This window comes from Pristis pectinata, chromosome 20, assembly GCF_009764475.1.
Source record: "Pristis pectinata isolate sPriPec2 chromosome 20, sPriPec2.1.pri, whole genome shotgun sequence".
NCBI lineage: Eukaryota > Metazoa > Chordata > Chondrichthyes > Rhinopristiformes > Pristidae > Pristis > Pristis pectinata.
The window spans coordinates 4,005,181-4,077,269 of NC_067424.1; the positions used below are offsets into that span (position 1 = coordinate 4,005,181).

At 46.2% G+C, this 72,089-nt stretch overlaps 1 protein-coding gene across 3 annotated transcripts; it reads left to right on the top strand.

The window, feature by feature from the left end:
• The first annotated feature begins 12,858 nt into the window (after positions 1-12,858).
• prelp (proline/arginine-rich end leucine-rich repeat protein) lies at positions 12,859-43,222 on the top strand. Of its 3 annotated transcripts, XM_052034980.1 has the most exons (4): positions 12,859-13,000; positions 32,999-34,011; positions 36,995-37,210; positions 43,133-43,201. In XM_052034980.1, exons 2-3 carry the CDS (start codon positions 33,018-33,020, stop codon positions 37,168-37,170), a joined length of 1,170 nt encoding a protein of 389 aa, XP_051890940.1. In that variant the 5' UTR covers positions 12,859-13,000; positions 32,999-33,017; the 3' UTR covers positions 37,171-37,210; positions 43,133-43,201. The 3 variants fall into 3 exon arrangements, with proteins under 3 accessions (XP_051890940.1, XP_051890938.1, XP_051890939.1); XM_052034978.1 differs by having other exon boundaries at positions 36,995-43,222; XM_052034979.1 differs by lacking the exon at positions 12,859-13,000 and adding an exon at positions 13,097-13,178 and having other exon boundaries at positions 36,995-43,222.
• The last annotated feature ends 28,867 nt before the right edge of the window (positions 43,223-72,089 follow it).

Sequence of the window (72,089 nt, forward strand, 5' to 3'; positions counted from 1 at the left end):
TGGGAAGTGCTGCCTAAAATGGGAACCCATTTTCCATCCACTTACACTGATTAACTGAGTGACTCTTTACTCTACAAAGCTGGTGTAAAATGAAAGGAGAAATCTCCTTGGTGTTCGTCCAATCCACTAACACTCATTGGACTCATTTTTTTGGGACCCACACAAGTTAAATAACCGGAGAGACATTCAGGAAAGGCTTTACATTCTGCACATGTTGCTGTTTCGAGCCCATGTTTAGCGATTTGTTGTCGTTGGATCTGTGCCCTCCTGATGGAGAGGATACACCCTGTAGCTGGCTCACCATGAGTCCCAATTGTGTGATGCAGGGTATCTGATGGAAGCGTGAGGAAGAGCGGCATCAGATGGTGAAGGGACTGGAAGGCTCCCAAGACAAGATGAGTTTTCTGCCTCTACAACTCATACACAGCGCAGGTCAGGCCTTAGTACCGACTGTGGGACTTGTTTTAAACTCAGTGGTACTGCAGTATTGAGGTATTAACTCCTGTAATGTGCCCACTACTATATTAATGCACACCTCATGTCTCAGTTTCTGAACTTGCCCCATTTGTCATGGGGGCAGTGATGGAGTGGGCAGTGCTGTGGTTAGCGCTGCTACCTCACAGTTCCAGCGACCCTGGTTTGATCCTGACCCCGGGTGCTGTCTGTATGGAGTGTGCACATTCTCCCTGTGACTCTGTAGGTTTTCACCGGGTGCTCCGGTTCCCTCCCACATCCCAAATACATGCTGGTAGGTTAATGAATTGCTGGAGAAACAAAGGACTGCAGATGCTGAAATCTAGATGAAAAACACGACGATGCTGGAGGAACTCAGCAGGCCAGGCAGCATCCGTGGAGAAAAGCAGGCAGTCAACGTTTCGGGTCAGGCTCCTTCATCAGGACTGAAGATAGGAAAAAGGGAAGCCCAATATATAGGAGGGAAAAGCAGAGCAGTGATAGGTGGACAAAAGAGGGGAGGTGGGGTGGGCACAGGGTGGTGATAGGTAGATGCAGGTAAGAGATAGTGATGGGCAGGTGTGGGGGAGGAGGGGAGAGCAGATCCCCCGGGGAAAGGGTCAAAGGTGAGGAGAGAAATAAAGCGAGTGGTGACAAAAAGAGAGACAGGCTAGGAGAGGGAAGAAAAGAAGAGGCATGGTTGGGGGGGCGTTGATGGGGGGGGGGTGGTTTGTGGGGAAGTGGGGTGGGGATTACTTAAAGTGGGAGAATTCAATGTTCGTGCCGTTAGGCTGCAAGGTTCCAAGACGGAAAATGAGGTGCTGTTCCTCCAGCTTGCACTTGGAATTCTCCTGTCAGTGGAGGAGGCCGAGGACTGACATATCAGTGCTGGAGTGGGAGGGGGAGTTGAAGTGATTTGCAATGGGGAGATACAGGTCGCGGTGACGGATGGAGCATGGGTTTTCTGCGAAACAGTCACCTAGTCTGCGTTAATATAGGTGGATGTCAAAAAGAAATAATTAAAGGGGAGTTGGCTGTTTAAAAGAATAAGTTCCAAGACTACAGTGAATGAGTCAGTGTTAAGGAAGGCGAGTGCAATGTTTGCATTCATTTCGAGAGGACTAGAATATAAAAGCAAGGGTGTACTGCTGAGCCTTTAGAAAGCATTGGTCAGACTGCAATTTTGGGCCCAGTATCTAAGGATGTGCTGGCCCTGGAGAGGGTCCAGAGGAGGTTCACAGAATGATCCCAGGAATGAAAGGGTTCACGTGTGATGTGCATTTGATGTCTCTGGGCCTGTACTCGATGGAGTTCGGAAGGATGGGGGGGAAATCTCATTGAAACCTACCGGATACCGAAAGGCCTGGATAGAGTGGACGTGGAGAGGATGTTTCCATCAGTGGGAGAGTCTAGGATCCGAGGGCACAGCCTCAGAATTAAGGGACGTCCCTTTAAAACTGAGTTGAGGAGGAATTTCTTCAGCCAGAGGGTGGTGAATCTGTGGAATTTGTTGGCCAAGTCATTGGGTGTACTTAAGGCAGAGATTGATAGGTTCTTGATTGGTAAGGGGTTTAAGGATTACGGGGTGAAGGCAGGAGAATGGCGTTAAAAAAATTGAATGGTGGAGCAGACTCAATGGGCCAAATGGCCTAATTCTGCTCCTATATCTTATAGTCTAGTCTAAGGAGGTTGGAAAGGATGGGGTTGACCTGCTGGGAGTTGGCATGGACCCAGTGGGCTGAACGACCTTCTCTGTTGTAGTAAGTGAGGATGATCACCGTATTTCTCCCAGTTCGGTATCAGGAATTAACACCTTCTGGCAGATGGACTGGTTTTAGTGAACCTCCCCTGCATCTGTTCCTCATTATAGCCTTCACTTTAAGAGTATCTGTTATTTTTCTTCACAACATTTTTTTCACCACCTCATTTGACCTGCTCAGCTATTGTCGAGTGACCTGACAGGACAAATGTACAAAGTGAGGAAAATATTAAAGTCTTGAAGAAAAATTTATGAGAATCTTTAGAATAAATTGTTAAATTGATAAGTACAAAATGCATAGAAACAGATTATTCAATTTTTATTAGAGTAGCCCGTCAAAATACAACTTACTTAAAAAAATTGTACAATTTGGCGAATTTCAGCCAACTCCTTTACGATGGAAGAGATTGCTGCGGAGAAGTGTTGGAGTCTAGAAGCAGCATGCAGAACAGTTGTCCATTGGTGATTTTAGAACATTAAACATAGAATGTTACAGCACAGTACAGGCCCTTCGGCCCACAATGTTGTGCTGACATCTTATCCTGCTCTAATACTGTATCTATCTAACCCTTCCCTCCCACATAGCCCTCCATTTCTCTATCATTCATGTGTCTATCTAAAAGTCTCTTAAATGTCCCTAATGTATCTGCCCCCACAACCCCTGCCAGCAGTGCGTTCCACGCACCCACCACTCTCTGTGTAAAAAAATTACCCCTGACATCCCCCTTATACCTTCCTCCAATCACCTTAAAATTATGTCCCCTCGTGTTAGCCATTGTCGCACTGGGAAAAAGTCTCTGAGTGTCCACTCGATCTATGCCTCTTATCAACTTGTACACCTCTATCAAGTCACCTCTCATCCTCCTTTTCTCCAAAGAGAAAAGCCCTAGCTCGCTCAACCCATCCTCATAAGCCATGCTCTCCAATCCAGGCAGCATCCTGGTAAATCTCTGCACCCTCTCTAAAGGTTCCACATCCTTCCTATAATGAGGCGACAAGAACTGAACACAATACTGCAAGTGTGGTCTAACCAGAGTTCTATAGAGCTGCAAAATTACCTGGCGACTCTTGAACTCAATACCCCAAGTAATGAAGACCAAGTAATGTGCTTTCTTAACAACTTTATCGACCTGCACGGCAACCTTGAGGGATCCATGGATATGGACCCCAAGATCCCTCTGTTCCTCCACACTGCTAAGAGTCCTGCCATTAACCTTGTATTCTGCCTTCAAATTCGATCTTCCAAAGTGTCTCACTTCACACTTTTCCGGGTTGAACTCCATCTGCCACTTCTCAGCCCAGGTCTGCATCCTATCAATATCCTGTTGTAACACAGCAACACAGATGGTCACATATGACACAGATGGTCTTTTCTTGGATTGCATTTGGAAGGTACAAACAAAAGTGAATATTTATTTTATGGCTCCCAAAGGTTTTTAATAAAGAAAGATATTTTAACCTTAGGGACTTCTGATGTTCGCACAACTTGGGTGACTATTTTGCACATCTGTCAAACAGCAGTAAGATTAAATGAAAATTGCAAATGCTGGAGATGTTCATCAGGCCAGGCAGCACCCAGCGAGAAAGTAGGGTTTGTGATTCAGGTCGATGACCTGACAGATGGTGAAGGGGCCTGACCAGCGTAGATGATGGGGAGGATGCTACATGAGACAATTCAGAATGAGAGGTCATGGTTTAAAAAGAGATCACTCATTTAAGGCAGAGATGAGGGGAATTTATTTTTGAGGGTCGTGAGTCATTGGAACTCCCTTCCTCAAAGAATCAGATGTATTATCACCGATTTATATGACGTGAAATTTGTTGTTTTGCGGCAGCAGTACAGTGCAAAGGCATAAAATTACTATACATTGCACAAATATTAGTCCAAAATAAAGGAATAACAAGGTAGTGTTCATGGGTTCATGGACCGTTCAGAAATCTGATGGCGGAGGGGAAGAAGCTGTTCCTGAATCATTGAGTGCGGGTCTTCAGGCTCCTGTACCTCCTCCCCGATGGCAGTAACGAGAAGAGGGCATGTCCTGGGTGGTGAGGGTCCTTGGTGATGGATGCCACCTTCTTGAGGCACTGCTTGATGGTGGGGAGGGTTGTGCCCATGATGGAGCTGGCTGAGTCTACAACCCCCTGCAGCCTCTTGCGATCCTGTGCATCGGAGCCTCAGTTAGTATTGCCGTGATTCACGGTCAATCTGTCTTGGCTACTTTTCTTTAAATGAAAGCATCAGTAAATTATAGTTTGAGCATAAGTTCTAATTCGTATAACTCTTGTGCCAATAATATGACACTGCACAATGACTGTGTTCTTGGAATAGATTATGGATTCCTATCCTAGATTATGGTTTAAATTAACAGGTCTCTGACTCAGGAACCACAGCCCCTTCTGTTAAAACAGGATGATCCTGATTTAACACGGCAACAATCCAATTTCCATTTTGCTGCTTGATTTGATGTTGCGTTTGGTTGCAGAGGTTTGCTTGACTTCATTGCTTGGCTCTTCGGAGTGCTGGAGACAAAAGTTCCCGATTAAGTCACTTTCACTGATAAACCAGGTCTGTGACCCCACGCGTACTCGAAGCTATACAACCGATCTGTTTTACACGCTAGGCTTAAGAGACTGCAGATGCTGAAATCTAGAGCAACAAATAAGATGCTGGAAGAACTCAGCAGGTCAGGCAGCACCTGTGGAGGGAAATGGACAGTCGATGTTTCAGGTTGAGACCCTTCATCTGGACTAGACTTCCAGTTAAAATGAAAGGTCTCGACCCGAAACGTCAATCGACTGTCCATTTCCCTTCACAGATGCTTCCTGACCCGCTGAATTTCTCCAGTAGTTTGTTTGTTGCTTCTGTTTTACATTGCGTCTCTGGTTGCCCTTGAGGTACATTTGCCAGAAATTGGATCTGACTGGATGATCCCCTGGAAACTGGTACCCTATTGTAACCAGCTGAGCCAGTAAGTCCAACCTTTCTTACATCCTTCAGTGACGTGGAAATCTGCTGGTCACTTGAGGAAGGGAAGGCAGATGAGGAGACTTGATTAGGATCATCACTTAGCATGCACAGGTAGGACCTTTGGCCCCTTGAGGCTATTCTGCCATTCAAAGAGATCACGACTGATCCAATCTTGGCCACTTTCCTTCCTGTTCCCCATAACCCTTGACCCCATAATCCAAAAATCTACCTCAGTGACTCCAACAGCTTTCCAAAGATTCATGACAGAAGAGCTTCCTCAGCATCTCCATGATAAATTGGTAATCCCTTATTCTAAAACTATCTCCTCTGGTCCAAGATTCACCCAAGGAGGGAAATGTCCTTTAATTCTCACCTGTCAAACCCTTTTCGTATCTTATGTTTCAATTAAACTGCTTGTTGTTCTTGAAAACCCCAGAAGAAGTTGTTTAATAATTCCTCATAGGATAACCCTTCACATCTGGAATTGAGCTGGTGAATCTCATCTGCACCACCTTTGTGACAAGTATATTCCTTCTTAAATAAGGAGGCCAAATTTGGCACGTCCTCCCTGACCCTCTTCATTTTTTATAGATGCACCATAGAAAGCATCCTATCTGGATGCATCACAACTTGGTACGGTAGCTGCTCTGCCCGAGACCACAAGAAACTGCAGAGGGTTGTGGACACAGCCCAGTGCATCACGGAAACCAGCCTCCCCTCCATGGACTCTGTCTACACTTCTCGCTGCCTCGGTGAAGCAGCCAACATAATCAAAGACCCCACCCACCCTGGACATTCTCTCTTCTCCCCCCTCCCATCGGGCAGAAGATACAAAAACCTGAAAGCACGTACCACCAGGCTCAAGCACAGCTTCTATCCCACTGTTATAAGACTATTGAACAGTCCCCTAGTATGATAAGGTGGACTCTTGACCCCACAATCTACCTTGTTATGGCCTTGCACCTTATTGTCTACCTGCACTGCACTTTCTCTGGAGCTGTGACACTTTATTCTGCATCCTGTTATTATTTTCCCTTGTACTACCTCAAAGCACTGTTGTAATGAAATGATCTGTATGGATGGCATGCAAAACAAAGTTTTTCACTGTACCTCGGTACATGTGACAATAATAAACCAATTTACTGTGTTAAATAACAAGCGCTCCAGGTGTGGTCTCACCAATGCCCTGTGCAGCTGTAGACAGATTTCCCAAACTTATGAGAAAGGTAAACATCCTATTTTCCTTCTTAATTTGTACTCTGTCTCTTACTATTCCTTGTAAGTGGCCACAATGTTGTGGTGTTACATTACTGGACCGCTGATCCTCAGACATGTTTGTATTCCACCATGGCAGCTGGGCAATTTAATTTAATTATTTGAGTTCAATTCCCTCTGCTGTCTGTAAGGAGTTTGTACGTTCTCCCTGTGTCGGCGTGGGTTTCCTCCGGGGGCTCCGGTTTCCTCCCACTTTCCAAAGACGTATGGGTTAGTAGGTTAACATGGGTGTAATTGGGCGGCGCGGGCTTGTTGGGCCAGACAGGCCTGTTGCTGTGCTGTATAAATAAAGTTTTTAAAAAAACTTGCAAAAGAGATAGATTCTGTAACCGTGGAACTGCTGGACTGTGTAAACACCCATCTGGTTCACTAATGTCCTCCAAGAAAGGACATCTGTCGCCTGTACCCATTCACTGTGTGTGAATCCAGGCCGAGCAATGTGTCGACTCTGAAGGAGCACAAATCAAGATGCTAGAGGAAATCAGCAGGTCAGGCAGCTTCTATGGAAGAAAATGGACAGTCGACGTTTCGGCTCAAAACCCTTCATCTGAAAGATAGTGGAGCAGTAGCCGGTATAAAGAGGTGAGGGGAAGGGGTGGAGAAAGAGCTGGCAGGTGATGGGTGGATCCAGGTGAGGAGGAGGGATGGGCAGATGGGGGGGGAGTGGGAATAGAGACAGGGGCTGGGAGGTGATGGGTGGAGGTGACAGAGGCTGCAGATGGTGGGATCCGATAGGAGAGGAAGGTGGAGCCTGGAACCAAATAAGGGAGGTGGGGAGGGGACCCAGTGGGAGGGGTGTGTGGGTGGTGGACAGATGGAGTAGGTGGAGGAAGGGAATGGGGGCTGGGGGTGGGTGTAGGAGGAACTGAGGAGATCAGGAGATCAGGGACAGAGGGGGAGCAGGTTACCTGAAGCTGGAGAATTCACCGTCCATGCCGTCGGGGTGTAGACGGCCCAGGGGGAATATGAGGGGCTGTTCCTCGAGTTTGTGTTTGGCCTCACCCCGGCAGTGGAGGAGGCCGAGGGCAGACAGGTCGTGGTGGGAATGGGGAGGGGAATTAAAGTGACTGGCCACGGTGAGCTCCAGATGGTCGCAGAGACACAGTGCAGGTGCTCGGCGAAGCGGTAGTTTAGGGACAATTAGGGATGGGGGGTAAATGCTGGCATTGTCAGTGGTATCCACATCGTGTGATTGGATAATTGGGATAACAAGAGACATTTTGATCCCCTGCTCATTAGCACCCACACAGTCCATCCTACTTCTTATATACACAGGGAATTTCAAATCACATCAGAGTTTTTAGTCAGTACATCCCCGTGAGCATCAGATACTGATTGTTTGAACATTAGACTGTGGCATCACAAACTCAAGAACTCTGTGTTCTGGTACGTGTCTTTGGGTGACGCAGTGGTTCGGTGAGTAGAGCTGCTGTCTCACAGCTCCAGGGATCTGGCTTCGATCCCGACCTCTAGTTCTGCCCGATGTAGAAGCTTGCACGTTCTCCCTGTGACTGAGCGCGCCTCCTCCAGATGCTCCTGTTTCCTCCCATGTCCCAAAGACGTGCGGGTTGGTGGGTTAATTGGCCACTGCTGGGGCCTTAGCAGAGATTTTTGTATCTCCATTAACCACAGGTAAGGTACCGGAAGACTCAGTGTGGCCAACATTGTGCCTTTATTTAAGGAAGGCATCAGGGTTAAGCCAGGGAAACAGGCCAATGATCCTTACATCAGTGGTGAGGAAGTTACTGGAGGGGATTCTGAGAGACAGGATTTATTTGCAGTTGGAAAGGCAAGGACTGATTAAGGATCGTCAGCATGGCTTTGTGCGTGGGAAATCATGTCTCACGAATTTGATTGAGTTTTTTTGAAGAGCTGACCAAGAGGACTGACAAGGGCAGGGCGGTTGATGTTATCTTCGTGGACTTTGGCAAGGCCTTTGACGAGGTCCCACATGGTAGGTTGGTCCATAAGATTAGAACACATAGCATCGAGGTGTAACAAAAATATTTTAAAATTCGTTCCTTGTTCTTTGCTGATTCAGCAGCAAGAGGTATTTGCAAACAAAGGAGACACTGTACACGTGTTAAAAGTTATAGAAACTACTTTATTGGAGTTATATAAAGAATAAAATACAGAAAAGAAGAAGAATATTTAAAATACAGAAGGAAGCAAAATAATACTTATCAACCAATCAATGAACAGATTTATATAATACCGGAGGGAGCCTCAGGTGTCCAACAGCCTTTCACGTAGCCTCTGTCTGTGTCTCAGCACCATTTGTGACCCAACCTAAGGGAAGGTCCCAATTTGCACAAAAGAGGTCCCCCTTTTTTATACCCTTCAAAAACCTAACTTTTACCCCAGTACTTTTCCATTCCTTAGTGGTACCAGCCTGTACCTTCTTATCAATGAATGCACGGTAACGTAGCGGTTAGCGTAACGCTATTACAGCACCAGCGACCTGGATTCAATTCCTGCCACTCCCTGTAAGGAGTTTGTACGTTCTCCCAATGTCTGCGTGGGTTTCCTCCAGGTGCTTCGGTTTCCTCCCACATTCCAAAGACGTATGGATTAGGAAGTTGTGGGCATGCTATGTTGGCGCCAGAAGCATGGCGACACTTGTGGGGCTGCCCCCAGAACACTCTACACAAAAGATGTATTTCACTGTGTGTTTAGATGTACATGTGACTAATAAAGAAATATTATCTTATCACTCACGACCTTTGGCCTAAACACCTAACTTAGAAACGGAGACAACAGGTCTGTAAAGAAGAAAACATTCTGCACCACTATCTAATCTCAAGGATGTGCATCTGTATTCCCGTAAGTTGTCAAAACATTCCCAGTGTCCAAGCTGACACCATTTTGTGTTACACACTACTGCACGTACTAAGGAGGAATCAGAAATGACCTTTGGCTCATTTAACTCTTTCCTTACGCTTGGGTGAATTAGCAAACTGGATACAAATAGAAGGATTCAGAGGTGGCAGTGGAGGGTTGATGTTCAGATTGGAGGCCTGTGACAAGTGGTGTGCCGCAGGGATCAGTGCTGGGTGCTCTGTTGTTTGTGATATATATTACTGATTTGGATGGGAATGTAGGTCGCATGGTTAGTAAGTTTGCAAATATCAGCAAAGTTAGTAGATAGGATAAGATTTCTTTATTAGCCACATGTACATTGAAACATGCAGTGAAATGCATCTTTTGCATAGAGTGTTCTGGGGGCAGCCCGCAAGTGTCGCCACGCTTCTGGCGCCAACATAGCACGCCCACAACTTCCTAACCCGCACGTCTTTGGAATGTGGGAGGAAACCAGAGCACCCGAAGGAAACCCACGCAGACACGGGGAGAACATACAAGGTCCTTACAGACAGCAGCCAGAATTGAACCCGGGTCTCTGGCGCTGTAATAGTGTTACGCTAACTGCTACACTACCGTGCCTGCCTGATGTTTAACTCGGACACGTGTGAAGTGTTGCATTGTGGTAAGTTAAACCATAGCGGGAGATACAGGAATGTCATGGCCCTGGGGAGTGTTGTTGAACAGAGGTATGTTGGGGAACACGAATGCAAAAGTGGAAACACAGGTAGACAGGGTTGTGAGGAAGGTGACCATGGCATTGAGTACAAGAGTTGGGATGTCACGTTACAGTTGTACAAAACGTTGGTTAGGCTCACTTGGAGTATAATGTGCATTTCTGGTCACCACACTATAGGAAGGGCACCGTTAAGGTAGAAACGGTGCAGAAAAGATTCGCAAGAATGTTGCCTGGATTGGAGGACTTACGTAATCAGGAGAAATTGGATAGGTTGGGTCTTTTTCCCCTGGAGCGAAGGAGGCTGAGAGGTGATGTGATAGAGGTATATGTAAAATGATGAGAGGCAGAGATAGGGTAGTTAGTCAGTGTCGATTTTCCACAGTAGGTGTGTTTAAAACTAGGGGGCACATGTTTAAGATGAGAGGGAGGAGGTTTAAAGTGGACCTGAGGGGTAATTTTTTCATGCAACAATTTGCTGGTATCTGGAATGAGGTGCCGGAGGAGGTGGAGGCAGGAACAGTAACAACACTTAAGAGGCATTTTCACAGGTACTTGACTGAGCAGGGCATAGAGGGATATGGAATTAATGCAGGCAAGTCAGATTGGTATAGATCGGCAGATGGTCAGCATGGACACAGTGGGCCAAAGGGCCTGGTTCTATCTGTATGACTATGACTGTAAAAGTTACCCCTCGGGTATGGGTGAGGGGTAAAATCTGGGGGAGGTTGATGAGAATGTGGGGAGAATAAAAAGGGATTCAAGTCGATGGGTGCTTGATGGTGTGCATGGAATCGATGGGCTGAAGGGCCTGCTTCCATGCTGTACGGCACCATGACTCTGTGGTGGGGCTGGGGGGTGTTGGGGGAGAGGTTGCTGGGGCACACCAAACTCACAGACGTCCAGCTTAGTTCGATATCATTGCTCAACAGAGCGAGTCTCTGACCAACCCCCATCTCTCACAGTTCGGAGCCACATTGCCATGCGGGGGAATTCCACCCAGCACGCTGCTGAAGGTGGTTTGTGCCCAGAGCCAACTCAAACCTGCCCTGCTCGGTGGTGTTCTCAGCCCACCTACACAGCACGATGCCCTTCGTGGTTGAAGCAGCCAAGGAGAGCATGCGGCAGAAGAGACAGGGAGCTGGCACTGACCACACAGTGCTTCCTCGCTGCCTCCTCGCCCACCTGTATTCAACCCGCCAGGTCACCAGTGGGTCCTCCTTAACCCTTTCCTGACTGGTGGGGCCTCTGTGCTGTCTGTAAGGAGTTTGTACGTTCTATCTATGTCTGTGTGGGTTTCCTCCGGGTGCTCCGGTTTCCTCCCACATTCCAAAGACGTACGGGTTAGGAAGTTGTGGGCATGCTGTGTTGGCGCCAGAAGAATGGCGACACTTGCGGGCTGCCCCCCAGAACACTCTCAGTAATGCAAAAGGACACATTTCACTCTGTCAATGTACATGTGACTGATAAATAAATATCTTACCTTATATCTCAACGCTGAGAACCAAACTATTTTGAGGAGGTTTTGTGACTTGGTGGCTTTGTACCTGGGGAACCTGCAGTGAGTTAGGGAACTCATCCTGTAACCTGCACTTTGATGAAGATAGGGGGGTAAACCCCTTCAATGGAAAGGCACCAAACTGCACGATTTACCTTTGCTGTCACAGTGCGGTGTTCAGTGTGCTTCAGTCAGTTGTCCTTAGGTGGTGGTGGGTGTATGGAACGATCTGCCAGAGGAAGTGGCAGAGGTGGGTACAATCACAGTGCTTAAAAGACATTCAGACAGGTGCATGGACAGGAAAGGTTTAGGGGGATATGGGCCAAATGCAGGCAAACAGGACCAGCTCAGGTAGGCACCTTGGCTGGCAAGGATTAGCAAGTGGGCAAGTAAGGAAGTTAGACAAGTGGGATAGGCTGGATAGTTGGCAGAGACATGGAGGGCTTTTCTATGCTGTACATCTCTATGACTCTGTGACTGTAAATTGCACCCAGTCTGGTAGAATCTGGAGAAAGTTGTTATAAGGCTTTTGAACGGACCTCTTGCACAATAAAGATGAACTCTTGTTCTCTCAGTCTACCTTGTCATGGCCTTGCATCTTACCATCTGCCTGCACTGCACTTTCTCTGTAACTGTGACATTATATTCTGCATTCTGTTATTGTTTTTTCCCTTTGTACTACCTCAATGTACTGATGTAGGGAATGTGACTGGATGGCACTCAAACACAAGCTTTTCACTGTATATTGGTATCACCAAGTTGAAGAGAATGTGAGGAGAATAAAATGGGATTAGAGTCAATGGGTGCTTGATGGATAGCATGGTTGAGTTGGGCTGAAGGGTCTGTTTCTGTGCTGTATAACTCTATGGTTGAGTCAAGTGCTGGCAGAACGCACTGTAGAAAAGCAAACAAACTCTTTCAATAAAAATCCCAAGAGCCAAGACAATGAAAATTTTAAGGAAGAAATCCTGTTTTGTGCTCTCCTTCATGTGGAGAAATGCCAAACAATTTGACAAGCTCAGTGGAAGTGAACCCTATTTGTGAAGACTTCACGGGGAAGGCAGCTTGCCGTTTAGAATTATACTGTATTCACAGCTGGAACTAAACTGTTCACCCTGAAAAATAAGGAGAATTAGTTCCCTGAAACATCTTCTATACCTTAATGAAGTCTGAAAGGCCACTTCCTCTTAATTAGCCTCTGTAGAATTTCTCACCCAGATCTTATGGGGACATTTGGGAATGAAGTGATGCCTAAACATTGGAAAGAATGCAGGGAATGGTGTAATGAATGCATGGTTTATTTCACTGAGGTAACATTATTAAATAAGGGAATCAGTGCATGAGGATTTTGGGGGTGTGGATTCAAGCTGAAGGAATTGGCCGAGAGATAAAGGATGCATTGTTGCTCCGATGGAGACTGGGGGACTAGGAACAAACTAAAACATAACAAAAACATACTGCACTATCAGTCGAGGGTGCAGTTAGGAAGGAGACTGGTTCTGGAAGATTCCGGTAAGCTCACAATTTGCAGCAATTGCTTTTAAATGAACAGAAAAATCACACTTTGCATTTGTATCTTTCAATGCTTGTGATATTATGACAGATTTTTCAAGGAATGTATTAAGAAAACAGAGATTTCTGGAGCCATTTATTTTAGTGAAAGAGCAAAATTGAATCCATTTTTATCTGTGTGAGTATGATTTTCTAACAACACATTGAAAAAATGCTTGAAATTAAACATTAACTTAAACTTGAGTAAAAGTTTCTCTTCCTGAAGTTTAACTTATATTACAGCGTCCGTGAAACTTTTGGCATTGAGTGTTACTAACTAAATAAAAATAAGTGGTGACTTGCTCACAGAGCAGTTTGTTGTAATTAGGTGACAATGAGTTTGTTGTTTGCATTAACAGAGGTCATGCAAGAACATCTCTCCGTTCTTACAGGGATAACTTACAGAGAAACAAATAACTTGTTCGATTTTTCCATTACGTTATGTGAAACTTTTGCTGCCTCATTAGCTTAATGTACTGAAAAGGACTTATGCACAACTCAACAAGTTGATTCCGTTCTTTTACTTCACTTTTGGCAAGTACTTTCAGTGTTTTGATGTTTTGTGTCTTCCTGTTTACATTTTGATAGCAGCACTAAACCTAATTGAAGTTGAGCTTTGAATACCTTCCTTTAAGGAAAACAGGTTCATGTAATGCAGAGCTCTGTTTATAAGCTGACTCACTCCCTGCTTTCGTTCGTTGTGACCCTCAGGTTTCACCTGAAACACTGGGAACTTCCTAATCAGTTCCAGAAGCCCCTTGTGTGCTGATAGGGTCACCAACACACCTTCAAGCGGCAAACATGGAACAAGTTAGAATTCTGTAGTTGTTCTAAAAAGAGTTTCCTGGAAACCAGAGCACACACTTGACAGGATAAATGCAGCTCACTCCAGATGATATGAAGATACTGTAGAGTCAAAGCATAGAAGGGAGCTGTTCAACCCATCATTTGTATGCAGCCAGAAGCTGTACTTGTGTAACTTCCACTTCTCGGCTCTTAGACTGCAGTTTTGTAGGGTTTGGCTCTTCAAGTGCTCATTTACATTGCTTTAATGTGGTGACGGTTCCTGCCATCACCATTTTTTCAGACAGTGAGTTCCAGGCACAAGCCGCTCTCTGACTTTTCCTCAACTCCTGTCTGATCCTCATAAGAATTTCTGAATCAGCTCTGGGGAGTTAAGCTTAACATGAGTTTAACTTTCTGCAAGTGAGGGGTGTACTGTGTCCTGCTGTGTTATGTCACTCACAGTGCCGTTTCTCTGTTGGTAGTTGCCCTGGGGACATTTTTTTGTTGCTCCTCAGTTCAGCGTACAGACGATTCTTTGACAAAAGGGTATCCAGTCTAACTGTATTGATTGAATTTCCTTCCCTTTACTTGTTGTGATAGGGCTGAATCTTCTGGAACTGTGGGTGACACACAGTCATCAGCAGAGCACGGGTGGGGCTTCTAAACCCGACCTCTCCCACTGCTGTGTGAGTGAAGTGGGTCACACGTGACAAAGTGACCGCTCTAATGCTCACGTGGGTCTGATGCATGTCTGAGGGTGTGCGTGTCATTGTGAATTGGATCTGGTGGGTCATTGCATGGGACAAGCAGGACTTTCACTAAGGGAATTGGATAGGTATGACTTGCAGGGGCACAGGGAAGAATGGGGGAATGGTACTGATGGGGAGGCTATACTAGGGGTCAGTACAGATTCAATGGGTTGAATGGCCATACTCTGTGCAGCAACAACCAATGATTCTAAGTACACATGGGACTGTGACACATGTCCACTGGTGTCCTTGAGATACAGGCCCATGATATTGGCTGTGAGCTCAGAAAGGCAGTGTTGGCATCTCCCAAAGAAGAAATTTCTTGCCAAGTGCGTACCAGGTGCTGAGTAATTGCCCACAACTTCCACCTTTCCCAAGTGGATCTCAGGATGATGATCAGCAGCCAGAACCCTGGCCGATCTATTTTAACCCCGTAACCCAAGAGAATCAAAGCCAAAACATGGCCCCTAACCTGGTGGAGAACAACCAGTTCAGTGTGGAGTGAGTGAGCAAACCTCGGTCAATCCTGGTTCAGCTCCACGTACGGCATTGTTCGAACCTTCACAGGGCCACATATTCTGGGGGACAGCCTGCAAGTGTCGCCACGCTTCCGGCACCGACATAGCATGCCCACAACTTCCTAACCTGTACGTCTTTGAAATGTGGGAGGAAACCGGAGCACCTGGAGGAAACCCACGCAGACACGGGGAGAACGTACAAACTCCTTACAGACAGTGGCCGGAATTGAACCCGGGTCACTGGCGCTGTAATGGTGTTACACCTACCGCTACACTACAGTGCCTGCGCATGTACATTTGACTAAAAGGAATCTTATCTTTTCTCATCTTATTTTATCTTATCCTGTCCAGTCCAGAACAAGACTCACGGCACATGTGACTGCACAGCACTTCAGTCAGAAAATCAAAAAAAAACTGCAGATGCTGGAAATCTGAAACAATAACTGAAAATGCAGGAAAAAGCAGCTGAGCTTTTCCAGAATTTTCTGTTTGAGCTTCAGTCCAAGTTGTTGGAGGTTAATGCTTAGAAAAATGTTGACTGACGTATTTGCGCAGCCTAAGCAATGAACCGGTGGGTCTTCAGGCATTTCTTAAGTTCCGCTCCACTGTCAAAACCATGCCGTGTGTCTCCCTTGTCTTCCACTGTGGGCCACATCTGCTGTGAGTCTTCTCGACTAGGATGTAACAAGAGACAAATGCTGAGCTTGTGGATCCCCAGTCAGAGTCGTATCCCACAGCAGTGGCTTGTCTGCCAGACGCCTGTTATGAATTTTTTTTAATAGAACTGTTTTTGAAATCAGGATGTTTTTCTAAAGAAATGCTTAATGAGAAATAAAATGATTTATTTCGACACAGGAATCCAATCGTCAGATTGTGCCTGCAGTATATAAGGGTACAAGTTATTACCAATGCTGCAACGTTAGTGTAATCTTATACATGAAAATGGAAGACTTCGTAATGGTTAAATGTATATTTACCATGGGCCACTTGGTCCATGCTGGCTGATACAATCCCATCACTATCCCATTCCTTGGAATAGTGGCATTATTCCATTGCCATTCCTTTATCACTGGATCTAACTCCTCACCCACCAGGTCCTTCCGAGATGGTAGGGAGAGTGGTGACTCTTTGTGAGATGGCTTCAAGTACCAATTACTCCTCTTTAGCCCTGTACTTCAGTGGAAATTACTTGCCAACTACTTTGTGCTGGGCAATACCTACTTATTTACTAATCAGGCTGGTGTGGTGTGACTGACAACCTTTAATTCCTTCACTTACTCCGTTACTTATGGATAGTTGACCCTCATTCTAATTTCTTCATGTGATTGGGGGAATGGCTTATCCAATGATGTTATGTTGTAGACTTTGTTTCTTGGTCTCCCGGTTGAGATGAGATGAGATGAGATGAGATGAGATAGGATATCTTTATTAATCACATGTACATCGAAACACAGTGTTATTGTTTTTACCTGTACTACATCAATGCACTCTGTACTGACTCAATGTAGCTGCACTGTGTAATGAATTGACCTGCACAGTTTGTAAGACAAGCTTTTCACTGTACCTCAGTACAAGTGACAATAATAAACCAATACCAGTACCAATACCAAATTCATATTTTGCGTAGAGCATTCTGGAGGAAGCCCACATGTGTCGCCGAAGTTATCCATGTTCTAATTTGGTTTCCAAAATCCAAAGGGATTGAGATGAGGAATGTTGGACATTTTACAAGGAAACATCCCAGAAACATCTTAGCCCTTGTTTTCTTTTATGATGGTATTTTGTTATTGTATAAGCTAGAGAGGGTGCAGAAAATTTTCCCAAGGATGTTGCCGGGACTGGAGGGCTTGAGTTATAAGGAGAGACTGGATAGAGAAACTGCAGATGCTGGAATCGAGATGAAAAACTCAGCAGGCCAGGCAGCATCTGTGGAGAAAAGCAGGCGGTCAACGTTTCGAGTCAGGATAGGCTGGGGCTGTTTTCCCTGGAGCGAAGGAGGCTGAGGGGTGACCTTATAGAGGTTTATAAAATCATGAGGGGCAGAGATAAGGTGGATGGTTGCAGTCTTTTTCTCAGGGTAGGGGAGTCTGAAACAGGAGGGCATAGGTTTAAGGTGAAAGGAGAGGCTTAAAGGGGTTCTGAGGCACAAGATTTTCACACAGAGCGTGGTGGGTATATGGAGTTGCCAGAGGAAGTGGAAGGGGTGGGTACAGTTATAATGTTTAAAAGACCTTTGGACTGGTTCATGGATAGGAAAAAGGATATGGGTTAAATGCAGGCAAATTGGACTTGATCAGGTAGATGGTATGGATGAGTTGGGCTGAAGGACCTGTTCATGTGCTGTATACCTAATGACTATGGTTATGTCTAAATGATCAAATTCACACACAGGAGGCAAATAAACAATATCAGTGCATGGTATTGGGGCTAGTATACTGGCATGGGTTGAGAATTGGCAAACGGACAGAAAATAGAGAAGATGAATATATGAGAAACAAAGGACTGCGGATGCTGGAATCTAGATGAAAAACACAATGATGCTGGAGGAACTCAGCAGGCCAGGCAGCATCTGTAGAGTAAAACAGGTGGTCAACGTTTTGGGTCAGGACCCGTCCTCAGGACTGAAAATAGGAAAAGGGGAAGCCTAATATATAGAAGGGAAAAGCAGAGCAGTGATAGGTGGACAAAAGAGGGGAGGCGGGGTGGGCACAGGGTGGTGATAGGTAGATGCAGGTAAGAGACAGTGATAGGCAGGTGTGGGGGAGGAGGGGAGAGCAGACCCACCGGGGGATGGGTCAAAGGTAAGGAGAGAAAAAAAGGGTCAAAAAAAGAGAGACAGGCTAGGAAAGGGAAGAAGAGAAGAAACATGGTTGGGGTGGGGGGTGTGGGGAAGGGGGGCAGGGATTACCTAAGGTGGGAGAATTCAATGTTCATGCCATTAGGCTGCAATGTTCCAAGACGGAAAACGAGGTGCTGTTCCTCCAGTTTGAGTTTGGACTTCTCCTGGTAGTGGAGGAGGCCGAGGACTGACATATCAGTGATGGAGTGGGAGGGGGAGTTGAAGTGACAGGCAACAAGGAGATGCAGATCGCGGTTACGGACAGAGCGCAGGTGTTCTGTGAAACGGTCACCTAGTCTGCGTTCGGTCTCACCAATGTAGAGGAGTGCACACTCGGAGCACCGAATGCAATAGGTGATATTAAGGGAAGTGCAGGTGAATCTCTGTCTCACCTGAAAGGACTGTTTGGGTCCCTGGATGGAGGTGATGGAGGTGGTGTAGGGGCAGGTGTTGCACCTATGGTGGGGGCAGTGATTGGGAGGCCGTGGGGATTGGTGCAGGGGTTCTAACTATGCACAGCCCGTTGATGATGTGGGAGCCAGTAAATGAGTGGGCTGGTGATACAACGCTGGGAGGCAGTGTGGACTGTGAGGAGGATGAAGGAGGCTTCTTAATTGAATGGATGAAGACATAGCAGGTGGAATATATGGGCTCATCACTTTGGTGGAAAAATGGAACGCAGGAATATTTTTTAAATGGTGAATGTGTTGGTGTTCAGAGATGGTGAATGTGTTGGTGTTCAGAGGGACCCGGGTGTTCCGGTACACAAGTCATGGAAAGTTAATTTGCAGATGCAGCAAACAAGCAGTATATAAGCTTTCTGGTCAATGAGTGAAAGGGAGCAGTTCAGGGAGTGAGAACATAGACAAAGGAATATAGGAGTTGTGAAATGCAGAGCAGGCGGACGTGCCCGGCACTCCACTCCCAGCTTGTCCCCATGGTCACCCCGGTTTACCCTATCAGAGACATCCCCCACCTCTACCCGCCCTGCTGCTTTATGAGATTCTTTTCTCTTCTTCCCTATTCTGACCTGATCAATTCTTCGACCTGAAATACTAACTCTGCTTCTCTTCCTACAGATGCCACTTGACCTGCTGAGTATTTCCAAATATGCACATGTATTTGTGCATGAGTACACACACACACACACACACACATACACACACACACGCACACACACACACACACACACACATACACACACACACACACACGCACACACACACGCACACACACACACACACACATACACACACACACCCACACACACACACACGCACACACACATACACACACACACACACGCACACACACACATACACACACACACACACGCACACACACACACACGCACGCACACACACATACATGCACACACACACACGCACGCACGCACGCACACACATACATGCACACACATGCACGCACGCACACACACACATACATGCACACACACACACGCACGCACACACACACACACACACACACACACACACACACACACACACACACACACACACACGTGCTTAAGTGCCAGAGGGATCCACTCAGCCAGTGGGATAATGGCTAACACGAGGGGACATAATTTTGAGGTGATTGGAGGAAGGTATAAGGGGGATGTCGGGGTAAGTTTTTTACACAGAGAGTGGTGGGTGTGTGGAACGCACTGCCGGCAGAGGTTGTGGGGGCAGATACATTAGGGACATTTAAGAGACACTTAGATAGACACATGAATGATAGAGAAATGGAGGGCTATGTGGGAGGGAAGGGTTAGATAGATCTTAGAGCAGGATAAAATATTGGCACAACATTGTGGGCCAAAGGGCCTGTACTGTGCTGTAGTGTTCCATGTTCTATGTTCTATAAGTGTCTAGGGCCACTGCCACAACTGAATGTTGATGTGTTACCACAGCGATTCAATCAGTCATTGCTCCATTGTCCCAATCAACTGCACCCTGTAGGACACAGAACATACCTCGGCAGACGTACTTCATCCAGAAACTCCGGAATACCCAACCAGGACAGGCATTAATGGGCTGGTACTCATGGTCATGGCAGTTAGGTCATGGCCCCTCCAAGTTAATTGGATAGGATTTCCTGCCCTCATCTCTGACTGTTCCAAGCTCTAGGATCCTCCTCAGCTCACCTCTCCCATCCCAAAAATTTAAATCTTTTAAACGGGCATCACAGTCCAAACATTGTTGAACAGAAGCAGAAACATTCTGCAGGGCAGGTGGGGAAGAGCAGGAGGGAGGGACCATCTGGGTAGCTTTTTGCCACGGTCTTCCCCTGTGGTCATCTCAATGAAACAGTGAACTTAGATGTATAAATGATGGGTCACATCAAATGATAGCTTACATCCTGACTTCAGCAGCAAATGCATGAGTCCATAAATAACTAGATGATGCTTCATTCGTGTTTTGCCACAATCCTTTATGCTTTTCAACTAACTTGTAGTTAAATAAGATTAAAAAGAAACTTCATATTCATTTTACATGGCAAGTTGAAGTATTTTTCCATGCTAAACTTTAACATCACCAGTGTTGGATATTGCAGTGGCATTTCAATGTAAGCTGCTCCCAAAATTTAAAGGCAAAAATATTACTCATTTTCTCCAACTTTGCTGTGGTTCAACATCTTAATTTAGGCGCAGAAGAGCTCTGTGAAGTATCCTGCAAATGAAGGACAGCTTACTTACAAAGGAAATCTTTCAGCATTATTGTTTGAACACTGCTGTTGGGAACTGACATAATGACAGTTGTGGGCACCCAGGCAAAACTCTTCATATCATCAAAGCTGAGCACAACAGACTGAAAACTTAAAACTGAAGCATCTTGCCAGGTGAACTTCCTCTTCAGTCAAAGATGTTGTTGGAATTTTCTCACATTTTCTTATGATATAAGAGGAGATTCAAGTCTGTGCTGGCTGTCAGAGTAATATTATCAGTCCCGGTCCCCCATTTGTGCTGTTTGCAGAGGCTGAGAGGAGACCTGATAGAAGTTTATAAAGTTATAAGAGGCATAGATAGGGTAGACAGCCGGTATCTTTCCCCAGCATTGAAATGACCAATACTAGAGGGCATGCATTTAAGGTGAGAGGGGGTAAGTTCAAAGGAGATGCGCAGGGCATCTTTTTTACACAGAGAGAGGTAGGTGCCTGTAATGTGCTGCCTGGGGTTGTGGTGGAGGCAGATACGATAGAGACGTTTCAGAGGTTGTTGGCTAGGCACATGGATGTGCAGAGAGTGGAGGGATATGACATTGTGTAGGCAGAAGGGATTAATTTAGTCAGGCATTTAAGTACTAGTTTAATTAGTTCAGCACAACATCGTGGGCCGAAGGGCCTGTTCCTGTGCTGTACTGTTCTATGTTCTCTTTATTTTCCTGTAACCTATTCTCTGTCACATATCCATCAACTCCTCCCTGTTTCCCCTGTCACCCACTTACATGAGGGATAATGAGGAAGCTTAGAGTTTTGGTGCACAATCACAGATGTAAATGCAGCTATAACAATTAATTGCAATAAACCGTGCAATTTTCTAGAACCTTTCTGCAACCTTAGGGAATTCCAACGTACTCTACAGTGGATCACTGTTGCTCTCCAGGGATTGTGACCACCAAGTTACACACAAGAAAGTTCCACACGCAGCCACCAAATGATCTGCAACACCAAATCCAGGCATTGATAGAGGGGAAAACATTGCTACGAATCCATCAGTGAACCACATTAAAAGAAGCTTTCCACCAATGCCTATAATTGTTAAGGTCTAGTGTCAATTGGTGCTCGACTGGTTTTCCTTCCCAGAACTGGCTTCAGTTTGGGTAATTATCCAACCGGGAAACAACGAGTCTATTGTGAAGTTGGCCACAGTGGGCCCACAGCACCAACAGGTGTTTGCTTGCATCATCTCTCCAGTCTCTGGTCTACGTATGCCACTGACATCATGTTGGTAGGGAAACAAATCCACAGCTGTTGAGATACTCTTCAGTGCCAACTATGACTTAGTGGGTCACACTCCAGCCTCCGAGCAGACAGATTCTGGGTCCCATCCCATTACTGGATGGGCACTCTGGTGCCCATGGAGTTAGGGGTGTTGGCTTTCAGGTTAGACATTAAACTGAGGGCCAGTTTGTCATCTTGAGTGGATGGGGAAGACACCATGGTACACAATTTGGAAGAAGTCTTCTCTTAAAAACTATCCCTGAGAGGAATTATCTGGTCATTACCACTTGAAGGCAGATTGTGGCCGATCACCCCCTCGGGATCTCTGCTGTTGTACTCAGAACATAGAACAGTGCAGAAAAGGGCCCTTCGGCCCACCATGTCTGTGCGAACCATGATGCAAATCCTAACCAATCCCATCTACCTGCACATGACCCATATCCCTCCATTCCCTGCCTGTTCATGTGTCTAAATGCCTCTTAAATGTTGCTTTTGTATCTGCTTCCACCACCAACCCTGGGAGCATGTTCCAGGCACCCACCACTCTCTCTGTAAAAAAACTTGCTCCGCACATCTCCTTTAAACTTTCCCCCTCTCACTTTAAATCTATGTCCTCTAATATTTCACATTTCCACTCTGGGAATAAGGTTCTGACTGTCTACCCTATCTACGCCTCTCATAATTTTATAAACTTCCGTCAGGTCTCCCCTCAGTGTCCACCACTTCAGAGAAAGCAACCCAAGTTTGTCCAACCCGTCCTTATAGCATCTACCCTCCTAATCCAGGCAGCATCCTGGCGAACCTCTTCTGCACCCTCTCCAAAGCCTCCACATCTTTCCTATAGTGTGGTGACCAGAACTGCACACAAAATTCCAAGTGTGGCCTAACCAAGGTTTTATACAGCTACAACTTGATTTCCCAACTTTTATACTTTTAGTGGGCACGTGGTTCCCAGTGTAAAGGAGAGGCCCCTGTTGCTGCTGTTCAATGAGATGGACCATTCCACAAGTGACTACCAGTCCTCAGATGGTGGAACCTGAAGCTCATCCCCAGACACTCCTGAAGGCAGTTTGCATTGGCAGGACCCTCTTCCAGTGTCCCAAAGCATCTGATGATCAGAGATGTTTGGAAACAGTTAAAATATATTTAAATAATTTGAAACATAAAAATTATTTTTTAAATATTTAAACCTTAACTTCTTATGCAAGTTATTTGAATATTACTTCAATCAAAGGGTAAAGAAGCAAACCATTTACTTCACCTTGTTTCTCATTGAGGGTCAGTGCCAACTTTCAGGTGAGTGGGACCACACTGGATGCCGCAGGTGTAAAGCTACGCCTCAGATTCTGGCCCCACTCTGCCCATGGTCCCAGTGGTCAGTGAGAGCCAGATGTGGGCACATCTGATCTCCAGCACAGCAGCTGTGACGCATAAGTCTAGGAAACACAGAACATGCTGATACACTGGTAGTATGGAGCCAGCCGTCAGCGTGATGCAGTCATGCTTTTTTTGTGGGATCTTGCTGTGCGCAAATTGTCTGTCATATTTTCCACTTAAGATAAGATATCTTTATTATTCACATGTACATTGAAACACACAGTGAAATGCACCTTTTGCATAGAGCATTCTGGGGGCAGCTCGCAAGTGTCGCCACGCTTCCGGCGCCAACATAGCACACCCACAACTTCCTAACCCGTACGTCTTTGGAATGTGGGAGGAAATCGGAGCACCCGGAGGAGACGCACACAGACACGGGGAGAACGTACAAACTCCTTACTGACAGCGGCCGGAATTGAACCCGGGTCGCTGGAGCTGTAATGCATTATGCTAACCGCGACACTACCATGGACTTTACAACAGCGTCAAGATTTCATTGAATCTGAAAGGGAAGCAAACAGCGATGGAGGTAAAACCAAGCTACTGGAGGAACTCAGAGGGTCAGGCAGCAGCTGTGGAGGGAAACGGACAGTCAATGTTTTGGACCCTTCACAGTCCAGATGAAGTATCCCAACCCCAAAACATTGACTGTCCATTTCCCTCCACAGATGCCGCCTGATCCTCTAAGTTCCTCCAGTAGCTTGGTTTTTGCTCCAGATTCCAATATCTGTAGTTTCTTGTGTCAGCAATGCAAGAATGCTAGCTTTTCTCTTTCTTTCCTGTACAATGTTCAGCTCACAACCTGGGGAGGAAGAACCTTCCACGAAGCCGGGTCTTTTAGTTCTCACTGTTACCTGCATGACTGCACCTTTTGATTTTATTTCAGAGTTGCAGCATCTGCGTTGCTTGATTTCCTGCTTTTGTTGAGTCACAGAGTCATACAGAGGGACCTTGAAGTACAGGTACAGGGTTCCCTGAAAGTGGTGCCACAGGTAGACACAGTGGTGAAGAAGGCATTTGGCACGCTGGCCTTCATCAGTCACGGCACTGAGTACAGAAGTTAGGATATTATGTTACAATTGTGCAAGATGCTGGTGAGGCTGGATTTGGAATATTGTGTTCAGTTCTGGTCACCTTCCTACTGAAAAGATGCCATTAAGCTGGAAAGAGTGCGGAGGAGATTTACGAGGACGTTGCCGGGACTTGAGGGGCTGAGTAATGGAGAGAGGTTGAGCAGGATGGGATTTTATTCATTGCAGTGCAGGAGAATGAGGGGTGATTTTTATAGAGGTTTATAAAATCAAGAGGGGAATATTTAAGGTGAATGCACTCAGTCTTTTTCCCAGGGTTGGGGAATCAAGAACTAGAGGGCATAGGTTTAAGGTGAGAAAGGGGAGATTTAATAGGAACCTGAGGGGCAACTTTTTCACCCAGAGGGTGGTCGGTATATGGAACGAGCTGCCAGATGAAGTGGTTGAGGCAGGTACATTAACAACATTTAAAAGACTATGACTCTATGACTCTGAGACACTTGGACAGGTGCATGGATAGGAAAGGCTGAGAGGGAAGTGGGCCAAACACAGGCAAATGAGGCTAGCTTAGATGGGAATCTGGGTCGGCATGGACCAGTTAGGCCGAAGGGCCTGTTTATGTGCTATAGGACTCTATGACTCTTATGACTCTAAAGCAGTACAAGTCCTAGCCTGACCAACCTCTGCCAATAACCCAGGCCCTCGAGTCCTGGCAACATTGGTATTGGTATTGGTTTATTATTGTCACTTGTACAGAGGTACAGTGAAAAACTTGTCTTGCAAACCGATCGTACAGGTCAATTCATTACACAGTGCAGTTACATTGAGTTAGTACAGAGTGCATTGAGGTAGTACAGGTAAAAACAATAACAGTACAGAATAAAGTGTCACAGCTACAGACAAAGTGCAGTGCAATAAGGTGCAAAGTCACAACAAGGTAGATCGTGAGGTCAGAGTCCATCTCATCGTATAAGGGAACCGTTCAATAGACTTATCACAGTGGGGTAGAAGCTGACCTTAAGTTTGGCAAATCTCCTTTGCACTCCTTCCAGCTTAGTGATGTCTTTCTAACAACAGGGTGACAAAACTGTACACAGCAACTGACCTCAGATACGCATTGCTCTTGCCTGCATTGCTCTGCCATGGGCTGCAGTGGTGTACAGCGTTAACCTGTGTCGCATTTTCATTCTGCGCTCAATTGGATGGCGACTGATCCACAAGATCAACACACCAGATGGTCTCACTCACTCTTACACCAGACCTGAGTCATTTCTATCACATTGCTCAGCAACAAACGTCTCTGTTCAGCCAAGGTGAAATCCTTCAGGAGAGCCAAGAGGAATTAATCGGTCCAGACTCATGAAGGACTGAGATCATTTGGAAAGGAAAGTTATAAATTAATCACAAAGCCAATAGTGTTGAGGGCAGCACATTGATCTGGATTGGACTGGGTTACTGTGGCTGTTTCTGCTGGGTAGGTTTAGGTGCAGGAGATGTTGGGCTGAAATCCTTGCACTATTTCAACAGCCCAGTCTATCACAGAAACTGCCTCCCCTCCACTGACTCTGTCTACACTTCCTGCTGCCTCAGGAAAGCAGCCAACATAATCAAAGACCCACCCACCCCGGACATTCTCTCTTCTCCCCCCACCCACTGGGCAGAAGAGACAGAAGCCTGAAAGCACGTACCACCAGGCTCAAGGACAGCTTCTGTCCCACTGTTATCAGACTCTTGAATGGACCTCTTGCACTATAAAGATGAACTCTTGATTTCTCATTCTACCTTGTTGTGGCCCTTGCACCTTATTGTCTGCCTGCACTGCACTTTCTCTGTAACTGTAACACTTTATTCTGCATTCTGTTATTGCTTTTCTCTTGTACTACCTTGATGTACTGTTGTATGGAATGGTCTGTATGGATGGATTGCAAACAAAAGCTTTGCACTGTATCTCAGTATATGTGACAATAATAAACCAATGATCAATTACAACACAGAAAGAGGCCAGTCAGCCCATCATCTCCCATCAATGCAATCCCATCCATTCTATTGCTCTACTCGGTCAGAGCAGATCTTGCTGAATTTGGAGGTGTTCTGTTTAAGAACCTACAGCTGGTTTTGGTGGTCCCATACCTCGTGGGGGAGGGGAGGAAACTCAAACAGAGTGGAGACAGAAGAGCCTGCAGAAGCTGGAATCTGGAGCAACCAACAATCTGCTGGAGGAACTCAATGGGTCGAGCAGCATCTGTGGAGGGGAAGGAATTGTCAACATTTCAGGTCGAGACCCCGCATCAGGACTGAGAGTGGGGAGGGGAGATGGCAGGTATAAAGAGGGGAGGTGGAAGGGGGAAGGGGTGAGGGAGTTGGGAGGCAGTGGCAGGTGGGTGACAAGAAAGGAGAGAAGAATGAGAGGCAAGGTGGAGGGGGGAGGGTGAAGGTTGGAGACGGCTGCTGGAGGGAGATAAGCAGGAAGACAAAGGGGTCCCAGTGCTGGGAACTGATAAGTAAAGGAGGTGAGAATAGGATCCACTAGGGGAGAGGTGTACGGCAGATGGAACCAGAACTAGATGGGGATGGGGGGAACCTGTGGGTGAACTCTGTGTGTGCGCTGTGGATGGTTGGAACCAGCAGGGGGGAGGGAGCAGAAGACGGGTGATGGCGAGTGAGGGGGTGGGGTGGATGTGGGATGGGAAGGGGGACAAAAATGGGAAATAAGGCTGTAATATGAGGATCAGCACCTTATGTTCTGCCTGGGTAGTCTACAACACAATGACATGAACATTGAGATGTCCGATTTTAGGCAACCTTCCCTCCGGTAGATTTTTCCCCCTTTTTCCATCCATCATCACCACCCCTCCCCACCCCGGCCACTCTTTCCCACCTCCACCCCCCTCACCTCCCCCTCCCAGTGCAACCTGCCTGTCACCCAGTTTCTCGGACTGGGGGCCCGTGACGAGTGGTTTGCCTCAGGGGTCGGTGCTGGGCCCATTGTTATTTGTCATCTATATCAATGATTTGGACAAGAATGTATAAGGAATGGTTAGTAAGTTGGCAGATGACACTAAACTAGGTGGTGTAGTGGACAATGAAGAAGGTTATCAAAAATTGTAAGTGGGCCAAGGAATGGCAAATGCAGTTTAATTTGAAAAAGTGCAAGGTGTTGCATCTTGGAAAGTCAAGTCCATGTGGGACTTTTACAGTGAACAGCAGGTCCCTGGGGAGTGTTGTGGAACAGGGGGGTCTTGGAGTGCAGGGACATGGTTCACTGAAAGTGGAGTGACAGGTAGACAGGGTGGTGAAGGCAGCTTTTGGCACGCTGGCCTTCATCAGTCAGGGCATTGAGTATATAAGATGGGAGGTCCTGGTGCAGTTGTACAGAACGTTGGTGAGGCCGCACTTGGAATATTGCATTCAGTTTTGGTCGCCCCGCTTTCGGAAAGATGTGATTAAACCGGAAAGAGTGCAGAAAAGGTTTACAAGGATGTTGTCAGGACTCGAGGGACTGAGTTATAGGGAGAGGTTGGACAGCCTAGGACTTTATTCCTTAGAGCATAGGAGACTGAGAGGTGATCTTACAGAGGTGTATACAATCATGAGGGGCATAGATAGGGTGAATGCACAGTCTTTTTCCAGGAGTTGGGGTATCAAAAACTAGAGGGCACACATTTAACGTGAGAGGGGAAAGATTTGACAGGAACTTGAGGGGCAACTTTTTTTACACAGAGGGTGGTATCCATGTGGAACGAGCTGCCAGAGGAAGTGGGTGAGGCAGGGACAATAACAACTTTTAGAAGACAGTTCGACAGGTACACAGATTGGAAAGGTTTAGAAGGTTATGGGCCAAATACTGGCAAGTGGGACTAGTTTGGATGGGGCATCTTGGGTGGCATGGACCAGTTGAGCCGTAGGGCCTGCTTCTGTGCTGTATCTCTGTATGATTCGATGACACTGACGTGTACAAAATCACAACAGTCTGGCCAATGGAACCCATCCCAATATATTGATGGGAATGTGGCGAGAATTATAGTGGGTTACAGGAGGATTAGTGTAAACAGGTGGTTGATGGCTGTCAGGAACAGGCTGAAGGGCTGAAGGGCCTGTGCTTGTGCCGTATGAGGCTGTGACTCTGTGATCCTACAACTGACCCATCTCCTCAGCACAGACGTGAGACCATACTTCAATACAGGTTCCGTCCAACAGGTGAGAAGATAAGGTATTCTCTTAAATTATTTTACTGAATTGTAATGTTTTTTAGTTACTTCTAAGTGAGTAAATGAGTTTTAATTAATTTTATCATGAAAAATGTGTTTATGATTTGAATGCTCAGAGGAAGTTACAACAATTTTGACAGTTTTTAAATGTCCTTGACTGTCAAAGTTGTTTAAAAACTGTATACCTTGCCTAAGGCAAAACTCCGGCCCTGTGTCGTCAGCTGTCAGTACCTGAGACGGGACATTCCCTGTGTGCGGGGTATTGGTATTGGTATTGGTTTATTATTGTCACTTGTACCGAGGTACAGTGAAAAACTTGTCTTGCATACCGATCGTACAGGTCAATTTATTACACAGTGCAGTTACATTGAGTTAGTACAGAGTGCATTGATGTAGTACAGGTAAAAACAATAACAGTACAGAGTAAAGTGTCACAGCTACAGAGAAAGTGCAGTGCAATAAGGTGCAAGGTCATAGCAAGATAGATCGTGAGGTCATAGTCCATCTCATTGTATAAGGGAACCGTTCAAAAGTCTTATCACGGTGGGGTAGAAGCTGTCCTTAAGTCTGGTGGTACGTGCCCTCAGGCACCTGTATCTTCTACCCAATGGGAGAGGAGAGAAGAGAGAATGACCCGGGTGGGTGGGGTCTTTGATTATGCTGGCTGCTTCACCAAGACAGTGAGAGGTAAAGACAGAGTCCGAGGAGGGGAGGCTGGTGTCCGTGATGCGCTGGGCTGTGTCCACAACTCTCTGCAGTTTCTTGCGGTCCTGTGCAGAACAGTTGCCGTATCAAGCCGTGATACATCCAGATAGGTCTGGGTATAGGCACTGCCAAGATCTCAGTGCCAGCATTATCTGCCTGGCACAGACCACAGCAGGAATGAGGAGACTGATCCTGGGCAGCTGACTGGCTCCATTGCAATTCGAGTGATGGGATCACAGAGCAGTTTCTCAGCTTGAGAAGAATGCTGTCTGGAGCTGGTTCACCACCTAGGACCACCACTGGCTCCAGGCTACCTGATCAGGTGTGTAGAAGGAGCTCTACCCTGCACCTACTGCCAGTCACACATACCCATCACCTGATCCCACACTTGAGGGCCCAGAATTGCAGGTATTTTCTACTGTATGGTAAAATAAGGATCAGGTAAAATAGGCTAGGGTAGGATTAGTGTAAAAGAGGGTGTTGATAGTCAATGTGGACTCGTTGGGCTGGAGGGTCCATTTCCATGCCATAGCTCTCTCTGGCTCCATATCCCAGATCAGAATTGAGCAGGATCTTGGAGACACAAAAGATGGCAGATGTTGGAATTTGGAGCCAGGAACAATCTGCTGGAGGAATTGTTGATATTTTGGGTCACAACCCTGTGTCTGGACTGTGGATCCTGGCACCTTGATGCGGGGTTTCGACCTAAAACATCGACAACTCCTTTCCCCCCACAGATGCTGCTCGACACGCTGAGTTTTTCCACAGACTGTGTGTTGAGCAGGACCTTGTGTGGGTGATACTCCCGCAGCTGGCAGTGAGACCAATAGGTCCTCCCTGAATTATCCATGTTGTAATTTTTCAGCCATGGGGGAAGGGGTTGAAGTCACTTCATTCCCTTGTCAGCAGTGATTTCTTCAGTTTACCCTCCTCCTTGCCAAACTGTGTCCTCACCACTGAGAGGAGAAACACTTGCAGTCCCTTCTACGTTAGCTTTTGATTCATGTCTCACAAAAGCGCATGAAGTGAGGTTTGATATTGCCGGGGACAGTGTTACTTTATTCGGGTCTAGCAACACACATTTGGGCACAACTTGTGGGACCCTCACTCTCCTGTTCATGGCTGGTGGGCTGAACTGGAAACTCAAGTCCTTCACCACAAACACGGGACGTTCTTCGGCTTCACTTAAAGGGGACCTCCCAGAGTAGGTCCCATGCTGCATGGATCAGTGCTTAAAACGGACTGGTGGGTTGTTGCCCTTTTAAGTTCATGACACTCCCCTCAGAATGGGTCTTCCTTATTCCCCCCCAACACCCTGCCTTAGTCTGACTGTGATGCTGACCCCCACTCCCCTTTCCCCCACCACCAGCAGATGGCAGCACTGATCCACCTAATGCTCGTGGAGTCACAGAGTCATACAGTACAGGAACAGTTCTTCAGCCTAACTCGTCCATGCCGACCAAGATGCCCATCTTTGCTAGTCCTGCATTTGGCCCATATCCCTCTAAACCTTTCCTGTCCACATACCTGTCCAAGTGTCTTTGAAGTGCTGTTAATGTACCTGCCTCAACCACTTCCTCTGGCAGCTCGTTCCATATACGTACCACCCTCTGCGTGAAAAAGTTGCCCCTTAGGTTCCTATTAAGTCTCTCCCCTCTCACCCTAAACCTATGCCCTCTAATTCTTGATTCCTTGACCCTGTAAAAAAGACTGAGTGCATTCACCCTATCTATGCCCCTCATGAATTTATACACGGCTATAACATCACCCCTCAGTCTCCTAAGCTCCAAGAAATAAAGTCCCAACCTGCTCAACCTCTCCCTATAACTCAGACCCTTGAGTCCCGGCAACATCCTTATAAATCTTTCCAGCTTAATGACACCTTTCCTATAACAGGGCAACCAAAACTACACAATATTCCAAGTGCAGCCTCACCAACGTCATGTACAACTGCAACATAAACTTCTATACTCAATACCCTGACTGATGAAGGCCAGCGTGTCAAAAGCCTTCTTCATGACTGTGGCACCACTTTCAAGGAACCATGTACCTGAACTCCAAGGTCCCTCTGTTCTACAACACTCCCCCATGTCCCTACTGTTCACTGTGAAAATCCTTCCCTGGGTTTATTTACCAAAATGCAACACCTTGAATTTACACCAATTGCAATCCCCATCTCCAGGTGTCCAACCTGATCTGCATCACCCCTCAGGGTGGGCACCCCATACACCCACCCCCAACCCTCCTTCGAATCTCCCTCCGCTGCTGCTGATCCCAGCACCTCCCTGACATCCTTGTCTGGAGGAGAAAGTGGGGAGGAACTCTCGGAGTACAGGAAATGTTCCCATTTCATTACACATCACCCCTTCCACATTGCAGGAGAACTCCAAGGCCAGGTGGTCTTCTATAGACATTATTTACTTAACAGGTAGAAGTGTGATTAAAGTATCATGAATCTTTATCCAAAATTTCTAAGATTCCTGAATATTAGAGGAATCAAGAGACTCAGGTTTAGGGCAGTGAAGTGGTGATGAGGCAGAATATCAGATTTCAGGTGCAGCAGGTAAGATATTTCTTTATCAGTCACACGTACATCGAAACACACAGTGAAATGCATCTTTTGCGTCGAGTGTTCTGGGCGCAGCCCGCAAGTGTCGCCACGCTTCTGGCGCCAACATAGCACACCCACAACTTCCTGACCCGTACGTCTTTGGAATGTGGGAGGAAACCAGAGCACCCGGAGGAAACCCACGCAGACACGGGAAGAACGTACAAACTCCTTACAGACAGTGGCCAGATTTGAACTCGGGTCACTGGCGCTGTAAAGCGTTGTGCTAACTGCTACACTACTGTGCACTCCAGAGCATAGAGGAATTCTACAGAGGTGCAGCTAGCAGAGCGGTTGTCTCATAGTACCAGAGACCCAGTCTCAATCCTGACCCCAGGCGCTGTCTGTGTGGAGTTTCCACGTTCTCCCTGTGACCATGTGGGTTTCCCCTGGGTGCTCCAGTTTCCTCCCACATCCCAAAGACGTGCAGCTTGGTAGGTTAACTGGATGCTGTAAGTTGCCCCTGGTGTGTAAGTGAATGGTGGGATCTTGGGGGGGGGAGTCAATGAGAAAGTGGGGAGAATAAAAAAATGGGATTACTGTTGGCTAAGTGTAAATGGGTGGTTGATGGTCAGCATCGACTAGCTGGGCCGAAGGGCCTGTTTCTGTGCTGCATCTCTCTCTGATTTCAACTCTTGTTGAATGGTGAATTGGACTTTATGGGCTGAATGTTCTCCTTCTGCTCCTATGCCTTACGTTCTTATTTAAGGTCAGACGCAGATAGGTTCTCTTTTTCTCAGAGAAGGGGAACTAACAACCAGGGGACGTAGGTTTAAGGTGAGAGGGGAAAGACTTGAAAGGGATCTGATGGGCAGCTTCTTCACACAGTGGGTGGTGCGTATATGGAACAAGCTGCCAGAGGAAGTGGTTGAGGCAGGTACATTAACAACATTTAAAAAGCATTTGGATAGGTACATGGATAGGAGGGGTTTAGAGGGATATGGGCCAAACCTGGGCAAATGAGACTAGCTTGGTGGGCACCATGGTTGGCATGGACGAGTTGGGCTGAAGGGCCTGATTCCATGCTGTATAACTCTATGACTCGATGCTTTGCAAAGGTTGAATGTTTATCACCTGTTGTCTCAGGAATGTTGGTTCCAGGCCTAGTTTTGGATCAGGTCTGTTTTTAACTCATTATGTTGGTGACTAAACAAAATCTGGCATCTGTGTACAGTACAACCTCCTTCCTTTTGCAGTGATAAGTCCTTCTGGATCATGACGCATCTGGGATACATCGTTTCCATCGGCCTTCTTCTGTTCACTGTGGTGGATTGTCAGCGGCGACCGGTCAGACCCAAGCCTCCTCGGATTAAGCCTCCAAAGCCACCTAAACCTCCCAAGCCCCCAAAACCGACAAAGCCCATGGTCACTGAACCCGTGGAACCAAACCACCTTACAACGCTGCCACCACCGCTCCCTCCAGGTCCAATGTCAGTCTTCCCAGACTGCCCAAGGGAGTGCCTGTGTCCGCCTGACCACCCCAACGCACTCTACTGCGACAGCCGGAATCTAAGAGTGGTCCCCATTATTCCGCCTCGGATCGAATACCTTTACCTCCAAAATAACTTCATTGAATCCTTGCCAGAACGTTCCTTCCGGAATGCAACTGGTCTCAAATGGATTAACCTGGACAATAATAGGATTTCAAATCAGAAACTGGACAAGGATCTCTTTAACATTCTGAACAAGGTTCTCTTCTTGTACATGGATAGAAATAGGTTGGATGAAGTTCCCACAAACCTCCCAGCTAGTCTGGAGCAACTTCGGCTTGCCAGGAATCAAATCTCCAAGATCCCGTCCGGCAGTTTCAGCAAGTTGGAGAACCTGACCCTGTTAGACCTTCACCACAACAAGCTGCTGGACAACGTCTTCAACAAGAACACCTTCAAAGGTCTCAAGAGCCTCATGCAGCTCAATCTGGCTCATAATTCCTTGAGGAAGATGCCCCCAACTGTGCCTCCACACATATTCCAACTGTTTTTGGATAAAAATCGGATCAGCCAAATCCCCAATAACTACTTCAAGAACTTGCACCAGTTGACATTTTTGAGGTTGAATTTCAACCAATTGACAGACAAAGGAATTCCCAATGGCACCTTTAATGTGTCAACTCTCCTTGATCTCCACCTCTCCAACAACAAACTCAATTCCATACCAACCTTTAACCCAAAGCTTGAGCACCTCTACCTCAGCTACAACCAGATAGCAAGTAAGTCCATGGCTATCTCTGAACGTTACCCATTTCACACACCTCTGATGCACACAGAATTTATTCTACGTCATCTGATGTTCATCTGTGGATGACCAAGTTTACCTGATTTGGAATGATCAAAAAGACTATTCTTTAGACTTTGATTCCTGTTATCCAAACAATCAAAACAAAATAGTTGCTGCCTCACGTGGTCTTTTCTATCAGATCTATCAATAATACTGAAGCACAAAAACCAGAACTATCGGACCAGAATTATGGAGAAAAATTGAGTGGAATTAAATCATTTTAGTTGATACTGATATTGAATGATAAAGGTAGAATGAGGGGTGATCTAACTGAAACATACAGGATCCTTAGGCTTCACAATGGGGTAGACGTCACAATGTTTTCTCGAGTGGGTGAATCTCGAATGAGTACGCAAAGTTTCAGGATTGGGGGCGGTCATTCAAAAGTGAGGTGCATGGGGACTTCTTCTCAGAGGGTGGTGGGTCTCTGAAGTTCCCTGCGCCACCCCTCCCCACCCCCCCCCCCCCCCCCCCCCCCCCCCCCCCCCCCCCCCCCCCCTGAGGATTGTGGAAACCATATCACTGGAGATGTTAAAAGGAGAACCAGGTAAATGTCTGAAAGCTCAAGGAATTGAGAGCTCTGGAGGACGGGAAAAAAAGATAAGGCATAGGGCAGGTCAGATCTATCATATTGAATCATTTTAGCAACAGTGAATTCTCCCCAAAATAGGAAAAGATTATAACCCACCCATCTCTGCCCTGGTCAATGAAGCAGCAAATGACAATGTCCTGATAACCCATCCCTCAAATCTAACTCTACCTGTCATTGAAAACATACCTGAGGCCTAACAGGATGATCAGGAGCTCTTTGATAAAGAACCTCAACATGCCCCGAAAGATAAATGATGTCCTTGTCAACCATGCAAAGAATTTTATGTTTTAAAACATCTCTCATCTCATTGGATGCAGGGAGTGGAATGTAGAAACCAATTGGATGGTCTGTGTGCAGCTTAGTCCCTGCTTTAATGGCCTAAGCCTTTGCTTTGTGTAGTGGGGCAGACCCAAGATCACTAGAGCCTGCTCTTGTCTAACTCCGTTTCTGTCCTCTACTGGGAGGCCTTCCCAGTGCTGTGGCATGGTCCATGAATGCACAGCCCCACTCCTATGTTAAAATACTGGGTGCATGGACAGAATGTCTGTAACAACAGGACAGACCTTGCCACAAGCACAAAATGCTATTGCACAAGAATTTTGTTCAAGTTTAATGACAGCTCACAGTCAAAGGTAATTATAACGTATAAATTAACGTAATTAGATAAAATAAGCAACCCTATTCGCCTTTCTCCTGGCAGACGATTTCTCCTATTTATTGCACTGGGATGCTGCACTTACGCCGGGTTATCCCGGCTCAGCAATTCCCAACCGGAGAGCTGGGAAATGTGCGGAGCTTGGTGCTGTGTTGACAAACTGAGCTGGGGCTCTCATAGAACATACAACAGTACAGCACTGGACAGGCCATTCAGCCCACGATGTTGTGCAAATCTTGATGCCAATTTATACTAAATGTCCTCCTCCTGTGTATCATCCATCTCCCTCCATTCCCTTCATATTCATGTGTCTTAAACACCACCAAACTCCCTGCTTCCTCTACTACCACTGGTGACCCATTCCAGGCATCTGTGTAAAAAGATGCCCCTAACGTCACCTTTAAACATGCCCAGCTTTAATCTTAAAAGCACGTCCTCTGATGTTTGACATTTTCTACCCTGGGGAAAAGATTCTGACTGTCTAGCCTATCTATGGCTCTCATAATTTTAAAGACCTCTATCAGGTCTCCCCTCAGCTTCTGATGCTCTAGGGAGAACAACTCAAGTTTGTCCAACCTCTCCTTATAGCTCATACCCTTTAATCCAGGCAGCATCCTGGTGAACCTCTTCTGCACCCCCTCCACAATCTCCACATCCTTCCTGTAATGGGGCGACCAGAAATGCACACAATACTCAAGTGTGGTCTGACTAAAATTTTATACAGCTGCAGCATGACTTCCATACCCTTGTACTCAACACTCCTACCAATGAAGGCAAGCATGCCGTGTGCCTTCTTTACCTGAGAGGAAGGCTTGGCTTCTGCCCACTCTTGGGAATTGCCCAGTCACCGGTTGGTATTGGTATTGGTTTATTATTGTCACTTGTACCGAGGTACAGTGAAAAACTTGAACCGATCATACAGGTCAATTCATTACACAGTGCAGTTACATTGAGTTAGTACAGAGTGCATTGAGGTAGTACAGGTAAAAACAATAACAGTACAGAGAAAAGTGTCACAGCTACAGAGAAAGTGCAGTGCAATAAGGTGCAAGGTCACAACAAGGTAGATCGTGAGGTCAGAGTCCGTCTCATTGTATAAGGGAACCGTTCAATAGTCTTATCACAGTGAGATAGAAGCTGTCTTTGTCTGGTGGTACGTGTCCTCAGGCTCCTGTATCTTCTACCGGGTGGGTGCGGTCTGTAATTATGCTGGCTGCTTCATCAAGTCAGCGAGAGGTAAAGACAGAGTCCATGGAGGGGAGGCTGGTTTCCGTGACACGCCGGGCTGTGTCCACAACTCTCTGCAGTTTCTTGCAGTCCCGGGCAGAGTAGTTGCTGTACCAAGCCGTGATGCATCCGAATAGGGGTTTATCCATTGGCAGATCCAGTCGGATCTCCAAGGAACATGAGCCTCAGCAATCTGACAAAGCTTGAAGCAATTCTGCAATTTGTAAATTTGGAAGCATTCAAGAATGAGGAGCTTGGGGGTGATTGAGCGAGCCTTTGCAGTAATTACAATGTGACAGGTTTATTCCAATGAAAATCAAAGCCAGCGTCTGAGGGAAATGTTGAGGCAGGAAGGTGCATGCGTCATTTTCAGATACCGTATAGAGAATGTGAAAACCTGCCTCTATCAGCTTATTAAGTTACGTTGTCTTCCTCCCACAGGAATCAATGGAACCGAAATCTGCCCAAGTCCCCTCAGTAGCATTGCTTTACGGGCTCATGACCTGGAGGCCATTCCACGTCTTCGATACCTGCGTCTGGACGGCAATGCGCTGGCGCCCCCGATACCAATAGACTTCATGATGTGTTTCAGACTCCTCCAGGCAATAGTGATTTGAAGACAATGTCCTTGCAAATTCACCTCCCCCTTTTTAAACGGTGACCATTTTTATATGGGACTGTTAGTCCAATCATTTTCCCTTCTGATTCTGGTTGTAATTGTACGAAATGTTCAGACACAAAAGTCCTGCAGAAGAATTTCCTTCCTCTTAGAATTTGGGTGCAAAAAGCTTAAATTAACCCAAGTAAGACAACTGTGCACACGTATACATAAATGTACATATGTGTATACACACACACACACACAAACAAATACGCCCTGCACACATGCATACATGACCACACATGCACACATAATCCTCATGCACGTTACACACACACACACACACACACACACACACACACACACACACACACACACACACACACACACACACACACACACACACACACACACCACAGTGCACAAGTCCCTCAGCTTCCCTGAACAGATGAAAAAATGAGTTCCCTCCTCAGATCGTACCATCTTTGTGAAGAAACAAAAAACAAACCTTAGCTTTAACATGCGGAGAAAAGCTTTGAAATGTGTGAACTTTGCATCTCTTGAGCAGTTACCCTGCCTGATATTGAATGCTCCTGCCATGAGTGTGTTTGGGTCTGATTGCGTTTTTTTTAAGTGATCGGGCAACGACTTCTGTGTTTGTTCCTGCTGTTGGTGAGACAAGACAAATGCACTTGCTCAAAGATTGAACTGCCGGCCAGGTCAGCCTGAGCAGCTCCTTTCAGTCAGCATGGAATGGTTTGGAAATCGCTGCTGCAATTTCTCCCTACAATTTGTTACCTGTTTGTACTTAACTTTCAATTCAAAAATGAGAGCTTAATGGACTTCCATGTGAACTCAAATAGAGGGTAGTTGTTCTGTGGCCATCAGCAGGTCTTGAATGTTGTTACTGCCTCACATCTCCGATCCCAACCTTTGGTACTGTCTGTGTGGAGTTTGCATGTTCTCCCCGTGACCACTTGGGTTTCCTCTGGGTGTCATAGAGTCATAAAGTCAGACTAATACAACACAGAAACAGGCCCTTTGGCCCAATTGGTCCATGCCGACCAAGATGTCCCATCCAAGCCAGTCCCATTTGCCAGCGCTTGGCCCATAACTTTCTAAACCTTTCCAATCCATGGACCTGTCCAACTGTCTTTTAAAAGTTGTTATTGTCCCTGCCTCAACCGCTTCCTCTGGCAGCTCGTTCCACATGGATACCAACTTCTGTGTAAAAAAGTTGCCCCTCAAGTTCCTATTAAATCTCTCCCCTCTCACCTTAAACCTATGCCCTCTAGTTCTTGATTCCCCAACGCTGGGAAAAAGACTGAGTGCATTCACCCTATCTATGCCCCTCATAATTTTATACACATCACCTCTCAGTCTCCTACCCTCCAAAGAATAAAGTCCCAGCCTGTCCAATCTCTCTCTATAACTTAAACCCTCAAGTCCTGGCAACATCCTTGTAAATCTTTTCTGCACTCTTTCCAGTTTAGTAACATCTTTCCCATAGCAGGGTGACCAAAACTGAACACAGTACTTCAAGTGCGGCCTCACTAACGTCCTGTACAACTTCACCCCCCAACGTTTATACTCAATGCCCACATCCCACATCCCATGGGATGTTTCTTCCCACATCCCAAAGATGTGTGGGTTGGAACGTTGATTGGCTGCTGTAAATCACCCCTTTGTGTAGGCAAAAGACAAAAAGTAGAGTCATGGAGTCATAGAGCAATACAGCATGGATACAGGCCCTTCCCCAGCATAGGGGAATCTAAAACTAGGGGTCATAGGTCTAGGGTAAGAGGGATAATATTTAAAAGGGATCTGAGGGGCAACCTTTTCACTCAGATGGTGGTGAGTGTGAGCTGTCAGAGGAAGCAGTGAGGTAGGTACAATAATATCATCTTATCTATGCCTCTCATAATTTTAAACATTTATAGGTCGCTCCTCATTCTCTTATGTTCCAAGGAATAAAGGTGTAGCCTGGCCAACCTCTCCCTATAACTCAGGCACAGTTGGGGGGCATCTGTGAGAGGGAGTAAGTTGCAGTGGAACAGAGAAATAGGACAAGGGGAATGCGATTGGTGCTCAGGAGCTGGCATTTACCTGATGGGCCAAATGGCCTCTTTCTGTGTCATTATAAGATATAATACCTTCTGTCCCTCTGAAGAATTTTTTATCATTGTGGAAAGTTTGCTCTGTGCAGTCTTGCCCTTTACACCAGATTAATAGTTTATAGATTGACTAGAAAGGCCATCATTCTCTGTACAGACTGATGAATCTGACCAGATTTTGAAATGATTAAATAATTACTTTTGTTTCTTCTTGGCAGTCAGCAGAGTTGAAGTAAGATTAAGAAACAAATGAAAACAGATGTTAAGTATCACTTCCATAATTCATCAGTGTGGTATTCAGAGGGGAAACTGGAAATTAATGCTGGTTGAAATTCAATCTCATTAAACTGGGTCTGTTCTACATCAGAGTCACAGAGTTATAGAGTTGTACAGCATAGAAACAGGCCATTCAGCCCACCATGTCCATACTGATCTTTCTGCCTATCTAGATGAATCCCATTTGCCTGCATTAGGATCGTATCCTTTCACGCATTGTTCTTGATTGCCTCAGATAATTTAGTTAAAGTCCTCCTGCTTTCCTCAGTTTCTGGACACAGGTTAGTGGTGCCTTGGTGCCCACAACGTCTCTAACCTAAGCACAGACTTCACAAAACAGCGCACACCCTTCAGACTCGTGTTGAGGGAAATAACAGCAGAAAATGTTGGGAGCACTCGGCAGGTCAGGCAGCATCCGTGGAGGGAGAAACAGAGCTAAAATTTCGGGTCCGAGATCCTTCATCGGAACCCAAGGCGAAAGGAACAGGTGGAACTACTGTTGGAGAACAGAGGGGAACGTCTTCAAAGCTGACATTCCTGGAAGAGAAACGAGAGTGAATTGCACAGCAAATGTTTTTATTTAAGATTTTTAGTTTTTACTGATTTTCATTTACTATTGATGAGGGTATGTCGGAACAGGGGGTGGCTACTTAACCATTCCACCATTCATTAAGGTCAGGGTTGATGTGTGAGCGTGATCCATAGACCTGCCATATCTCCCATCCCTTAAAACCACTGGTTAACAAAACCACTAACTGTAGATATAACATTAACCATTGACTTAGCATTCATTGACCTTTAAATTAAAAGTTCCTGTTACTTGCATGACAAAGTACTTTCTTCCTGAAATGCCTGGCTCTGAATTTTAGAATCTGCCCCCACCATCCCAAAGTCACTGACCTGCAAGAATAATTTCTCTCCCCTTGTCAATTCCCTTAAATGTCTTGAATATTTCATCCAAATCACCCCTTGACCCTTAATACAACCCTCATAAGAATGCAACGCCTTCTCACGATGTAACCCGAAGAGACTGGGTGCCTTTGTGGTAAATCTACTCTGTACCCTCTCCAATATATCCTTCATGCAGTGTGATGCACTAAAATGCTCCAGCTGAGGTTGAACCAGCTGCTGGTTGAGCAGTAAGTTAAGCTCAATCCCCCAGCTGTGAGCAGGATAGAGATACGTTACACAGCTGGGATCTCCCTGTGGCCAGCTATTTGAATTCCACTTCCTATCCCCACGCCACATCTGTCCATGGCCTCCTCTTCTGCCAAATTGAGGCTGGATGCAGATTGGATGAACACCACCTCGTATTCCGCCTTGGTGGTCTCCAAACTGATGGCAGGAACATTGATTTCTCTAACTTCTGGTAACCACTCCCCTCTGCCCCCCCTTCCATGTTTTTTCCTCTTCCCACAGGTCCCATCTTTCCCCTCCCCCCACCCTCTCCATCTGCCCGTCACCCACACACTCCTCCCACCGGTTCCCCCCCCCACCACCTTCCCTTTATTCCATGGTCCACCGTCCTCTCCTATCAGATTCCATCTTCTTCAATCCTTTCTCACTTCTGCCTATCACCTCTAAGCTGCTTACATCATTCCCACTCTCCCCCCCTCCCCCCCACCTGCCTATCACACTCCCCCCTCACCTGGATCCACCTATCACCTGCCAGCTCTTGCTCCGCCCCTTTTTATACTGGCTCTCTCTCCTCTTTCTTTCCAATCCTCGACCCGAAACGTCGACTGTCCATCTCCCTCCATAGATGCTGCCTGACCCACTGAGTTCCTCCAGCATCTTGTGTGTTGCTATAGATAGGTTATGCGAATGGGCAAGAAATTGGAGTATAAAAGTGGAAAATCTGAGGTTATCCACTTTGAAACGATGAAGAAGCAAATTTTATTTAAGTGGAGAGATACTGCAAAATGTTGATGTACAAAGGACTCTGGAGGTTCTAATACATGAAACATAAAAAGTTAGCAAGAAATAACGAAGATTAATGGAATATTGGCCTTTATTTCAAGGGGTAAAAAGCAGGGAAATTCTGATGCAGCTTTACAGAGATCTTGCCTGGAGTACATACTTAAGGAAGGAGGCAGTGCAGGGAAGGTTCACCAGGTCGATTCTTGGATGAAGGAGGTGATGCATGGAAAAGGGCTTGCCCCATACTCAGTTCGGTGGCGTGCAGGTTCTGGGTGAGATTGACAGGGTGGATGCCGAGAGGAGGTTTCCCCTCGTTGGGCTATCTTGGACTAGGGGGGCATCATTTCAGAATGAGGGATTGCCATTTCAGATGGAATGAGAAGGAAATCGAGCTGCTGGAGGAGGAGTTTTTTTCTCCCAAAGGGTCCTGAATCTTTGGAATTCTCTACCCGAAAGAGTTGTGGAGGCAGAGTCTTCGTATATCGGTTTATTATTGTCATGTGTACTGCGATACAGTGAAAAACTTCTTGTTTGCATGCTATCCAAACAGATCATGGCATATACAAGTAGATCGAGGTAGTAAATGAAAACAGAATGCAGAATATAGTGTTACAGTCACAGAGAAAGTGCAGTGCAGGTAGACAATAAGGTGCAAGGGCTATGATGAGGTAGATTGGAAGATCAAGACTTCATCTGTAGCATATGAGAGGTCAGTTCAAGAGTCTGATAACAGCGGGATTGAGTCTGGTGGTACGTGCTTTCAAAATTTTACATTTTATATTCAAGACAGATTTAAACTGAAGGAAGCAGAGGGATATGGAGAAAGAGCAGGGGCATAGTGTTGAGGACAAGATTGGGATCATCCATGACCTTTTTGAATGGCGGGCTAGGCTCAAGAGGCTGAGTGACTGACTCCTGCTCCAACTTCTTAGCCTCTCATGTTGTCCCATGACACTTGCCCATCAGTTCCTGTTGTTTGTATTTTCACAAAGTCAAAAACGCCCAGATTCTGGTTGAGAAAACTAATTTCTAAAGCCAAGCTGTGGCTGATCCATGTAAGTGGAATCAGTGGATGAGACACATTACGGAATACCCGGCCTCTGAATCAAACTGGCTTTTATACAACTGGTCCTGTTCAACACTGGGTCAGTGAAGAGCCACCAATATTAACTCTCATGGAAGTCCATTGATCCCTAATTAATAAATTACATTGGTCTTTAAAGCTGCAATATTTTATAGCAGATGTTTTCTTTAATGATTCCACACATTTTTCCAGCTTATAAATCATTTAATAAATGTTAACATAAAAAGTGAGAAGATTTAGATCCAAACAAGTGCCTGGAATACTGCAGCTCACTTCCAGATGAAGTCTTCTGTTCATCTATATCTATTCTCAGAGCTTTGCTTTAGCAAGAATAGTTTACTGCTATAACCCTCTTGTTCTTTCAAACTGTGTGTTTTTTTAATTTTCAAATATTAATTATTCAATAACATACAAAGACTTTGATAGGTTTCTGGCATGTAAATTTTATTAAACAATATTTGTGATGATAATAGTAACTATGAGCAACATATTTTACTATAATAAATTGCAGCTTTAAGCCCCTCTTTCGTAGCCATTGATACACAAAGCTTTCTCACACACTTTTGTCTTCCGCTTCTTTGCAGGGATCTGTGTACACTGCGGTGCAGTTTAAACGCATTTCTTGCAGAAAAGCAAACGTTGTAGGCATTGTTTACTCTAAAAAAATAAATGGAATACAAGTTCTTCAGCAAAAGAGAATCTGGGGTTATTTTTTAATGCAATCAAGGATATCCTAAATGTTTACTTTTGTAGCATTGGGCCATTCTGATGAATGTTTGAAAGATATTCAATGAGATCTCACCACCAGTGCAGTTATATTGGGTTAGTACAGAGTCCATTGATGTAGTACAGGTAAAAACAATAACAGTACAGAGTAAAGTGTCACAGCTACAGAGGAAGTGCAGTGCAATAAGGTGCAAGGTCACAACAAGGTAGATGGTGAGGTCAGAGTCCATCTCATCAATAGTCTTATCACAGTGGGGTAGAAGCTGTCCTGAAGTCTGGTGGTACGTGCCCTCAGGCTGCTGTACCTTCTACCCGATGGAAGAGGAGAGAAGAGAGAATGTCCCAGGTGGGTGGGGTCTTTGTTATGCTGGCTGCTACACCAAGACAGCGAGAGGTAAAGACAGAGTCCAAGGAGGGGAGGCTGGTGTTCCACTCCCGTTTGCAGCCATTTTAATTCCTCTCTCCATTCCCACCCCGACCTGTCTGTCCTTGGCCTCCTCCACTGCCGGGGTGAGGTCAAACACAAACTAGAGCAACAGGCCCTCATATTCCCCCTGGAGAGTCTACACCCCGACGGCATGGACGGCGAATTCTCCAGCTTCAGGTAACCTGCTCCCCCTCTGTCCCTTTTCTCTCTCCTCCTGATCTCCCCAGTTCCTCCTACACCCACCCCCACCCCCATCACCCTCTCTTTCCCCTCCCCCACACTCCGTCTGCCCATCACCCGCACACCCCTCCCACTGGGTCCCCTCCCCCCCCCACTGTTCCCACCTGCCCTCCTCACCTCCCTTGTTTGGTTCCACGTTCCACCTTCCTCTCCCACCATCTGCAGCCCTCTGTCACCTCCACCCATCACCTCCCAGCCTCTGTCACTATCCCCACCCTCCCCTCCTCACCTGGATTCACCTATCACCTGCCAGCTCTTGCCCCTTCCCTCCCCATCACCTCCTTATACTGGCTGTCTCCCCTCTACTCTTGGTCCTGATGAAGGATCTCGACCCGAAACGTTGACTGTCCATTTCCCTCCACAGGTGCTGCCTGACCCGCTGAGTTCCTCCAGCAACACACAAAAAGTGTAAATATCGGTGAGACCGACGCAGATTGAGTGACCGCTTCGTCGAGCACCTTCGCTCCAGCTGCGTCAACGGCCAGGACCCCCCGGTGGCCACCCACTTCAATTCCACATCACACTCCCACACTGACATGTCTGTCCACGGCCTCCTCTGCTGCCACGTCGAGGCCAGACGCAGGTTGGAGGAACAACACCTCATATTCCGTCTTGGGAGTCTCCAACCTGACGGCCTCAACATCGATTTCTCCAACTTCTGGCAACCCCACCCCTTCTTTTACTTCCCCCCTCCCACTCCTTTGTCTTCCCTTATTCCCATGGCTCCCTTCCCCTGCCTTGATGACCTGCCCATCTCCTCTCCTCCCCTCCCCCATCCATTTCATGGTCCACTGCCCTCTCCTACCAGATTCCTCATCCTTCAGCCCTTTGCCTCTTCTACCTATCACCTCTCAGCTTATTACATCTTCTCCCCCTCCCCCACCCACCTACCTTCCCCCTCTCACCTGGACTCACCTATCACCTGGACTCATCTGGACTCACTTGTCCCCTGCCTGCGTGTGCTCCTCCCCCTCCCACCACCTTCTTATTCTGGCTTCTGCCCTCTTCCTTTCCAGTCCTGATGAAGGGTCTTGGCCCAAAACGTCGACTGTTTATTTCCCTCCATGGATGCTGCCTGACCCGCTGAGTTCCTCCTGCACTTTTTGTGTATTACTCCAGATTCCAGCATCTGCAGAATTTCTTATGTGTCTGAGTTCCTCCAGCAGTTTGCTTTTTGCGGGAAGATATAACTTATGGGGGTCACATAAAGATATGGGCGTGAAGCCACTGGGCTTGGTAACCACAAATTTACCTTACTCTGGTTTTCTATAATGAAGAGACTTCCTTCACCTCAAATAACCTCACAGCTCGCGAAGTGAAGACAGAGAACATTGTACTCGGATGCTTTTGGTATTTGCCAGTTTGAAGTCAATCCTTCGTCACAGAATGATGAGCCAGCATCTTGGTTTTTTGGATCAATCGTCATAACAAACCACCTCATTCAAAATCCAATCCTCGCTCATCACTCACATTATGGCACATTCTAGGGAACTCTTGTTGGCTTGTAAAAGGTTGAAAAGATGGTAAGGATTTTCAAAAAGCAAAATTATCCTTTTTCACACTTTCCTCTTGCAGAAACATTGGAATTTACAAGATGTATTAGTAACCAAGAGTGATCAAATTTATCTTCAACCATCCTTGTGGTGGGTAATTGAGAATCTGCTAATTTAGTTGGATGTGAAAGATCCCATAACACTGTTCAAAAAAAGGGGAATTGTCCTCACTTGCTGGACAAGGTTCAAGCCTCTCGCCTGCCACAAAGAACAACTTTACTCAAGATTTAACTCATTGCTTCTCACTGTGTGTGAACAAGCTACAATTTTTTGCCCAGGTGGCATTTTACAATGATCAATTATCTTAACATCTTGAGGCCATAAAACAGAGTATAGTTAATACAATGGAGACAAGAGACCGCAGAAACTGGGATCCAGCCTCTATCTCCCTTCTGCACCTGATTCCATCTGTTAATCACCCCTCCTCACCTGGATCCACCTATCGCTCGCCAGCTCTTGCCCCAGCCCTACCCTCCACCTTTTTATACCGGCTGTCTCCTCTCTATCTTTCAGTCCAGATAAAGGTTCTTGACCCGAAATATCAACTGTCCATTTCCTTCCACAGATGCTGCCTGACCCGCTGAGTCCCTCCAGCAGTCTGTTTCTTTTTTGCTCCATATTTAATCTAAACTATTTAAAAAATAATGAATCCATTGCTGTTAAAACTGAGTGGTCACGATCAATGGATTTATCATGTCTCAAACTCCACAAAAATAATCAAACCATCTCTTCAACCTTTCACCCAAAAGGAGAAATATTTATCGTCCTTTATAAATTTTTCTGCTTTGTAGGGGAGAATATATCGAAATCTCAACTGTGACACAAATGAGAGATAGGTGCTGTGTCAACTGAAAGAGGTCCTTTGCTCCATGCCAATTGATCAATGTTTCTTCAAGGACTCAAATATTTTTAATACTGTCTCTAGGAATTTATCGGAACAGCTTTAAATTTGACAGCTTCAAGAAGGAGTTTTACTTGCTAACCTAAGCAGTATCAGCACGACGCTACAGAAAGATTAATCAAATTTATTTACTTTGCAGTTGGTTTGTTCAAGGCTTTTAGGTTGTACAACTGGGAAATAGGGCTCTGTGATGTGGGATGGGAATGGCGCCTGGTATTCTGCGGTCGGCTGTACACTGAAGTTAGTGTACTTCACTCAAGACTGGAATCCACTGACTCAGACAAGGTGGTTACAAGGTCAACATTGGCGAGTTTGTTCACTGCTTCAGTCCATTAGTGCTCTGCTCATTACAGAGTGAAAAAAAACCACTCTGTTTCTACCTAAAGTGAACCATACCAGCACACAAACATGCAATCAACCCCATGAGCAAAGTCCAATGCAAGCCTCAAGGCACACGTCAGCTAACAAACTCCACTGTGTAATAATATACATATCTATCTTTCATAGATTTCAAGATGGTAGGCTTTGTATTGACAGTGAAGAGCAAACTTTTAAAAATCAATAAGCTTGCCTCACCAGATGTATTGATACGGCAATCAGATTTATATTGCTGAGATGTTCAGCCCCAGGACAGTTGGAAAGGGAAGCTTTTTACAGAATGCTTGATGTAGAGGGTGGGATATGTGGGGGATGGGATATCTGGGGTGTGGGATATGTGGGGGATGGGATATCTGGGGCGTGGGATATGTGGGGGTGGGATATCTGGGGTGTGGGATATGTGGGGGATGGGATATCTGGGGCGTGGGATATGTGGGGGATGGGATATCTGGGGCGTGGGATTTGTGGGGGATGGGATATCTGGGGCGTGGGATATGTGCATAATAACATAAGAAACAGGAGCAGGAGGAGGCCATCTGGCCCGTTGAGCCTGCTCCACCATTCAATAAGATCATGGCTGATCTGGCCATGGACTCAGATCCACCTACCTGCCTTTTCCCCATTACCCTTAATTCCCCTACTATGCAAAAATCGACCTAACTGTGTCTTAAATATATTTAATGAAGTCATCTCTATTGCTTCCCTGGGCAGAGAATTCCACAGGTTCACTACTCTCTGGGAGAAGCAGTTTCTCCTCATCTCCGTCCTAAATCTACTCCCCTGAACCTTGAGGCTATGTCCCCTAGTTCTAGTCTCACCTATCAGTGGAAACAACCTTCCTGCCTCTATCTTATCTATCCCTTTCATAATTTTATATGTTTCTATAAGTTTCCCTCTCATTCTTCTGAATTCCAGCGAGTATAGTCCCAAGTGACTCAATCTCTCCTCATAGGCTAACCCCCTCATCTCCAGAATCAACCTGATGAACCTCCTTTGCACCGCCTCCAAAGCCAGTATATCTTTCCTCAAGTAAGGAGACCAGAACTACATGCAGTACTCCAGGTGCAGCCTCACAGTTGCAGCATTATCTCCCTGCTCTTAAATTCAATCCCTCCGGCAATGAAGGCCAACATTCCATTTGTCTTCTTAATAGCCTGTTGCACCTGCAAACCCTTTTGCGATTCATGCACAAGCACTCCCGTCCCTCTGCACAACAGCATGCTGCAATCTTTCACCATTTAAACAATAATCTGATCTTCTATTTTTCCTTCCAAAGTGGATGACCTCTCATTTACTAACATTGTACTCCATCTGCCAGACCCTTGCCCACTCACTTAACCTATCTATATCTCTCTGCAGACTCTCCGCATCCTCTGCACAGTTTGCTTTTCCACTGAATTTAGTGTCATCAGCAAATTTAGTTACGCTACACTTGGTCCCATCTTCCAAATTATTAATGTATACCGTGAACAGTTGTGGGCCCAGCACCAACCCCTGCGGCACCCCGCTTGCCACTGATTGCCAACCAGAGAAATACCCATTTATTTCAACTCTCTGCCTTCTATTGATTAGCCAATTCTCTATTCATGTAAATACATTCCCCCCAACTCCATGCATCATTATCTTTTGGATAAGTCTTTTATGTGGCACCTTATCGAACGCCTTCTGGAAATCTAAGTATACAACATCCACCTGTTCCCCTCTATCCACTGCACTCATTATATCCTCAAAGAACTCCAGTAAGTTTGTCAAACAGGTCCTGCCCTTCCTGAATCCATGCTGTGTCTGCCTGATGGAACCACTTCTATCCAGATGTTTTGCTATTTCTTCCTTAATGATAGCTTCAAGCATTTTCCCAACTACAGACGTTAAGCTAACTTGCTTATAGTTACCTGCCTTTTGCCGACATCCTTTTATAAACTGTGATGTGACATTCACTGTCTTCCAATCTGCCAGGACCTTCCCAGAGTCCAGAGAATTTTGGTAAATTCTCACAAGTGCCTCTACTATAACTTCCGCCATTTCTTTCAGTCCCCTGGGATGCATCCCATCAGGACCAGGGGACTTGTCTACCTGTAGGCCCACTAGTTTGCTCATCACTACCTCTTCAGTGACAGCGATGGTATCGAGGTCCTCACCTCCCATCGCATTCAAACATCTCTCTTTGGCACGTTAGACGTGTCCTCCACCATGAAGAACAACACAAATAGTCATTCAAGGCCTCGGCCGTTTCCACATTACCCAATATTACTTCCCCTTCTCATCTTCCAAGGGACCTACGTTCACTTTAGCCGCCCTTTTCTGCTTTATATAATTATAAAAACTTTTACTTTCTATTTTTATATGTTGTGCTACTTTACTTCCATAATTGATCTTCCCTTCCCTTATTGCTTGTGCAGTGGTTCTTTGTTGCTTTCTAAAGTTTTCCCAATCTTCCAGTTTCCCACTACTCTTGGCGACTTTGGTATGCATGAGCTTTTAGCTTGATGTCTTCTTTTATTTTGTTAGTTATCCGAGGCTGGCTCTCCCCACCCTTACTGGCCTTGGCTTTTAACTGGAATATACTTTTGTTGAACACTGTGAAAAATCTCTTTGAAAGTCTTCCACTGTCCCTCAGCTGTCTCACCAGACAGTCTGTGTTCCCAGTCTACGCTGGCCATCTCCTCCCTCGTCCTGTTGTAGTCTCCCTTCTTTAGGCATCATACACTGGTTTTAGATTGAACTATTGCACCCTCCATTTGTATGAGAAATTCAATCATACTATGATTACTCTCCAAGAGGATCCCTAAGTATAAGATCATTAATTTTACCTGTCTTATTGCACAGGCCCAGATCTAAGATAGCATTTTCCCTTGTAGGTTCACTAACATGCTGTTGAAGAAAGCTGTCACGGATGCATTCTATGAAGTCCTCCTCAAGACTGCCTCGACCACCTTGATTCACCCAATGTATATGGATGCTCAAGTCCTCCATGACAACTGCCATTCCATTCTTACATACATCAGATATTTCTTGGTTTATTGCCTGTGCCACTGTGATGTTATTATTCGGTGGCTTAGAGACAACTCCCACCAGTGATTTTTCCCCTTTACTGTTCCTAATCTCCACCCAGATGGAATCAACATCTTATATCGACTCTCATTATCGGCCTGATCTCATCCTCAATTAAGTGCTCTACCCCACCTCCCTTACCTCCCTGCCTATCCTTCTGTATTACCTGATACCCCTGGATATTTAATTTCCCCTCATCTCCACCCTGCAACCACGTTTCTGTAATGGCCATAAAATCATACCCCTCTGTACTGATTTGTGCCACAAGTTCACTGACCTTGTTTCAAATACTCTGGGCATTCAGATAAAGTGCCCTCACACTCATTGTCCTTTTCGAATCCAGTGAACTTTGTGTCCTTTGTGTTTGACTTTTCTGTACTCCGCTCTTAATTTTCTCTTTTCTAACTTTTGCTCTGGTCTCTGCTTTGCTTCCCTCTGTCTTTCTGCATGGATTCCCATCCCCCTGCCATATTAGTTTAAACCCTCCCCAACAGCAGTAGCAAACAATCCCTGTAGGACATTGATCCCGTCCTGTCCAGGTGTAGATAGTTTGGTTTGTACTGGTCCCACCTCCCCCAGACCCGGTTCCAATGCCCCAGGATTCTGAAACCCTCCCTCCTGCACCACTGCTCAACCCACATCTTCATCCTAACTGTGCTGCTATTCCTACTCTGACCAGCACGTGGCACAGGGAGTAATCCTGAGATTATTACCTTTGAGGTCCTACTTTTTAATCTATCTCCCAGCTCCTTAAATTCAGCTTGTAGGACCTCATCATGCTTTTTTCCTGTATTGTTGGTACTTTTTCCTATAACGTTGGTACATGTGGGGGGGTGGGATATGTGGGGTGGAATATGTAGGGAGTGGGATATGTGGGGGTTGGGATATGTGAGGAGTGGTATATGTGGGGGGTGGGATATGTGGGGGGTGGGAAATGTGGGGGTGTGATATGTGGGGGTGGGACATGTGGGGAGAGATATGTGGGGGGTGGGATATGTGGGGAGAGAGGTATGTGGGGAGTGGGATATATGGGGGGTGGGGTATGTAGGGAGTGAGATATGTGGGGGGTGGGGTATGTGGGGAGTGGGGTATGTGGGGAGTGGGATATATGGGGGGTGGGGTATGTGGGGAGTGGGATATATGGGGGGTGGGGTATGTGGGGAGTGAGATATGTGGGGAGTGGGGTATGTGGGGAGTGGGATATGTGGGGGGTGGGACGTGGACAGTGGGACATGTGGGGAGTGGGATATGTGGGGAGTGGGATATGTGGGGGCTGGGATATATGGGGGTGGGTCATGATATGTGGGTGGGAGATATTCTTTGCCCCACTTTGCTTCACTTAGTTTGGCTCTTGCCATGATTGGGGGCATTTTCTGCGGAGAGAGAGAGAGAGAGAGTGTGTTGTGGGAACCGGGGAGGTGTCTGGTCTGTCGAAACCGAGCCTCCTGCTGTCCTGTGCTCAGCAAGAGCTGCTCCAGGAACGTTGTCAACCAGTTACCACAAACCCAGTTTGAAACCCAGTACTTAAATTATAGATTCAGTTCATAAAATTCCTTGACCACATTTTGTTTTGCTTCCCTTTTCCTAGTTTGAGCTGAATGACTTATTTAGTAAAAATTCACACCCGGGGTGTTTTGTCCAATAACAGTCAAGTCAAAGTCGAGTTTATTGTCACATGCACAAGTCCATGTACGCACAGGTGCAATGAAAAATTGACTTGCAGCGGCATCACTAGCACAGAGCATCAGATAAGCAGCATTCACAAGAAAAACATAAATTAAACATAAATTATCCACAATTTTTACCAGAAAGAACACAATTAGTACATGTTTGTCCATGTTAGTGTAAAGTGATCAAGGTGGTTGGAATGTTGCCAAACTGTAGTGGTGAGGGTTTTGCTGGTTGGTTCAAGGACCACATGGTTGAAGGGAAGTAACTATTCCTGAACCTGGCTGAAGACAAAAGGGTTGGAGACACAAGAGACTGCGGATGCTGGAATCTGGAGCAACTGAAAATCTGTTGGAGGAACTCAGTGTCATAGAATCAGAGTCATACAGCATGGATACAGGCCCTTCGGCCCAACCAGTCCATACCAACCACTGTGCTCCACCCAGCTAGTCCCAATTTCCTGCGTTCAGCCCATATCCCTCCAAGCCCCGCCCCTCCATAAACCTATCCAAGTGCTTCTTAAATGATACTGTTGTACCCGCCTCACCCACTTCCTCTGGCAGCTCGTTCAATCGAGCAGTATCTGTGGAGAGAAAGGTCCTGATGCAGGGTTTCGACTCGAAACGTCGACAATTCCTCTCCCTCCACAGATGCTGCTCGACCTGCTGAGCTCCTCCAGCAGATTGTTTGTCACAACTGTGACTTATTCTGTTCTTTGTTTGTATTGGTCGAAACAGGTATCAATAACACCCGATTTTTTGGTGGAGTAGCAATAATGGGACCTTTGACATCGACCAAAAACATTGAAGCAGGGCAGGGCTGGCATCAATTGGTCATATGCTGGAACCTGCGTGAAGGGGGCCTACATAGTGAAGTCAGAGGGGATTGTCTGAATTTTAGAAAAGTCCTGTACAAGAGATAGTTGTTCACTTCATTGATCAGCTCCATGAATTACTCCATCCCGAACTTGTTTCACCTCAAACCTTCATGTTTGTTTCATACTTTAAGACTTACCACCACCTGGACCAATGAAGGGTCTCGACCCAAAACATTGACTGCCCATTTCCCCCCACAGATGCTGCCTGACCCATTGAGTTCCTCCAGCTTTTTGGGTGCTGCTCCAGATTCTAGCATCTGTGGTCCCTTGTGTCTCCAGAAGTAGATGAACACTCTGGACCCATCTCCGGCCACAAACCCATGCACATTCCTGATCCCTGGTGTCCAGCCTCCAATCGTGGCTCTGCCCCCACAGTCCGAACCTCAGCCGCAACCGCACTCTAGTCCCCGGACTCGCGTTCTGGACTAATGAGTGATTCGGCTGCCAGATCATCAGGACTTCTGAACAATCTACCAGGAGCTACCGGATACTGAAAGGCCTGGATAGAGTGGACATAGAACATAGAACATGAAACATTACAGCACAGTACAGGCCCTTCAGCCCACGATGTTGTGCTCACATTTTATCCTGCTCTAAGATCTATCTAACCCTTCTCTCCCACATAGCCTTCCATTTCTCTATCATTCATGGGTCTATCTAAGAGATATCTATCCAAGGGATGTGGAGAGGATGTTTCCATCAGTAGGATAGTCTAGGATCTGAGGGCACAGTTTCAGAATAAAGGGATGTCCCTTTAAAACTGAGATGAGGAGGAATTTCTTCAGCTAGAGGATGGTGAATCTGTGGAATTTATTGCCACAGAGGGCTGTGCAGGCCAAGTCATTGGGTGTATTTAAGGCAGAGATTGATAGGTGAAAGACACTTTGATGCTAGAGGAATTCAGCACCCATTTCTCCACGGATGCTGCCTGGCCTGCTGAGTTCCTCCAGCATCGTCGTGTTTTTTATCTCAATTCCAGCATCTGCAGTCCTTTGTTTCTCTAGAGATTGATAGGTTTTTGATTGGTGAGGGGGGATAAGGGTTACAGGGAGAAGGCGGGGGAATGGGATTGAAAACAAAATCCAGCCATGATTGAATGGCGAAGCAGTCTCAATGGGCCGGATGGCCTAATTCTGCTCCTATACCTTAACATTTTATGGTTTGATCAGATTCTGGATTATTGGCGTGTTACTGTATTTTGTTTTCAGATGATTTGTGTCAGTGCAGGAAGCAAGAAATGTCATCTTGGATTGTACAAGAATGTCTGGATGTTTAGGTGGAAATAGTTTTCCAGCTGTGATAAAAAGTCGGAGTTATGGGCCAGGGTGGTGAGAGAAGTAGCCAACAGCTCAGGAGTCAAACAGTCTTGCAGCACCGACGTAATGTTTCACACTCAGCCAAACCATATCTCATTCAAGATGAGCTTGCCAACACATCAGGGGAGAGCAGAAATGTTCAGTGGATCCGTTTTATCCTCAGACTGACAATGAAGAGCGTTGAAAATCTAAAGAACTGCAGGTGTTGGAAATCTGAAGCAGAAACAGAAAATGCTGGAAACACTCAGCAGGTCAGGCAGCATCTGTGGAGAGAGAAAACAGTCAATGCTTTGAGTCTGTGACCCTCCGTCAGAACTGAGGAATGTTGCTTTGAATTTCATTGTTGACATTTAGAGTCACAGAGCACTACAGCACAGAAACAGGGCCTTCGGCCCATCTAGTCCATGCCAGCCTCGTTTTCTGACTAGTCCCATCTACCTACACCCGGACCATATCCCTCCAAACCTCTCCCATCCATGTACCTATACAAACCTCTCGTAAATGTTGCAATTGAACCCGCATCTGCCATTTCTGCTGGCAGCTCGTTCCACACTCTCACAACCCTCTGAGTGAAGAAGTTTCCCCTCAGATACCCCATATATATTTCATCTTTCACCCTAAACCTATGTCCACTAGTCCCTAGTCTTACCCAACCTGAGGGGAAAAAGCCTGCACCCAATCTATACCTCTTATAATTTTGTATACCTCTGTATGATTTCCCCTCATTCTCCTGCGGTCCAGGCAATAAAGTCCTAACCTATTCAACCCTTCCCTGTAACTCAGGTCCTCAAGTCCCGGCAACATCCGTGTAAATTTTCTCTGCACTCTTTCAAGCTTATTGAAGGTAAGGTGACCTTCAATAAGCTTGAAAGAGTGACCAGAACTGCACACAATACTCTAAATTTGGCCTCACCAACGTCTTGTACAACTTCACATAACATCCCAACTCCTGTACTCAATGCCCTGATTTATGAAGGCCAAATGTGCCAAAAGCTCTCTTTACAACCCTATCTGCCTGCAATGCCACTTTAAAGGAATTATGGATATGTATTCCCAGGTCCCTTCATTTTACTGCACACTGTGTAAGTCTTAACCTGGTTTGTCCTCCCAAAGTGCATCACCTCACACTTGTCTGCATTAAATTCCATTTGTCATTTTTCAGCCCATTTTCCCAGCTGGTCCAGATCACTTTGCAAGCTTTGATAGCCTTCCTCACTGTCCACTGCGTTCCCAATCTTGGTGTCATCTGCAAATTTGCTGATCCAGTTTACCACATTGTCATCTAAATCGGTAATATAGATGATAAACAACAACGGACCCAGCACCGATCCCTGCGGCACACCACTAGTCACAGGCCTCCAATCAGAGAGACAACCATCTACTACCACTCTCTGGCTTCTCCCACTAAGCCAATGTTAAATCCAGTTGACTACTTCATCCTGAATGCCAAGCGACTTAAACTTCTGGACCAGACTCCCATGTGGGGCTTTGTCAAAGGCCTCGCTAAAGTCCATGTAGACAACATCTACCGCCTTCCCTTCATCGACCTTCCTGGTAACCTCCTCAAAAAACTCTATTAAGTTGGTTAGACATGACCTGCTACGCACAAAGCCATGTTGACTATCCCTAATCAGGCCCTGTCTATCCAAATACTTATATATCCTGTCCCTCAGAATACCTTCCATTAATTTACCCGTGACTTGACGTCAGGCTCACCGGCCTATAATTTCCCGGCTTATTCTTACTGGTATTGGTTTATTATTGTCATTTAGAGCCTTTCTTGAACAACGGAACAATGTTAGCTATCCTCCAGTCCTCCAGCTAAGGACATTTTAAATATCTCTGTCAGAGCCCCTGCAATTCCTGCACTAGCGTCCCACATGGTCCAAGGGGACACCTCGTCAGGCCCTGGGGATTTATCCACCCTAATTCGCCTCAAGACAGCAAGCACCTCCTCTTCTGTAATCCGGATACAGCCCATGACCTCACTACTCTTTTTCCTCAGTTCTATAGTCTCTTTGTCTGTCTCCCAAGTAAACACAGATGCAAAAAATCCATTTAAGATCTCCCCCATCTCTTTCGGCTCCATGCATAGATGACCACACTGATCTTCGAGAGGACCAATTTTGTCCCTTGCTACCCTTTTGCTCTTAACATAGCTATGGAAACCCTTGGGATTCTCTTTCACCCTGTCTGCCAGAGCAACCTCATGTCCTCTTTTAGCCTTCCTGATTTCCCTCTTAAGTGTTCTCTTGCATTCCTTATACTCCTCAAGCGCCTCATTTGATCCTAACTGCCTATACCTGAGATGCACCTTTTTTTTTACCTTTACCAGTGCCTCAATATGCCTCGATAACCAAGGTTCCCTAAACCTGTTATCCTTGCCTTTTATCCTAATAGGAACATACAGATTCTGTACTCTCAATATTTCACTCTTGAAGGCCTCCCACTTACCAAGCATCTCTTTGCCGGGAAACAGCCTATCCCAATCCAGGCCTGCCCGATCCCTTCTGATGCCCTCAAAATTGGCCGCTCCTCCGGTTTAGAATCTTAACCCAAGGACCAGTCCTATTCTTTTCCATAATTATTTTGAAACAAATGGAATTATGATCACTAGATCCAAAGTGTTCCCCTACACACACTTCTGTCACCTGCCCTGCCTTGTTCCCTAAGAGGAGATCCAGTATCGCGCTCTCTCTAGTTGGGACCTCTACATATTGATTAAGGAAACTTTCCTCAATACATTTGACAAACTTGATCCCATCCAGTCCTTTTACAGTACAGGAGTCCCAGTCAACATGTGGAAAGTTAAAATAACCTACCATCGCAACTTTATATTTCCTACAACTGTCTGCTATCGCTTTACAAATTTGCTCCTCTAAATCCCGCTGACTATTGGGAGGTCTATAATATAGTCCCATTAATGTGGTCGTCCCTTTTTTATTCCTCAGTTCCACCCAAATTGTCTCGGTAGTCAATATGACCAATGACTCCTCAGGTCATTGGGTGGTTACCTGCCAGGTCATTAGCTTACTGAATAAGCTTCAAGTTTGAGCAAGATCTTCTCTTCTCCCCTTCCAACATGGAGTATGTAACTTAGGACTGGTTTCCCTGTGAAATCAATTGAATTTTAGATACATGAACATGTACTGATTGTACTGTATTTCCTGTAGTTGCATTGGAAAGAGAGCAGATGAGATTCACCAGGATGTTGCCTGGATTGGAGGACTTTAGTTCTGGGGACAGGGTGGGCTTGTTTTCCCTGGAACGAAGGAGGCCGAGGGGTGAGCTGATAGAAGTATGAGAGGCACAGCCAGGGTAGATAGTCAGAATCTTTGTTCCCATGGTAGAGGTATCGATAACAAGAGGGCAGAGGTTTAAGATGAGAGGAAGGGGTTTTAAAGAGGATCTGGAGGGTAAATTTTTTTACACAGAGAGTGGCTGATATCTGGAACTCACTGCCAGAGGAGGGGGTGGAATCAGATACAGTCACTGTGTTCAAGAGATATTTAGACAGGCACTTAAATAGGCGAGGTGTAGAAGGTGTGGTCCTAATGCAGGGCAAAGGGGATTAGTGTAGGTCAGCATGGACGTAGTGGGGAGAAGGGCCTGTTTCTGTGCTGTACAACTCTAGGATTCCATATTTTTGAAGTGAAGATCCTGCAGTGAATGACTCACTTCCTGACGCCCTAAAGCCTTTCCGCCATCTACAAGGCAGCCAGATCGTGATGGAATATTCTTCAGTTGCCTGAATAATAGCAGCTCTGACAATACTTGAGGAGCTTGACACCATCCAGGACAATAGCACTCCCTCCACCGCTAGCACACACACATCTATGAGCTGACTACTCAGTGTGCCACAGTTACTCTCCCAGGTTATACCCACAGCACCTCCCAAGCCCATGACCTCTACCACCAAGAAGGACAAAGGAACATTATCCCCTGCGGGTTCCCCTCCAGGCCACACACCATCCCAGCTTGGAAATATATCACCAGTCCTTCACCATCACTGGGACTAAATAGAGAATAGAGTCATACAACACTGAGACAGGACCTTCAGCCCATCATGTCCATGCCGACCGTCGAGTACTTTACAATACTAATCCCATTGACCAGCACTTGGTCCGTAGCCCTGCACGCCGAGATGGTTCAAGTGCTGATCCAGATATTCTGCCTCCACCACCAGTGCATTCCTGCCTCTGGGGGAAATGTTCTTCCCTGGATCCCCTGCAATCCTCTCACCGGTCACCTTAAGCCCATGCCTTCTGGACTGAGACTCCTTTGCCACAGGGTAAACGTTCTGGCCATCTACCCTGCGTATGTGCTATCATGTGCTATCAGGAGAGGCTGGACAAACCCGGGCTCTTTTCTCTGGAGCAGCGGAGGCTGAGGGGTGATCTGTTGGAAGTGTATAAAATTATGAGGGGCATAGATAGGGTGGACAAGCAATATCTTTTTCCCATTATTGAGCGATCCAATACCAGAGGGCGTGCGTTTAAGGTGAGAGGGGTAGGTTCAGAACAGATGTCAGGGGCATGTTTTTTTACTCAGAGAGTGGTGGATGCCTGGAATGCGTTGCCTGATAGTGTGGTGGAGGCAAATTCATTGGGGGCTTTATAGAGGGCACATGAATGAGAGGAAGATGGAGGGATATGGGATTTCTGCAGGTAGAAGGGATTAGCTATGTCGGCACAACATTGTGGGCCAAAGGGCCTGTTCTGTGCTGTACTGTTCTATGTTTCAGTGTATGCCTCTTGTAACTTTGTGTACCCCTGGATACAAAATCCTGCAACTCCCTCCCCAACAGCACTGTGGGAGCACCTTCACCAGGAGGACTGCAGTGGTCCAAGAAGGCAGCTCACCCCCACCTTCGCAAGGGGCTATGACGGATCAGCAATAAATGCTGGTCTTGCCAGTCATGCCAGATCCCACAAGTCATGGGAAGAGTTAAGTTTATAGTGGAGCAATCCATCTTTCCAAGTTGTTCCTGGTTGACAAAGGCCACCACTTTGCCCCATTGACCAGTAACACCACAGTCCACGTGGGCGATGTTGTTCAGTAACAGAGACCAGCCAAGTTTCAGTGCCACACTCAGTGACGTCACCTTGCAGAAGAAGGACTCTTTTGGAACGGAGGAGGTGTTGATGTAAATCACCAATCCAAACTATTTATTTGTCTGGAAACAGCATCCACAGTGAAAAAAGAAGAGACTGTATGTGTTCATTGAACCACAGGGCACCAGTGCTTCCAGGGACCCAGTCAGTGAGGTTAGTGATCAGCTGGAGGAGGTGTATGGCTGACAGCTGCTGATTTCCTTCATTTTAATCATTCAACCCGGACCTTATTTGCCACTGATGAAATTATTTCACACAGGAAGGACGGAATGGCACAGCAGGTTGTACTGCTACCTCACAGCTCCAGAGACCCAGGTTTGATCCCAGCCTCCGGTGCTGTCTGAGTGGAGTTCGCACATTCTCCCCGTGACCACGCATGGGTGCTCCCATTTCATCCCACATCCAAAGACGTGCAGGTTGGTAGGTTAATTAGCTGCTGTAGATTGCCCCTGGTGTGTGGGTGAGTGGTGGAATCTTGGGGGGGGGGGGGGGTGAAGTGGATGGGAATGTGGGGAGGAATCAGAACCAGAATAAGGTTTATTATCACCGACATATGTCGTGAAATTTGTTGCTTTGCGGCAACAAAATGGAATTAATACGGGATCGATGTCAATGGATGACTGATGGTTGGTACAGACTGGATGGGCTGAAGGGCCTTTTTCTGAGCTGTAGCAACCTACAACTAGAAACAGATCCATCTGACAATCACCCTCTCACCAATCCTGTCTGACCTTCGATTTCCTTTCCCCATCAGATTCTGTGACTTTAAGGGAACTATATCTTTTACAAAGCAGTTATTGACAATCCCTGTTTTGGAGTATTGTCAGCAGGTGCCTAATGAACTGGGGGGCGGGGAGGTGCATATCACTCACAGCCAGCAGTCCATTGTACAGCAAACAAAGTCAATTTACTCAGAAGGCAGACTCTATTCAAAAGCACCTCTCCATGTTAAGAACAGAGTGACTCACTCTTCCTGACTTTCTCTGAAACGATGTCTGGGGTAATTAGGAATGGACAATAAATGATATCCACACTCCCATCAATGAATTAAATGAAATGCCATTCATAACATCCTTCACTTGCTTCCCTGCTTTCTGTTTCAACCCTATCCTCTGCTTAAAAACGTTTTTGATTTGGAGATTCTGAATTTGGTAATGGGAAAAGGTAAATATTTCAGACTCTGAAGTGATTTCTATATTCATGCATTTTCCTCGGTGAATTATTTATAATTTATCTGTGCAGTCTTGACCTGAGGTGCCTTTATTGACCACAGTAAACAGACAGGCACTGAGCAGTGGTATTGGGCGCATTGATGGACTGACAGTTGGCTAATTGAAAGACGCCTACACAGGGCCGATGAGTCTCCACCAGCTCCTGGACTACATCAGTGAGAGAAGTGATAATGCGAGGACTCTGCACTGCAGCATCTACCTTCTCCCCCACGCTGTCTACACTTCTCGCTGCCTCGGAAGAAGCAGCCAACATAATCAAGGACCTCTCCCACCCCAGTCACTCTCTCTTCTACCCCTCCCATCAGGCAGAAGATACAACAGCTTGAGAACACATACCACTGGGCTTAAGGACAGCTTTATCCCACTATTACAGACACTTGAACGAACCTTTTGTACGATAAAGATGAACTCTTGAGCTCTAAATCTACCTCATGATGGCCTTTGCACCTTATTGTCTGCCTGCACTGCACTTTCTCTGTAACTATAACACAATATTCTACATTGTTTTCTCTTATACTACCTCGATGTACTAATGTATGGAATGATCTGTCTGGATGGCACGCACACAGAAGCTTTTCACTGTATCTTGGTACATGTGACGATAATAAACCAATTACCAATTACCACAAACATATGCAACATGCCATCACATACTCCAGCCTGCCACATGGACTTCAGCTTTTTCTATCCCTCAGCTGAACTCAGGAGAAGAAGGAGATTATTCACTCCTTCACGCCTCCTCTGCCATTCAATAAGTTCATGGCTGATTATTTTACCCTTGGTCCACCTTCCTGCAATGACCTTGTATCACTTGATTTCCTTGACTCTTATGATTCAGACACATGAGATGACAGATTCCTTTCGGGTTGTCTCTTTCCAGATTCTGCTCTAACTCCATCTACAAGTTTGCAGATGATACCACTGTAGTGGGCCGAATCTCAAATATCGATGAGTTGGAGTTCAGGAAGGAGAGAGAGAGCTTAGTGACATGGTGTCATGACGACAACCTTTCCCTCAATGACAGCACAACCAAGGAGCTGGTTATTGATGGCGGGGGGGGGGGGGGGGGGGGGGGGGGTTACATCAGTGGCGCTGAAGTCGAGGGGGTTAAGAGCTTCAAGTTCCCAGGACTATATATATCACCAAAATCCTGGTCCAACCATGCAGGCGCTATTGGTATTGGTATTGGTTTATTATTATCACTTGTACTGAGGTACAGTGAAAAACTTGTCTTGCATACCGATTGTACAGGTCAATTCATTACACAGTGCAGTTACATTGAGTTAGTACAGAGTGCATTGAGGTAGTACAGGTAAAAACAATAGCAGTACAGAGTAAAGTGTCACAGCTACAGAGAAAGTGCAGTGCAATAAGGTGCAAGGTCATAAGGTACATCATGAGGTCATAGTCCATCTCATTGTATAAGGGAACCGTTCAATAGTCTTATCACGGTGGGGTAGAAGCTGTCCTTAAGTCTGGTGGTACGTGCCCTCAGGCTCCTGTATCTTCTACCCGATGGAAGAGGAGAGAAGAGAGAATGACCCGGATGGGTGGGGTCTTTGATTATTTGCTTCACCAAGACAGCGAGAGGTAAAGACAGAGTCCAAGGAGGGGAGGCTGGTGTCCGTGATGCGCTGGGCTGTGTCCACAACTCTCTGCAGTTTCTTGTGGTTCCGGGCAGAGCAGTTGCCATACCAAGCTATGATGCATCCAGATAGGATGTTTTCTATGGTGCATCGATAAAAGTTGGTGAGAGTCAAAGGGGACAAACCAAATTTCTTTAGCATCCTGAGGAAGTAGAGGCACTGGTGAGCTTTCTTGGCCATGGCATCTATGTGATTTGACCAGGACAGGCTGTTGGTGATGTTCACTCCCAGGAACTTGAAGCTCTCAACTCTCTCGACCTCAGCACCATTGATGTAGACAGGTGCATGTACACCGCCCCCTTTCCTGAAGTCAATGACCAGCTCTTTTGTTTTGTTGACATTGAGGGAAAGGTTGTTGTCATGATACCATTCCACTAAGCTCTCTATCTTCTTCCTGTACTCCGACTCATCGCTGTTTGAGATACGGCCTACAACTGTGGTATCATAAGTGACTCAGAAGAAATTTGTCAAGTTTCCTTTAACCCGCAGCAATTTTTATGGATGCACCATGGAAAGCATGGAGAGATACAGCACAGAAACAGGTCATTCGGTCCATCGAGTCCACGACAACCGTCAACCACCAATTACACCAATCCTACACTCATCCCATTCTCCCCACACTCCTGTCAACTCTCCCATGATTCTACCATCCACCTGCACACTTGGGGAAATTTAAAGTGGTCCAACTAACCCACCAAACCATCCGTCTGTGGGAGGAAACCAGAGCATCCGGGGAAACCTACGCGGTCAGAGGGAGAACGTACAAACTCCACACAGACAGCGCCCGAAGTTGGAATCGAACCCGGATCTCTGGTGCTGTGAGGCAGTGGTTCTACTGAATGCATCATCATATCTGGACACACTCTGTGGGTAGGTCTAACCAAATCAAGCCCCATACCAAGAGTGGACCAATATCACTGAGACGTGTGGGTTGATCCAAGTCTGAGGATCCCTAAAGGCACACAAGACGGTGACGAAGGAACCCAGGATACTCGCCTTCATTAGCCAGAGCATGAAATAGAAGAGCAGGAACTTACAGTACAACCTTATAAAACCTTGGCCAGGAGAACTTGATTTGCAATAGTGTTAGAACTCTGCAACAGGAAGATGGCATCGTAGATAGACCTGGTGGTGAAGAAGGCATTTGGCATGCTGGCCTTCATCAGTCAGGGCACTGAGTATAGTAGTTGGGAAGTTATGTTGCAGTTGTACAAGATGTTAGTGAGGCTGGATTTGGAATATTGTGTTCAGTTTTGGTCACCCTGCTATAGGAAAGATGTCATTAAGCTGGAAAGAGTGCAGAGATTTACGAGGATGTTGTTGGGACTTGAGGCACTGAGTTATGGAGAGAGGTTCAGCAGAATTCATTGGAGAATAGGAGAATGAGGGCTGATGTTATAGAGGTGCATAAAATCATGAAGGGCATAGATTGGGTCAATGCAGACATTCTTTTTCCCAGGAATCAAGAACTAGAGGGCATAGGTTTAAGGTGAGAGGGGAGAGATTTATTAGGAACCTGAGGGGCAACTTTTTAATCCAGAGTGTGGTCCGTATATGGAACGAGCTGCCAGAGGAAGTGGTTGAGGCAGGTACATTAACAACATTTAAAAGGTACTTGGTTAGGTACGTGGATAGGAAAAGTTGAGAGGGATATGGGTCAAATGGGGGCAAATGGGACTAGCTTAGATGGGAATCTTGGTTGGTGTGGGGCGCTTGGGCTGAAGGGCCTGTTTCCGTGCTGTATTACTCCATCACTCTATACATGTACTTCTCCAACTGCACAGTTCATTGAGGAGAATGCACCATCTGGTGGAAATGGTGCAACCCTACAGAATGGAGCATCAGTGTTCCTGCTACAAGGTCGTATATTTCCAATGCAGCTTTTGTAACCTCAGGATATGTTATGACCAATGGTGCCTCTAATGTTTGGTCAGTGTTGTTGTATAAAAATTTAGCAGTTGATTACTGCACTACAAGCTCTCATAAATAACAACATGATTTTCTCTGGAGCGTCAGAGGCAGAGGGGAGACTTGATAGAAGTTTATTAAATTATGAGAGGCACAGACAGGGTAGGCAGCTAGAATCTTTTTCCCGGAGTAAAAATATTGAATACTCGAGGGCATAGCTTTAAGGTCAGAGGGGGAAAGTTTAAAGGACAGAGAAACAAAGGACTGCAGATCCTGGAATCCTGATGAAAAACACGATGACGCTGGAGGAACTCAGCAGGCCAGGCAGCATCCGTAAAGAAAAGCCGGCGGTCAACGTTTCGGGTCAGGACCCTTCTTCAGGACTGAAGATAGGAAAAGAGGAAGCCCAATATATAGGAGGGAAAAGCAGAGCAGTGATAGGTGGACAAAAGAGGGGAGGCGGGGTGGGCACAAGGTGGTGATAGGTAGATGCAGGTAAGAGATAGCGATGGGCAGGTGTGGGGGAAGAGGGGAGAGCAGATCCACTGGGGGATGGGTGAAGGGTATGTAGGCAGGTGCTCCACGGGAGGAGGGGAGCAGAGGAAGAAAAAATTGGTGAGGAGAAGAATGAGAGATGGGCTAGGAAAGGGAAGAAAAGGAGAGGCACGGTTGGGGGGGGCTTTGACTTAAAGTGGGAAAATTCGATGATCATGCCATTAGGCCGTAAGGTCCCAGATGGAAAATGAGGTGTTGTTCCTCCAGGAGGAACGCCTGTTTTTCTCCATGGATGCTGCCTGACCTGCTGAGTTCCTCCAGCATCTTGTTGTTTTTTTCATCAAGTTTAATGGAGATGTGCGGGGCAAGTTTTTTTACACAGAGAGTGGTGGGTGCCTAGAACGGGCTGCCAGGGGTGGTGGTGGAGGCAGATACAATACTGATGTTTAAGAAGTATTTAGACAGACACACAAATATGCAGGGAATGGAGGGATATGGATTACGTGCAGGCAGAAGGGAATTAGTTTAATTTGGCATCACGTTTGGCACAAACATCATGGGCCGAAGGGCCTGTTCCTGTGCTGCACTATGTACTATGATATTAGGTATAACTTGTCATAGTCATAGAGTCATTGAGTCATACATCATGGAAACAGGCCCTTCAGCCCAACTGGTACATGCTGACCAAGATTCCCATCTAAGCTAGTCCCATTTGCCCATGTTTGGCCCATATCCCTCTAAACCTTTCCTATCCATGTACCTGTCCAAGTACCTTTTAAATGGTGTACCTGCCTCCCCTGTCTTTTGTAATTGCTGTTCATTATGGGATAAATATCTTCCAGAAAATCAGGGTTCTGCTTTTCTCTCAGGTGGCACCCGGGAATCTTTTATTCCCCACCTGTGGGACGATGGGCAGTTCGCTGTTCAACATCTCAGCCCAAGGAGAGACAGCACTGGCTCAGTGAGACCCCTGCAGAGTCTGTTTGCACCCAGCTCTCTCCGAGAAAGCAACACTCCTCCTAGCAAACAGGACTCCATGTATCTGCACTCTGATTCCCTGGAATAACCACCTTAACAATACGGAGCACCCTCAACATCACACATCATAAAAGTGTAGAGTGTTTAGCACCAGCCAAACAATAGTTAATAAATACTTTTACTCGTCAGCATAGGAGCACAGTGACAGAGTGATTAAGCTACTAAACCGATGTAGACTATTGATCAAGAGATATGAGCTCAAATCCCACTGAAGCAGACTTGGAATGTAAATTTAAACCATTGAATAAATCTGTAATAAAGAAATAGTATTAGTGACTGCAAACATTAAACTACTGCACTGTGAGTAAACCTCAACTGGCTCACTAATGTGGACAGACAAAGGGTCTCAACCCGAAATGTTGACTGTCCATTTCCCTCCACAGATGCTGCCTGACTCGCTGAGTTTTTTGGCTCACTAATGTCCTTGAAGGAAGGAAATCTACCACCTTTCGCTGGTTCAAGCTGTGACTCCAGACTCACCAATGTGATTGTCTCTGATCTGTTCCCTGAAGTGGGCTGGTGGGGTGATCAGAGATGGGAAATAACTGGAGAATTGTCACGTTCCATGACGTTGGAAGGTCATGGTGCAGTCGTACAGGATGTTGGTGAGGCCACGCTTAGAGTACTGTGTTAGTTCTGGTCACACTGTTACAGGAAAGATGTTGTTAAACTGGAAAGAGTGCAGAAAATAGTTACAAGGATGTTGCCTGGACTTGAGGGACTGAGTTATAGGGAGAGGTTGGACAGGCTGGGACTTATTCCTTAGAGTGTAGGAGACTGAGAGGTGATCTTATGGAGGTGTATGAGGGGCATAGATAGGGTAAATTCACTCAAGTCTTTTTCCCAGGGTTGGGGAATCAAGAAATAGAGGGCATAGGTTTAAGGTGAGAGGGGAGAGATTTAATAGGAACCTGAAGGGCAACTTTTTTACACAGCGGGTGGTATCCATGTGGAACGAGCTACCAGAGGAAGTGGTTGAGGCAGGGACAATAACAACTTTTAAAAGACAGTTGGACAGGTCCATGGATTGGAAAGGTCTAGGAGGTTATGGGCCAAACGTTGGCAAACGGGACTAGCTTGGATGGGCCTCTTGGCCAGCATGGACCAGTTGGGCCGAAGGGCCTGTTTCCATGCCGTATGGCTCCATAACACTAGTACATAAATGCCAGTGAATGTTCGGGACCTGGCGAGTGTTGTAGAACAGAGGGACCGAGAAGTACAAGTACATGGTTCCCTGAAAATGGAGTCACAGGTAGACAGGGCAGTGAAGAAGACATTTGGCACGCTGGCCTTCATCAATCAGCACATTGAGCATAGGAGTTGGGACATTATGTTGCAGTTGTACAATATGTTAGTGAGGCTGTACCTGGAGTATTGTGGACAGTTTTGGTCGCCCTGTTAGAGGAGACTTCTTTAAGCTGGAAAGAGTGCAGAGAAGGTTTGCAAGAATATTGCCAGGACTCAAGGGCCTGAGTTATAGGGAGAGGCTGGGCAGACTGGGACTATATTCCTTGGAGCGTAGGAGACTGAGGTTCCCGGGTGTATAAAACAGAGGTGTATAAAATCATGAGGGACATGGATAGGGTGAACGCACACAGTCGTTTTCCCAAGAAAAGGGAATCAAAAACTAGAGGATATAGGCTTAAGGTGAGAGGAGAAAGATTTGAAAGGGACCTGAAGGGCAACTTCTTCACCCAGAGGGTGTTGTGTACATGGAATGAGCTGCCAGAGGAAGTGGTTGAGGCAGGTACAATAATAACTTTTAAAAGATGTTTGACTGGTTGCATGGACAAGTTGGGCCGAAGGGCCTGTTTCCATGCTGTATTATCTATGACTCTATAACTGGACCTGCTCCAACAAGTTTGGAAGCCAGCACAATGGTCTTAAATTTTCCCGGCACCAATCTTAAGGCCACTGGAATCACAGCATTGCTCCAGCACAGAAAGACCATTCAGTCCCTCAGTTCAATGCTGGCTCCTTGAAAAGCAGTTCTGTCAATCCCATTTCCCAATTGCTCTGTTAATTGAGTTAGTCGCTGCATTAGGCCCCAGCTATTGGTATTAGTTTATTATTGGTATTGGTTTATTATCGTCACGTGTACCAAGATACAGTGAAAAGCTTTTGTTTGCGTGCCATCCAGACAGATCATTCCACACATCAAGGTAGTGAAAAGGAAAACAGAACACAGAATACAGTGTTACAGTTACAGAGAAAGTGCAGTGCAGGCAGAAAAATAAAGTGCAAGGGCCATGATGAGGTAGATTGGGAGATCAAGAGTTCATCTTTACTCTTTGAGAGGTCTGTTCAAAACAGCAGAATAGCAGCTGTCCTTGAGCCTGGTAATATGTGCTCTCAAGCCTTTGTACTTTCTACCTGACAGGAGGCGAGAGAAGAGAGAATGACCATGTTGGAGGGGTGTGTTGTACAATGAGTTTTAATAACTGTAGCTGAGTTATAAACAACACAGACAGAACCACAGAAAAGTAATATTTACATTCATTAAATTTGTAACTTGAAAAAGGTAGTGCTTTTGCTTCTGGGGATAAACAAATGAAACCACAGAACCTTTTAAGTACTTGTACAACATTTAAACTGTGCCGTTAAATGCTGTCTGTGGAGTGTTTTACCTTAGTAACTGTGTTGATTTTCAAGGCATCTTTGATTTGCTGTGGCTGACTGCTCCAGTTCAGGGAGCTGATTGGGTTGGTTTGTGGGATCTCCACCAGGGATGGGCTGGTTGGGGGATGGGACTGGGTGGGCAGGTGACAAACCCCTGGAATGATAGGAGAAGGGGAGGAGAGCCCGGGAGGGAGGGGGGGGGGGTGAGAGAGAGGGCAGAGACATGTGTGGAGGACAAGCAGGCTGCAGGCTCCAGGAATGGTCAAGAAGGAGACTGGAGACCCCAGAGTGGCTGAGAAAGAAGCTGGAGAACTGAGGGGTGAGTGAGAGGGAGACTGGAGTGGAGCAGTTGGACAACCTGAGTATAAACGTCAGGAAATCAAGTTGCAGCTGTATAAAACTGTGGTGAAATCGTATTTGGAGTATTCTGTGCAGTTCTGGTCGGCCCATTACAGGAAGGATGTGGAGGCTTTGGAGAGGGTGCAGAAGAGGTTCACCAGGATGCTGCCTGGATTAGAGGGCATGAGCTATAAGGAGAAGTTGGACAAACCTGGGTTGTTTTCTCTGGAATTGTGGAGGGTGAGGGGAGACCTGATAGAAGTTTATAAAATTATAAGAGGCACGGATAGGGTAGACAGAATCTTTTTCCCAGGGTAGAAATGTCAAATACTACAGGACATGCATTTAAGGTGAGAGGGGGAAAGTTTAAAGGAGATGTGCGGGCCAAGTTTTTTACACAGAGAGTGGTGGGTGCCTGGAACAGTCTGCCAGGGGTAGTGGTGGAAGCAGATACAATAGTGGTGTTTGAAAGGCTTTTAGATAGACACATGGATATCCACACAAAACGCTGGAGGAACTCAGCGGTTCAGGCAGCATCCATGGAGGGAAATGAACAGTTGACATTTCAGGTCGAGACCCTTCATCAGGACTGGGAAGGAAGAGGGCAGAAGCCAGAATAAGAAGGTGGGGGGAGGGGAAGGAGAACACGCAGGCAGGGGACAGGTGAGTTCAGGTGATAGGTAAATTCAGGTGATAGGTGAGTCCAGGTAAGATGAGGAAGGTGGGTGGGGTTGGGGGGGGGTCGGAATGAAAGGGAGTGATATAATAAGCTGGGGGGTGATCGGTAGAAGAGGCAAAGGGCTAAAGAAGAAGGAATCCGGTAGGAGAGGGCAGTGGACCATGGAATAAAGGAAGTGGGGAATGGATGGGCAGGTCATGAGGGTGGGGGTCACGGGAATGAGGTGGGGGGGGGTGAAGAGGGGATCTCCAGCATCCAGCAGAATCCTTGAGACACATGAACATGCAGGGAATGGACGGATTTGGACCATGTGCAGGCAGAAGGGATCAGTTTAATTTGGTATCAGGGTGAGCACAGACATCGTGGGCCGAAGGGCCTGTTCCTGTGCTGTACTGTTCTACGTTCTACGTTCTATGAAGAGAGCCCTTGGTTTGGATGGAAGACAAACAATGGCCATCTTGGTGTTTACCAGGAGTGACCTGGTGTTCACTGACAAGGACTCATGCTTCACTGGAGCACTCCCACACCAGCTGGACTTTTCCAGTGTTGCTTTCGATTAAAGATCCTTTTCTTTCTCGCCACTAATTAATCAGCCCCTTCACCCAGCTGTAAAGAGAATATTTCTCTCTGTAATCCAAGATGATTTCTGGGATTCCTGATATATCGTTGGGAAGCAGAGAGTTACAACCTGGCAAAAACTGCCAAGCTGTCATTGTTTCATTGTCTGTGAAGGTGGTTTAAATTGGATTGTTGCTAGTCCTTGCATCATGAAAAAATCAATTTATTCCTCAGCATCACTAATGGGATGATTAAAAAGGGCAGCATGTTTGAAAATCAATAGAATAATGTTGCTTTTTTGGGGGTTAATGGACCCCATGTTGATTCACTGACAGAGAATCACAAAGTCATTGGATTTTATGGTGTGGAAGGATTTGACCCTTACAGTTGCTCTGAATCTTCCCATCCCCCTGCACTTGGTCCTTAGCTGTGAAGAGAATTTCAGCATCCATCAGTCTTTAAATTGGTAAATGGGTTTATTATTGTCACATGTACTGAGGTACAGTGAAAAACGTGTCTTGCATACCGTTCATACAGATCATTTCATCACAAAAGTGCATTGAGGTAGTACAAGGTAAAACAATAACAGAATGCAGAATAAAGTGTTACAGCTACAGAGAAAGTGCAGTGCAGGCAGACAATAAAGTGCAAGGTCATAACGAGGTAGATTGTGAGGTCAAGAGTCCATCTCATTGTACTAGGGGACTTCAATAGTCTTATAACAGCGGGATAGAAGCTGTCCTTGAGCCTGGTGGTACATATGAGTTCTCCAACTCCTCCTACCTATCACCTTCAGTTTATTTATACCTGCGCTGGTGGTCGTGTTTAGTTATTTTATTCATTTCTAGAGAGCTGAGCAATGTGGATAAATCCCGCTACTGAGAGCCAGCCAGCTGAGTTCAAGTAATTAAGGAATTCTAGAAAAGTATGGCCTCAGTAATGGTGACCATGAGGACATTGACTGATTCACATGATTCATGAATGTTGCTAAAGGAAGGAAGTCTACCATCCATAGCTAGTCTGGTTGGTATACATAGAACATAGAACATAGAACATAGCACATAGAACAGTGCATCGTCGAACAGTACAGTGTAGAAAATGGCCCTTCGGCCCACCACGTATGCACTGAACACGATGCCAAATTAAACTAAATCCCTTCTGCCTGCACGTGATCCACATCCCTCCACTCCCTGCATATTCATCTGCCTACCTAAAAGCCTCTTAAACGTCTCCATCATATCTGCTTCCACCGCTACCCCTGGCAGGGCATTCCAGGTACCCACCACTCTCTGTGTAAAAAAACTTGCCCCACACATGTCCTTTAAACTTTCCCCCTCTCACCTTAAATGACGTCCTCTAGTATTTGACATTTCTACCCTGGGGAAAATGATTCTGATTGTCTACCCTATCTCACAATATTATGAACTACTGTCACGTCTCCCCTCAGCCTCCGATGCTCCAGAGAAAACAACCCAAGTTTGTCCAGCCTCTCCTTATAGCTCATGCCCTCTAATCCAGGCAACATCCTGGTGAACCTCTTCTGCACCCTCTCCAAAACCTCCACATCCTTCCAGTAATGGGGTGACCAGAAATGCAGACGATACTCCAAGTGTGGCCCCAACCAAAGTTTTTCCAGCTGCAACATGACTTCCTGAGTCTTATAATCAGTGCCATGGCAATGAAGACAAGCATGCCGTACGCCTTCCTTATCAGCCTATCTACTTGTGCGGCCTTTTTCAAGGAGTTATGATCTTGGACGGCAAGATCCCTCTGTACATCATTGTGTTGAAGGTCCTGCCATTAACTGTCTACTTTCCCCTTAAATTTAACCTCCCAAAGCTGCCAGGGAAAAGAGTTGAGGCAGGTACAACAGTATCATTTAAGAAGCACTTGGATAGGTACATGGAGGGGCGGGGCTTGGAGGGATATGGGCCGAACGCAGGACATTGGGACTAGCTGTGTGGGCACCGTGGTCGGCATGGACCGGTTGGGCCAAAGAGCCTTTATCCGTGCTGTATTGCTCTGTGACTCTATGACCTCACACTTGCCTTGTACGTGACAGTGAGGCTGACCCTGTAGCAGTCCTGGGAGTGGCCTCAGCAAAGCCCCAGATTCCGGACAATGAGGGATGGGCCAAAAATACCCACATTTGCGGTGATATTTGTAACTTCTGAATGAATACAATAAATGTCTTCTTGTTTATGACTCCCTTCTGATGGAAATCGATCTTTCCTTTTCAACCCATTTAGATCTTTCACACTCTTTTGTATAACAGGTCAGCAGTCAGGACGTTCACGGGATTAAGAATCAGGACATCTGCAGCCTTGCTGCAATCAGTTTACTTGAAGAGCCAGACTGTTGCAGAGGCTGTACTTCTAGTAACCTGGCCCATTGCAGGGTCACTGACTGCGGTCAAGGCTTGCACCGGAAAGACTATTTCCCAACCAAACGGCAACCGTGCTCTGTAGGAAGGGTTGGTCTCGATGCAGGGTGAGGGGATGTATGTTGGGGCTTTGGAGGGGAGAGGGATAGATGTGTGTTGGGTGGGAGTGGCAAGCAGAGACTATTCCTTAAAACAGGTGCATCAACATTTGGACTCAAAGGCAGATTCTACCCCTCACCTGCAAACTGGGGTTAATTTACTGCAGCCAATTAACCTACCGACTCGCTTGTCTTTGGGATGTGGGAGGAAACCATATTATACATCAAAGGAACCAGCCTCCCCTCCATGGACTCTTTCTACACTTCTCGCTGCCTTGGTAAAGCAGCCAACATA

Coding starts and splice junctions, on each gene's coding strand:
- prelp (XM_052034978.1), top strand. CDS start 33,018: ATGACGCATCTGGGATACATCGTTTCCATCGGCCTTCTTCTGTTCACT. Junction 34,012..36,994: donor CAGCTACAACCAGATAGCAA/GTAAGTCCATGG, acceptor TTCCTCCCACAG/GAATCAATGGAACCGAAATC.